General features: G+C 34.9%; 3 protein-coding genes across 7 annotated transcripts; all 3 read left to right on the top strand.

Moving 5' to 3' along the window:
* The first annotated feature begins 13,370 nt into the window (after positions 1 to 13,370).
* Positions 13,371 to 32,456, top strand: LOC127845338 (trans-1,2-dihydrobenzene-1,2-diol dehydrogenase-like). 4 transcript variants are annotated; one of them, XM_052376196.1, is made up of 9 exons: positions 13,613 to 13,633; positions 18,349 to 18,410; positions 18,936 to 19,035; positions 21,269 to 21,380; positions 23,808 to 23,971; positions 24,919 to 25,165; positions 26,155 to 26,282; positions 27,697 to 27,841; positions 32,024 to 32,456. In XM_052376196.1, exons 1-9 carry the CDS (start codon positions 13,619 to 13,621, stop codon positions 32,128 to 32,130), a joined length of 1,080 nt encoding a protein of 359 aa, XP_052232156.1. In that variant the 5' UTR covers positions 13,613 to 13,618; the 3' UTR covers positions 32,131 to 32,456. The 4 variants fall into 4 exon arrangements, with proteins under 4 accessions (XP_052232158.1, XP_052232159.1, XP_052232157.1 ...); XM_052376198.1 differs by lacking the exons at positions 13,613 to 13,633; positions 18,349 to 18,410 and adding an exon at positions 13,371 to 13,461; XM_052376199.1 differs by lacking the exons at positions 13,613 to 13,633; positions 18,349 to 18,410 and adding an exon at positions 13,462 to 13,607.
* A 5,472-nt stretch (positions 32,457 to 37,928) lies between these two features.
* LOC127843877 (uncharacterized) lies at positions 37,929 to 41,713 on the top strand. Its single transcript, XM_052373763.1, has 4 exons — positions 37,929 to 38,094; positions 38,256 to 38,353; positions 40,002 to 40,113; positions 40,933 to 41,713. Exons 1-4 carry the CDS (start codon positions 37,986 to 37,988, stop codon positions 41,061 to 41,063), a joined length of 450 nt encoding a protein of 149 aa, XP_052229723.1. The 5' UTR covers positions 37,929 to 37,985; the 3' UTR covers positions 41,064 to 41,713.
* A 12,921-nt stretch (positions 41,714 to 54,634) lies between these two features.
* LOC127844984 (neuroplastin-like) lies at positions 54,635 to 64,506 on the top strand. Of its 2 annotated transcripts, none has more exons than XM_052375584.1 (6): positions 54,635 to 54,978; positions 59,097 to 59,224; positions 59,706 to 59,919; positions 62,774 to 63,085; positions 63,471 to 63,494; positions 63,784 to 64,506. In XM_052375584.1, exons 1-6 carry the CDS (start codon positions 54,882 to 54,884, stop codon positions 63,918 to 63,920), a joined length of 912 nt encoding a protein of 303 aa, XP_052231544.1. In that variant the 5' UTR covers positions 54,635 to 54,881; the 3' UTR covers positions 63,921 to 64,506. The 2 variants fall into 2 exon arrangements, with proteins under 2 accessions (XP_052231544.1, XP_052231543.1); XM_052375583.1 differs by having other exon boundaries at positions 62,774 to 63,097.
* Positions 64,507 to 72,089: the final 7,583 nt, after the last annotated feature.

Below are 72,089 nucleotides of genomic sequence, written 5' to 3'. Positions count from 1 at the left end.
ATTCTGGACAGATTAAAATTTGAATTGTTTTGAAGCTGTTAATCCCTTGCAAGAAATATACATTTCTAACTATGTTGTATGTGACATGGGATACATGTTCACAATCAGCTATTTAGTGTGTGATATGTAAACAGTCAACACCTAAAACCAATAGTCAGTTAATTATTAAAAAGGAATAATGAAGCTCCACAAACATTATCGTAAAGAAATTATTGTTATCGTCGGCTAGTTTGAAAGGCAAGTGACCAATTCCCTATAAACATTCATTTCATGAAAAGGAACGGTCTACACCAAGCATCGTGGTAATGGCCAGTTTAAAGGGGCCTTTTCACGTTTTGCTAATTTGACAAAATTAAAATAAAGTTGTTTCAGATTCGCAAATTTTCGTTTTAGTTATGATATTTATGAGGTAAGAGTAATACTGAACATTAACCATGCTCTAAAATAGCCATTATATGCATCTTTTGACGATTTAAAAACCTGAAAATTATAAAAACGTTGCAACGCGAAACGATTGAATAATTTGGATAGTTCTGTTGTTGTCGTTATATTTTGTGAAACTACGTGGATTGCTTTGTTAAGTATAAAATACACCCAACATTGTGTGAGCACGGATGGCCGAGTAGTCTAAGTGGTAGACTCTTACTCCAGGACTCCAGGATTCAGTGGTTCGGGCTTTCAATACATGCAAACATCTGTGAAAAGCAGATTTTAAGGGATGATAGTTCGAAAGGTTATATATTGCTTGTATGTTTGCATTAAAATCTTAATGTACCATTAGCCATCCACGAAATAACATGTTGTATATTCAACATCAAAAACAATCAACTTACGACAAAGTTAATAACCGCGTGCAGTCACCAAAATATATAAGATGAAAACTTGAACTTTATGTCGTCTTTATATCGTTTTGTTTGCAATACTAATTTAATGCTTCGGCGATTTTCTTGATGGAAAAATACATTACTAGACGGTTATCAATTTTTTCCTATTATTCGCTTCGTTTGACGATAAAACAATTTCCAGGACATTTTGCCATAATAAAACACATTTGTATTAAGTATGTGCGCATGCTGTGTAAAATACATGTAGGACGAATCCTTTAACAAACATGTGTTGTTCATCTTTCGCTGGAAGCGGACAGCACGTGCCTTTAAAATGATACCATTTCCCGTGATCATGAATTAAACGGACAAATATGGAGAAGATTGAAATGTTGACAATGATAATTAACCCATTTATGTCTAGCGTCTAAAAAAAAAGGCCATGGCAAACAACGTAGACCCAGATCAGACGCCGCATGATGCGGCGTCTCATCATGGTCTGCGCTGTTTGCTTAAAGGAATTTCTGTAAGAAATATTCTAAATATAGAAATAATTATACTAGACATTCCTAATTTTGGAAATAAATTGATCCAATTTAGAAGGATGGGAGAGTCCACTAGGCATAAATGGCTCGGGTACTACTCACATGTACCCGGGTACTCTTTAGTATACATATACTTACATGTACTCCGGGTACGGTAAATATACTTAAACGTACCCTGTGATATTAGACTGTACCCAAGTTGTATATCTGCCCAAAATCCGATGTCGTAAAACGCGCTACAGATTACCGTAAAACGATATTGTTTACCTTAAACAAACTTCTCTTTTAATAAAATCTGCATTAACATGCTTTTTGAGTATAAGTTTCGATGATATAAAGGCCATTTAACAGAAAATTGACATAAATGTGAACATAATTAAATTTTTTACAAAATAGTCGACAAAAACCGATTTAGCGTTAAAATTCCCGGGTATGTTTTAGTATATTTACCGTACCCAGGGTACATGTAAGTATACTTAAGAGTACCTGGGGTACATGTAAGTAGTAACAGAGCCGACAATGACCGATTGGGCCATAATATTTGAAAATAAAGAAACTTGCTTAGAAGAGACTTCCTGTAAACCAAAATACTATATAAATGGAAAGTGTTGTCTCTGATAAGCCTGTGCAGAATGCACAGGAATATCTGGAATGAAACTTTACTTACATCCATTAAGCCCTGTTTTCCCAGAGCAAGGCTCATACCTATTTATGTATACAGAATGACCTCTGAAATGTCTGCATCCACATCTGCACTGAAGGTCGTAACGCAGGTAACCAGGGCCATAGGTCAAAGTGGCATGTAGTGCTTTACGAGTTTGAAATAGTATACTTAATGTTTATCAATAAACAAAAATACGTGAACAAACACCCTAGTAAGCATGGTCATCAGTCACAGTATCTTTGTTTCATTTACAGAATTGTAAAATGTCTACCATTTAATTTTCAGTATGCTGAAATGTCCCTATTATATCTGTTATGCAATATAAAATTTTAGCATCTATGTTTTTATGAAAGCAAAATAAATAGGAGTCTATCTTTCCTTCAGTTTTTTCTCTTAGGGCTACTAATAGTGATAGGACTGTTCTACCTGTCCAGTTTTGACCGGATTGTCCTACAATGCAAGAGAGAGATGCAGGGAAGCCAAAAACACCCTAGTTGGTTACCTTGTTTTATTATTGTAGAAAAAGAATCTTGTGATAATAAATATAATAACATAAATAAATAATCAAAGATGTTGTGCTTTGCAGTATACATGTACTTTTTTTTTAAATTGCATTGAAACTTAAAGTTGTTATATAATGTTTAATGGGATGGGCCCCTGAGTCTGGATGCACTGACCCCTTCTTTGACCAATTAATAACTTGTCTCTGAAAGCCTCAGTGAGTATTAACATCACAAATTGTCAAAAAAATCTTTCTAAAACGTCTAAAAGTAATTTGGTTAATTATAGCTATATGTGTGTATGCAGTGTTATTTTTAATGTACATTTATATTAGTCAATGTGTCAAGTTAAAGGTGAAAGTGACCATACCATAATACAATTATGTCAGATGATCATAAACCATAATACAATAATGTCAGATAATCATAATGTCAATAAAATATTGTTACAATTTGTGAGTCCTATTTCTTTAAAACGTGATGTGGATTGCATGACTTTCAAGTAGGTTCTTGTTAATGTGGGGGTCTTTGGTTCAGAGGTCAAGCTCAACAAAACTTGTGAGGAAACATCCTGCAATACTTAAAACACCTAACCACGTTCTTGCAAAACTGGGCTGAATATAAGTGTGTAAAGTGTCGTCCCAGATTAGCTAGTTAAGTCTGCATGACTCTTTCTGGTGTAATTGAATTTTTTATTTAAAGGAAGTCTCCTGTATATGTAGTTTAGGTAGAATGGGTCGTCCTTTATTAGCCTGTGCAGGCTGCATATGCTAATCTGGGACAACATTTTACGCACATGAATTAAGCCTAGATTTATAAGGACGATGCTTATACTTATTATAGAAGTATGAAGAGAAGTGGAAGCTTACCGAATTTATGACTCTAGGATCAAAGATCGAGACCAGACATATTTAACCATAAAATAAACACCGGAAGAACTTTTCTGGGGAAAAGATTTACAGCCCACGGACCTTGGTTTTTCAAACTTGGTATTTAAGTCATAGCCACTTGATTGCAGCTAAAAGGAACATGCAAGGTTTATTAAAGTTTTTGTTTGTGGTTAAAGTTTGAAGTTTTGTTATAAAAATTACTGAACTCTCGTTGGATAAAGATTATTTTTGTTTTAGTGAAAAGATTAAGAGATAACAACTGTGATTATTCATGTCCATTCTAAATTAAGTTCTTCAGTAACAAAAATATTTCTGTTGTAAGAATGACCAAAGATTAACATTTTATAATTATTTTAAGCAATGGGTGAGTTTATAGTTCAAACATTCAAATACTTCGTTTGTGTGAATGGATCACTTTCTTTTATTGCAATGTTTTAAATATTTTAACCAACGCATTAACATATAGACATTATCTGAATATGTTTCCATATAATACTGAGTGGAAATTGGAATGCTAGAACATGTTAATGTATTTAAAGTTTTTTTTTAATTTAAAATAACATACGTTAACCAGAGTTTCTTTTCTTAATAAATTAAGTTCATGTCAGGCAAAGAAGAGCAACTCCATGTTGTTTAATCATGGGCCTTACTTGATTGTCTTCCTTCTATGTAATAATGTCTGAACTAAAAACTGCTGTTTTTTAATAGATAATTGTTCGCGTCATCCGCACTCGAGGGATCGATGTATAAAAACGAATAATTGCTTATGTATAATACTTCTGAGTTTATTTGATATACCGCTATACATATTCTAAACTGCCTGTTTATTTACTTAAATATGAAATAACTGGTTTTGTTAAAGTAACACAAATACTCAAAATCAACGAATATTTCCCTAAATGTTTCGTAAAATAAAGATAAGCCATAACACATCATCTTTCCTTATAGCAATAGCCGAAATTTCAACGCTATATTTGGTATACCAGACCACATGTAGCGTTGAAATGTTGGCTATTGCTATAAGAAACATTGATGTTTATGTGTTAACTTTATTTTTCGAAATATTTTACGAAATGTTAGTTCATTTTAAAGGCTTATGGGCTTTTAAAGTTCCCATAAAATTACTCAAAGAGTTCATGTCCTGTGATATTTAGACTAAGATGGTACATTTTGGGCTTAGATGACGTCACGACCCTTTTTCACCAACCCATTCTAAGATCTATTAATGCACTAGATTTAGGCGCATAAAATGCATTTGCCCGTGTTTTTTTTAGGCAATCCAAACACTGTGTCGGGTCCCTATGGCACTGATCCTACCTTTTACTAACCGTTCAAACGCGCAGTTGCACTTTACTGAAAAATACTTATTTGTTTTATAAAATCATGGTACCTATAGAAAACTTTTGTTAATATTTTACTCCCCACACAGATCTTAAAAAGTCACGTGGTATAGGCACCGTGTGTATACATTCACCGTAAAATCGATGTCATGTTTTAAAAGACGCGAAAAGATTTGCCGAAAGTTGCCGATGTAACTAAATGAGTAACGCGGCCCTATTGTCGTTGGTTCAAATGTTTTAAATACACTCGATCCCTTTGATAACTTCGCGTGTGTTTCGACCCATCTTAACCAATGATATGGTCTTGGCGGAAAATGTCGTCTCTTATTAGTCTGTGCGGACGACTGCACAGGCAAAGAATGGACGATACTTGTATACACACCATTGTCTCAGAGCTCAATTTAAATATATTAGTTGAAGCCAAACAGGCGCACTGCGAGGCCCAATTGCACCAGTACTTACATTGGAACTAGAGGTGACAAGGGTTCAGGAAATCTTCGGGCACAGTGTCAGTCTATTGTTGTTTGCTAATGACCTCGGTTTTTTTCACGCTCCTCAGAACTAAAAATAGTCGTTAACTTTTTCGAAAATTATTTATACTATTTTTTTTCTTTGAAAAAAAAACGTCGTGTTTTTGCCGCCATAATTCCACAACCACTTTTTTCTTGTGTCCATTTTAGGAATGGGATGCGGCGCTATATTATAGGCCCGGAAAATGTTCAGAGGGTTGAATAAGGGGGGTGGGGTTTATAAAAAGACCCCCCCCCCGCTAATTTTGCCGGGGCGTTTTATTTTTCTGACAATGAGGGCATTCGATCGGTGCATGGATGGATACAAAATTTGCATTACATTTTTTTTTATAAATAGCAGATGAATGCGTAAGTGAGTTTAAGAACGTTTGTTCGCAAACATGTCTTTGTATCAGAGACTTCAATCTTACGAAAACAGGCCATCAAAACGAAGCATTAATCCGCATATAAGCGGCTATGGTCGACCTGGCTAGCCAAGGGTTCATGTACGACACTTGTGTAATCTCCGAAACTATTGAGTGCGTTCGATGCGTGTTTTGCCATGTGCACATTTCCATTTGGAAGATGGATAAAGAAGATGTGAGACTTAGGCATCGACAGTTGTGCCCCGTTTGCCCTTTTGTGTTCGATTGGGTCATGAACACAGAAGAAGAAGTGAAACTTAGTCAGCGACGGTTTAGCCGTGCTTGTCCTTTTGACAATGAATCATTCGGTCGGTACTTACAAAATGAGTTTGCTAAGCTATATCAAAAAGCGAACAATGGAATTGCAAAAACAGAAAGCAATAACCAATCATGTTCAACAAAATCGGTTGATAGCCTTCAAACCAAAAATAAAAAAAAATGATGACGAATACGATGATTACAGTGACTTCGATGAACTGCTAACGGTGAAAATTGAAAAGAATTGTACTCGTACCCGCCCCAATTCTGATCGAAAACAAACGGAAACGCAGCGTAAAAAGGCTGAACAAAGGCGTTCGAAAAGGCAACTTTCAAAACGAAGAATAAAAATGCGCAATACAAAACGAGACCAAAAACAAACATATTACCAGGACATACACGACGATGATATTTACACAATTCACAAAAGTTCCAATGATCGAGAAGTGAAAATACATGATCGAAAAATGTGTTGGGTTTGCAGAAGCAGAGATATCGATGATAGGATAGAAGATAGATTTTTGGAATCTTACGAACGGTTTTTGGAGGAAAAATATCAAGAAGAAACCGACAATTGTTTTGCGGACGAAATCGGTGGCGTCGATGATGAAGAACAAAATCAAATTAAACGTCTACCCTATGTTCAATCGCCATATGACTATTTGATTGACAAAAAGCTGGATGAAAAGGCCCACCATATTTATTTTACTGATTATGAGGCATTTGATGAGGCATACGATCGATACATAGATGAATATGTTTATCAACACATGCTTATCAACGAACCAAAAGATATATACCATCGGTACGTAGCACAAGGATGGATATGAAAATCAACACATGCCAATCAACGACCCAAATTTATTGCATTTTTGTTTTGTTGTGTTTGATTGTATAATAAAATAAAAAAAATTGCGTGTTGTTTGTTATTTGAGTAGTGTCTGAACAAAACACGAAAATACAAGCTATGATACAGTACATTTTATTGAGCAATCGCGATGTGATACAATATTACTCATGGTAATTTTATTGGTATATCTAGTCATCGCATGTGCGCTAAACATTTCAAAAACGTGCTCTGTTTCAAGAATATCTTTGGCAATATCTTTTGACTTTTCAATACCATGAAAATCAATTGCACCACATATCCAGTTTTCGGCGTGAATGAAACTATACAATAAATCGAATCTACACAGATTTGCTTTCGTAGCAAGAACGTTCAAAGTTTCTTTTGTCACATCTTTGATCAGAAACGACCAAACTGAAAAGATTTTTCTTGAAGTACAAGAGTCCATTAGCGCATGTTGAATCTTGATTTTGCTTATGTTTGTTTTGCTGCAAACAAATTCAACAATTTCATCAAATAGACACATTATCAACTTCGTTGGTTTTAGAGAAGCTTTGAGTCTTGCGTACGTTTCGAATTGATGTGCAAAATGTTCTCTTGTATTTATTTCTACATGCTGGAAATCTGTCCACAGACACATAGGAATGCTATTTGTGGTGTAATCCATGTGAATGACTGGAAGACAAATAACTTCAATTTGTTTGTAGAAAATACTTATATAGGAACTTTCCAAAATGACAATGCATCAAAAACTCGTCATTTATAGGTTTGTGCATATAGTTGCCCTGTTTTTTCCCTTAGTTTTACAAACAAATGCGTTAGGACGTCCCAGACCAAATTTTTATGAACCGTCTTGTTTCAAGCATGTACAGGACACACCGATTGACGTTACGAATGGTTTATTTTATGTGTTGATAAACGTAACCTATGAGTATTTGTCATTATACGACGATGTCAAAGAAAATTTACAATTTTTCAACAAATGGATGAAAAACCCAGAGTTGAGTTTAGAAGGTCATGAGCAACAATGCAAATCCATAGGTCTATCTAGATGTCCGAACAAGAAAAAAACGTTTTCGAAACCGGTAAACAGTGTAGTTGATGGTTTTGTAGCGGGATCAATGTTTATCACTTACGACTTACCCATACCCCTATCGACTCGGACATTACAGCCTCATACCCTCCCTCGACCTTCAAGTTCCTGTGATGATTGGCTTTGACTGAAATAAATTCGGTCGAATGTTTTGGATGCTATGAAAACAAAATTCAATCTTTGAAATACAAATTCCGCGTAGTTATTAATTATATATACAGTGCTAACAATATTTTGAACTTTGGACATAAACTCATGGGGTGGTGGGAGGGTCCGTGGATAAACTTTATGATGTCATTACTATCGACTTCTGAAGTTTGACACATTTCAATCATCCGAATAATAATTAAAGTAAACAAATGAGCACGCCTTTTAGTACCGATTTTACCCAAATGTTTGTTTTTACTACAGAATAGGCGATCGTGTTTAAGAATTTGCGATGCACTGGTTCCCGATTTCTAACTTCTTAATGCTTAGTGCTAATTAACAAATGTTTATTGACAAGATGCAAGTTTAAAATTGCTGTTTAACTCTTACATCCGCCTGGCTCAATAATACATTCGAAATGCAAAAACAAAATTAACTTGTCAATGGAAATATCACAAATATAATTGATATTGCAACGCTACAATTGGGGACTTAGAATGGTCATTTACAGTCATATTTTCAAAATACTAAATAAAATATATTATGATGGATTATACAGTAGTCAAATACATGAAAGGGACTAGTAATTCAGAATACAAAAATATATACGGAATAATAAGGCATTAATAAGCGAGATTCAGGCATTTGCATTAAAGCGATATTATGGGCATTTTCCACTGTCGAATTGAGCTGAAAAGAATTAATAGGTCAAAAGAGTTAGTTAAAATGTTACTGACCAATTATCTGACCAATTATCTGCGATTCATCTTGCTACCAGCTGTTTATAAAAAATATATATTATATTTGATATTTTACATGGATCACTCAGTCTTCTAAGCCGAAATGATCCGTAAAACAAAGTAGTGTCTTTGTGTCGTATGAACGAATCTGCACTAAAACTTAATTAAGATTCACATCGTACATAGAATCATTTCTGTCGTCAGTTGTCAAAACGAAAGTACGGTTGGTATTCAAATGCATTATTTTTCTCTTTCCGGGATATTGTTTTAGTACGTTGCTGCTGCATTAACAAACATACGTGTATATGAAGAAAACAAACCAGAAATAAACAACGACTGCGATAGACACGTATAAACTGTTAGATGTCCATAATATCACTTTAACGTGATATTACCCTTAATTTCTACCCATATATATGTCCACTGCTTGTAGGGTTAAAATACCATTTTCTTATAGTTATACATCATATTGGTTTAAAGGGACCTTTTTACAGATTTTGGCATTTATTGAAATTTGTCATTAAATGCTTTATATTGATAAATGTCAACAGTTGATCTAAAAAGCTCCAGTAAAAAAACAAGAACACAATTTAAAAAAGAAAAAGAAAAAAGTAACCCTCAACTGGGCTCGAACCACTGATCCCTGGAGTACTGGAGTAAAAGACTACCGCTTAGAACACTCGGCCACCCGTGCTCTGACAAAGATGAATGTAATTTATACTTTATATAAGCAATCCTCTAATTTTCACAAAATATAATGACAACAACAGAACTCTCCGAATTATTCATCCTTTCGCGTTGCAACGCCCAATATAACTGACCGTGATTTCTTTCAGAATCTTACTATTATGTCAGACAATATTTTAACTAAATTTGATCACTTTATGATTATAGGCGACCTAAATTATGACCTTCTATGTGACAAAGGTCGGCCACTTTTAGATTTTACAGAAATTTTTGATTTGCACTGTTTGGTAAAAAACCCTACATGTTTTATGAAAAATTGTACTCCATCCTTACTAGATGTTATACTTACCAACTCTAGATCACTATGTATGAAAACCCAAAATTTTGCTACTGGAATTAGCGATTGTCATAACTTTATCTGTACCGTTATAAATAATGCTACTCAAAAAATTGAAAAGGTTAAAATAAGTTATAGAAGCTTCAAAAATCTCGATGTAAATGCCCTAAATGCTGATCTGTCAAATATCAGAATCCCAAATGTTAATGAGATTGACCCTAGATCAGAAAATGTAAATAATTTGTATCAAAATTTTGAATCTGCTGTTTCAGACATCTATGATAAACATGTACCAGTAAAGCAAATGTACAGAAAAGCGAAGCAAGTACCTTATATGAACAAAACATTACGTAAAGCAATTTATCTTAAAAAGATGTACCTGCACAAATTTCAAAAACTTAAATCACATGAAAATTGGGAAATTTATAGGAAACAAAGAAACCTAGTAAATAAATTAAAACACAAATCAGCAAACCAATATTTTCAAGAAAGATGCATTGGTGGGGTAAAAAATTCAGACTTTTGGAAAACTATTAAGCCATTTCTATCAAATAAATCAAGTACAGAACTGCCAAAAATAATTCTACATGAAAACAACAAAATCACAACGAAAGACAACGATAATGCTGAAATTTTTAATTCATACTTTGCTAATGTTGCCCAGTCCATCGGGGAAAACTACACTTTTGATTTAGATAGTCACCCAAGTCTAAAAAAATTCATGAAAATTATCCAGATATTTGTACCTTTAATTTTAAACCAGTAGCCATGCCCGATGTTGCCAAAGTAATTAATATGCTAAATGTAAAGAAAGCCACTGGAGTGGACAAAATATCAGCTAAGCTTTAAAAAATTGGTAAACCGGCTTTAACTGAACCTCTTACTAATCTTGTGAACATTTCTATTGCCACAAGTACTTTTCCAGATAAACTCAAAATAGCACAAGTAACACCCTTATATAAGAAAAATGACCCTTTTTGCAAAGCTAACTATAGATTAGTAAGTGTCCTACCAATGCCCTCTAAAATTTTTGAGAAAGTAATTGCTAATCAACTTAACTCTCATTTTGATAAAATTTTTAATACATTTTTATGTGCATTTAGAAAGGGACATGGCTGTCAAACCACCCTATTAGAACTTCTGGAGGATTGGAGGCAGGCTCTCAATAAAGACCATTACGCCGCAGCAATTATCATGGACCTGTCCAAGGCCTTCAATCGCCTGCCGCACGATATATTACTGTCAAAGCTGTCAGCGTATGGTATGTCAGAGCCTGCGTCCAGACTCCTCCAGTCTTACCTTTTTAACAGAAAGCAGCAAATCAAAATAGGAGATACAGTTAGTTCATGGGCCAGTATAACAAAAGGAGTACCCCAAGGGTCTATCCTGGGGCCCTTACTGTTCAATGTCTTTATTAATGATATTTTCTATTTTATAAACAAATCTACCCTTTACAATTATGCAGATGATAATACTCTTTCATTTTACACAACAAACTTTGATGAACTTATAAGTGTTTTACAACATGAAAGTAACATTCTTATTGATTGGTTTCATTTTAACAAGATGCAAGCTAACCCTGACAAATTTCAATCTTTTGCAATAGGCAAATTAACTTCTTGTAAAAAACCGTCATTTAAGATAGGTGATGCTACTATAACTTGTGAAAAAGTTGTTAAACTACTTGGTATTGACATAGACTATAAACTAAATTTTGATACTCATATACAAGGATTATGTAAGAAGGCAGCCACTCAAATTAACATCTTAAAAAGAGTTGGTAGAAATTTAAGTGTAAAAAGCAAGCTTTTAATTTTCCATACCTTTGTATTATCAAATTTTATTTTTTGCCCAATGACCTGGCATTTCTGATCAGAAACTAATATTAAAAAGATGGAAAAAATTCAAGAAAGGGCAATTCGTTTTATATACAACGACTATAGCACTCAATATATAGATCTTTTACAAAAGGTAGACCTTCCGTCCTTGCAAATAAGACGTATAAGATCAATGGCTATTGAAACATTTAAAATCATAAATGAAATTTCTCCACCTTTGTTAAATGATTTAATTGTTAAGAGACAGTCAACCATAAATTTTAGATATACCAATATTTTACAGATACCACAGGTACGCACAACAACATATGGTAAAAATTCTTTAAGATATGCTGCCCCCTCGCTGTGGAACTCCCTACCAGAAGATTTTAGAAAATGTACAAATTTTTCGCAATTTAAAACTTTAATTGGGACATGGAATGGAAAAATCTGTAGGTGCAAATGCTGTAGACTGAATGGGATTTCCACAGCAAGGGAGCATCACATCGCTTAGTTTTAAGTACATTTTCTGCTATAATGTTATATAGTGTCAGTTTTGCTTAGCTTTGTGTGGTTTGGTTGCTTAGCATGCTCTATATGCTTTATTTTTACTTAAATGTTATATGCTGTTAGTGTTTTTCTTAGCTTTGTATGCTTTGTGTGCTTTGCATGCTATATATGCTTTGTAGGCCCTATATGCTTTATATGCTTTGTGTGATCTGTATGCTTTGTACACTTTGTGTGCTTTGCATGTTTTTGTGTGCTTTATATACTTTATATGCATTGTTTGCATGTATACTTTGTGTGCTTTGCATGTGTTTCTTGCTCTATATACTCTATATGCCTTGTTTGCTAGGTGTATTTTTGTGTGCTGTGTATGCCTAGTATATTTTGTATGCCTGGCATGCTTTATGTGCTTTATTTGCGTTGAATTGCTATGTATGCTATGTATACTTTATGTGCCCTACGCTTTGTATACTCTGGTTGCTTTGTACGCTCCGTACGCTTTGTATGCTCTGCATGCTATGTGTGCTCTTTATGCTTGATATGTTTTTTATGCTCTGCATGCTGTGTCTAGTTGATATTTTATTCTTTCTCTTAAAAAATTATCTGACTTTTAATGTAAACAAATCTAATTTTTTTAGTACCATATCTGATGTTGTAATATCATGCTATATATTTATATGTATATCTGCCTTTTAATTGTAGAACAAATTGTTTCCAGTCTTTCAGCTTTTATACACTTGTTATTTCTTATTCATCATGTTTTATAGTCGGTTGTACAAGCTGTCTGAGCTTATGTTTGTTGTTTAACCCTTGCCGACTCAAAATAAATCTTATCTTATCTTATCTTATCTTAACGCTCTATAATTTTCACGTTTTTAAATCGTCAAAAGATGCATATAATGGCTATTTTAGAGCATGGTAAATGTTCAGTAGTACCGTTTCCTCACAAATATCATAACTAAAACGAAAATTTCCGAATCTGAAACAACTTTTTATAATTTTGTCAATTGACCAAAACGTGAAAAGGTCCCTTTAAGAGTGACAACTTGGTTACAGCGGGTCGTCATTCCTTGTACTTATCTATAACAATAATGATACGATTGTGTTTTAACATGATCAACACAAATGGATTCGATTTGTTGATGCAAATGTTAACAGTAGAAGAAATTACTATTATAAAACTGAGTTATTGATTAGCGAACCTAAACATAATGCAGATAATGTAACATATATTACCTCCCTTAGAAGCTAATATGCCATAGGTTGATGATAACATCGTTATCAGCGAGTGCATGTGTTCCATTGTAAATCGGTTACTGCATACATTGTCGGTTAGTGGAAACAGTTTATGATTTTACATGCAAATACATATTTAGCTGGGACACGAGGATTTAGATAGTTTCGTGATGTAGTCTGTTTTATTATTGTCAACTGGAGTAAAGTTCGCACTACTTGTGATTTGTGTTATAGATCTACGGTACTTGGTGCATGATCGTGATGGAGGTTTATGCTGTTGTAAATTAGTATTACCTGTGTTGCATAATTTATCATGATAGGGGATAGACTAAAAACTATTTAAAAGTAAAAATAACGTACACTGAGCAAAATATACTGGCGGTCTCAGCTGGTACAGTCAAGGTACCATTAGTCATTACCGGATCATTACCCATAGCGGATCACTTCCGATGTTCAAGACTGCGTATCGCGATAAATAGTTGACGTTTTTAGATGATATTTTGCACACAGCATTTTCATTGCCTGTTCTTTAAAACGCATTGATTGAGTCGTAATCGGAGCAACTCTTTGTCAAACATTTCGGTACGTTTTGCTGACATGTATATACGACTTTGTTGACTTCCATCTGGTTTCCAAATCAAGGTTGAACAGCGGCGTAGCCAGACCCAAATTTTTGCCGAGGCAGTATCTTAGGTCAGTCTAGGGGTGTCCGGGGGCATGCCCCTCCTCCCTCCCCCGTAATTTATTCACATCTAGAACGTCTCTGGTGCGTTTTAAACGCCATTTAAACCACATTTTATACCTAAACTATCGGAATCGTGAACGCTACATATGACCGTTTAGTATCAATAAAGTTGACGAAAAAAATCTGCTACAAGTTTATTGTCAATTTGAGATTCTGTTACCATAAACGGTGTTTGAAGTGACAATGATGTAACAACCTTTACTACAGAAAAATAGTCATGTAACTCATTAAAGTCAGATAGAAAAAGAAAAAAAATGAGACGAAGCTCTCTCATACCAGCCATAATATTATATGGATAATAGAATGGGCTTTATATATTTATTATTGAAATACTAAAATAATATAGATCTACCGTATAATATGAAGAAAACAGATATATCAAACATTTTAGCGAATAATGTTTCATATATTTATAATTATGAAAAACTTTTTCACTGTCTTAACATGTTTTATTATTTTTCAACTTTAAAATATGAATCTTATTGAACGCTAATTCAACTCCCCTGTCTCCAGTCGAATCCCTCATTTGAAGAATTTGTTTTCGATCAACTGGAATGTGTTAATGCACAAACATTAAAGCGATGCCATTGGCATGCTACTATATAATGACATTATATTTACTTTAGATATTATTCGTTATGAGTTTTCTTTATACATTTTATTTTTTGAGTTTACATCAAATAAGCTTCAGCAAACTTTCTGTTGTAGTTCAGACAAGTTCGCCGTGAAAAAATTAATGGACGATTTTTTTTTCAAACACCATATGGATCTTAAAAAAATGTTTAAATGGATTAAATCAAAAGCGTTTTCAATCATAAACACATAAAAAGGATCATTGATGGAAAAGTTATTTGGAAAAAAACCCGGACCTACTGGGGTTCGAACCAACGCAGTGACAATATAATAGTGGTCAATGGATCCAGAGTCTGACGCCTTACCGATTGCATCACAGGGACGTATTGAATACCATGAGGAGTACAACTATTTAACTTACATCAGTAAAGTTTCTGGCCATTTCTTAAATTTTTTGTGCTAAATTTTGTTTTAGCACTGCGTCATCATTTTCTGTCAGGTCTATCATCGACTTCATTGACTATTAAAAAGAAAATACTTGAACTTCTTTATTTAAAAAAAAGTTTAATACGCGAGATATCATATTTTGAAAAAAATTCTTATGTAAACAAACATTCTTACGACCTTAAACGGTCCCGGTTTAACTCGACGCCGGCCATAAAGAGGAGAATACCAATAAAGCCGAAAGCGCCAACCCTGCCGAAGTGTGTCTAGGTCCAAAATAGACCCAGACCTGGCCGTAAATCACCCGATTCTAGCTTGGTACGTTCCGATGTCCACCATGATTATACCATCAAAGTGTATAGTGTGACGCTTTGTTTTATAAACGGATTTTCCAAATCATTTTGCTGAGCCGTTTTGGCATCAAATGAAGTTATTAAATTGAAATAATTATCTGCCTCAACATAAACCAATTGTACTCAATGATAAAATTTGTTTGTGAATATCATAGTGCCTAAAATTCATTAAATTGCCTCAATTTCTTATTTAGATTTTATTCTTTGACATAAATTGTTCTTATTTTAGTTGTAATCTCAACATTGCTCTGCAAATTTAAGCCGAGGCAACTGCCTCGGTGGGCATCAGCATGGCTACGACGCTGTTGAACATTTTTGCGGCCACATGCTATAAATCTTTTGGAAAGTAAGAAGTTTACGCATTAATTTAAAGGCCATTTAGTAGTTTTTCTGTCTGCAAAAGTCCATTTCAGTTTTGATTCGTGTTTAAGAATATGCAATACATTAAATGAAATGAAGAAATAGGGCAATAACGGATCAAGCGTGATAATATGCGTATTGATAATATATTATATTAAAATGTACTTGAGCAACATTGAGATAAATAAGTAGATTTTACATACCACACACATGTACATCAAACGTTCAACAACGGGTACAATACATTTACAACACATAAACGCCACTTTACAACACACATACTTCACACGTACACTACACGTAAAACACACGCACAGAATACATAAAGCACACAACAAAATCACACACAACGCACATACAACTCACATATATATCACGCATAAAATACAAATACAACACAAATGGTTATACATATAGCGGTTATTACATATTAACTTAAAACTATTAAATATTATTATGTAAAGCAAACTTAAGTATTCACAGCTGTGGATTAAACTATGGTTTTACATAGCATACGTATATAGCTTTCTTAATATTCATATGCAAGTATACGAAGTCAAGAATGAACAAACACGGGGATAGGTAGTAAATAAACTTAGGACGACATGCACATATACGGGGATAAGCATGTACACATACGTAGCATGTACTTAAACGTAGATAAGCATGGTCATAAACGTAGATAAGCATGTACATATACGTAGATAATTATGTACATATACGTAGATAAGCATGTACATATACGTAGATAAGCATGCACATATACGTAGATAAGATTGTACACATACGTAGATAAGCATGTACACATACGTAGATAAGCATGTACATAAACGTAGATAAGCATGTACATATACAAAGAGGAGCATGTACACATACGTAGATAAATATGTACATATACGTAGATAAGCATGTACATAGACGTAGATAAGCATGTACACATACGTAGATAAGCATGTACATATACGTAGATAAGCATGTACACATACGTAGATAAGCATGTACATATACGTAGATAAGCATGTACATATACGTAGATAAGCATGTACATATACGTAGATAAGCATGTACATAGACGTAGATAAGCATGTACATAGACGTAGATAAGCATGTACACATACGTAGATAAGCATGTACATATACGTAGATAAGCATGTACATATACGTAGATAAGCATGTACATAGACGTAGATAAGCATGCACATATACGTAGATAAGCATGTACACATACGTAGATAAGCATGTACACATACGTAGATAAGCATGTACATATACGTAGATAAGCATGTACATATACGTAGATAAGCATGTACACATACGTAGATAAGCATGTACACATACGTAGATAAGCATGTACACAAACGTAGATAAGCATGCACATATACGTAGATAAGATTGTACACATACGTAGATAAGCATGTACACATACGTAGATAAGCATATACATAAACGTAGATAAGCATGTACATATACGTAGATAAGCATGTACATATACGTAGATAAGCATGTACATATACAAAGAGGAGCATGTACACATACGTAGATAAGCATGTACATATACAAAGAGGAGCATGTACACATACGTAGATAAGCATGTACATAGACGTAGATAAGCATGTACACAGACGTAGATAAGCATGTACACATACGTAGATAAGCATGTACATATACGTAGATAAGCATGTACATATACGTAGATAAGCATGTACATAGACGTAGATAAGCATGTACACATACGTAGATAAGCATGTACATATACGTAGATAAGCATGTACATATACGTAGATAAGCATGTACATAGACGTAGATAAGCATGCACATATACGTAGATAAGCATGTACACATACGTAGATAAGCATGTACACATACGTAGATAAGCATGTACATATACGTAGATAAGCATGTACATATACGTAGATAAGCATGTACACATACGTAGATAAGCATGTACACATACGTAGATAAGCTTGTACACAAACGTAGATAAGCATGTACACATACGTAGATAAGCATGTACACATACGTAGATAAGCATGTACATATACGTCGATATGCATGTACACATACGTAGATAAGCATGTACACATACATAGATAAGCATGTACATATACGTAGGTAAGCATGTACATCAACGTAGATAAGCATGTACATATACGTAGATACGTATGTACATAAATGTAAGTAGGTTTCTGCCTATACATAACACGGCATGTACATATATCTTAGTAGGCATCTTCAAATCCGTCGTTCGGTTTGTATATATATATATATATATATATATATATATATATATATATATATATATATATATATATATATATATATATATATATATATATATATCTATATATATATATATATATATATCTATATATTTGTGTATGTCTTTAAGTTTAACCTTACTTATTTTGGCACGAGCGTATCATACGTAGTTGACTACTAAAGGCATTTTCTAGTCAGTTTTAAGCGAAAAAAAACGTACTATTAGTCTGTGATATTTATATCCCTAGACTTATCCTCGTAAAAAGGTTGACTCCGTATCCATTACATCGATACATCACTACGGGAGAAGGTAGTAATGGGTGCTTGAGCGTAGTTAATGGTGTGTCACATGGGGTATTGGGCATGATCGTAGCTACGTAATTGTGATAAGTTTGGACATATTAATTTGAACCACGCGCACGTATCCAGTCTGCACGTAGTGAAAAGCCCATGTAATTAAATGTTATTGCCCATGAGGTTTTCCAGTCCAATTTTTTACAATTTATTGTTCCCCGGTAAATCTCGTACCATTATTCGCCTCCGTTTAAGTCAGCTGATAAAAAAACAAACTTCTGGGCTCTTTTCTGTCAACTTATTTGCAGAAACTGGTGGAATGCACATTTTCGATTTCGCCAGCGTATTTGCTGTTGATATCAGCGCTGTGATCAAATATAATTTCAGTGCCTTGGAGTACACTACCACAGATTAAAAAGGGGTAGTTGGAGTTGATGTAAATGAACATTAAACACGAATTTTTGAAGATTCTTTTATTTAAAACAACCAAAAACGATTTCGATATTTACTCATTACGTTTCACCGTCTGTGTCTCTCGCAGTGTAATGGCGACCACTCGATGGGGATGCCTGGGTCCGGGGAAGATATCAGAGGATTTCTTCATGGCAATTAAGGAGAATCTGCCCGCTCAAGAACACAAGGTGTGTGTTTATTCCGTCCGGATGAATGACAGACTTTTAGGTTATTTTATGAGCATGTATCGTCTTGCGTGACACTCTCGAATGATTGCATTTCCAGAGCTTACTAGTTTGTTTAAATAGGTTTAGCCTCGTTCTGTTAAAATGGGCTTTATTCATGGGCGTAAAGTGTATTCCCAGATTTGCGCAGACATTTTGTCTTTTTTTAGATAACATAGAATTATTTGAGACAACATTTTCCGTTTAAACTGAAATTTCGTTAAGAAGAGGCTTTCGTAAAAGAAAAAGGCCATACAATCGAAAAGTGTCGTCACTGATAAATGTGTACAGATTGCAAGTGCACATCTGAAATGGCACTTTATACGTGCATTAAGCCCAGTTTTCCCTAAACGAGACTCGAAATATTGAAGTGTTTTTGCCTTATGGGCATTGTTAAAATACAGACACAAGTTTTTATGTTCAATCGAATTTGGAAGCATCAGACAACTTCTCTATTATAAAGCGGATGAATTGGAGAATCCTGTAGAAATAATTTTATGACCAATTCCTTACTAAGATCTGTGTTCGGTTTGGGATTTAATTGTACGATTCCCTAAATTTCAGCCCGGAACTGTATAATAGAACTTAGTTAACCGGGCACGGCAAGGCGCACATAAAGGAACATGCCGGCTTATCTGTGAAACAAAATTCTTAAAATGAAAAACACAAAGTTTATGATTATCATTTTGTTCGCTGCATTTTACCTACAATAATTCGTCATTTTTCATAAGGGAATTTCACGTTAGAAGATGATATTTCGAGCCGTTATCAACATTCAAAAGTATGGTATGATAATGAAGACGCAAATCAGATGCTTGTTTCGATAATGTCGTTCTGAGATAACGAAAAAAATGACTACGTTTCTATAGTGCTTATCTGGCGTTCACTTTGTTAAAGGTACTTGAAGTGAGGATGCTACATAGTTATAGTCATTCATTCTTTGATAACAGTTTAAAGAGTGTTAATCGGAGAATGGTATCAAGCTAGCAAAGGAACACATTTTATTATTTGTTTAGAGGTTAACTTCGCTTGCCAATATATGTTAACTTCCAATAATATAAATTTCGCAATAGTAGTTAACACTTTTACAGACATTTTCAGTCGTACACTGAACAAAATGTGAGCCGCGTTCTGAGAAAACTGGGCTTATTGCATGTGCGTAAAGTGTCGTCCCAGATTAGCCTGTGCAGGCCGCACAGGCTAATCGAGGACGACATTTTCCGCTTTTATGGTATTTTTAGTTTCAAGGAAGTCCCTTCTTACCGAAAATCAAGTTAAGGCAGAAAATGTCGTCCCTGATTAGCCTGTGCGGACATATAATCCATATACACAAAATGTAAATGGATTGGAGGATGATGCACGCCAAATGGCATTGTACACCACCTGTTAATAACGGAGTTATGGCCCTTTGTATCTTGAAAAAATGCTTTTTTGAGTGTCAAATATAACACTTTTGTGTCCAGAAGCATATTGGCGGGGATTTCAATTCAACGAATTTGCTTGTTTCTTATGCTTATAACCATATAATATATAATATACAGCTACACAGAATCAGTTAACAACTGTCACACACTATTTACCGGTAAAGGAACATTATTTTAAACGTGTCTTTTGGATCTGTGTATGTACAACGTCCGATCAAGACTTAAAGGGTGCTAAATTGATGATACTTTTAAGATTAGATAGCGCCATGTGTATTTGTGTTATAATCATTAACATTTTGTTGTTATACTAATCGTTGAATCACACACCGACATCTCACTTAACCCATTTATGCCTAGCGTCTAGAAAAAGGGCATTGGCAAACAGCGTAGACCTAGATCAGACGCCGCATGATCAGGGTCTGCGCGGTTTTCTTAAAGGAATTTCTGTAAGAAATATTCTAAATATAGAAATAAATATACTAGACATCCCTAATTTTGGAAATAAATTGATCCAATTTAGAAGGATGGGAGAGTTCACTAGGCATAAATGGATTAAAATACCCCTTATGCGCACTCTTTCACCCACGTCATATATTATCTCCCTTTTTCGGTTTAATTTTATTATTGCATCGGTATTTGATTTTATTACATAATTTAACATGTATATATCTAATGTTGAGCACAATATTAGAGAAAAAAAATCCTGCCGAACCCTAGCTGTTGCTTTCAAATTTATTCACAGGTTCGAAATATGTCTGTTTGACATGTTCCAGTTTGTCGCGGTGGCGTCACGTGATCTTGCCAGGGCCCACACATTCGCGGATAGGTTCGGATTTGAACGTGCATACGGTTCGTACGAGGAAGTTGGCCAGGACAGCGGTGTCGGTTAGTCGAATGTATTTAAAAAAAAACTGCATAAAACCTTTATCAATGATAATCTGCCTGCTAAAGGGTGCATGATCAACGGGGTTCACAGTGGTTTACACACGGGCTGGGCAGACAACACACCGTTAAGAACTTTAATTATGCAAATATCCCAATTTATTGAAATATGTTTGCAAAAATCATTAGCGCATAAAAGTTTGTATTGCATTTGTGCCGATACGTAAAGATTTAAGAATACATTATTGAATACATCTAAAATCAGTGCCAACATTTCACATTGCGTGCAGCAAAACCGTGTATATGAATGTTATACATATCAAATACGTATACTAGTATATGAATGTTATACATATCAAATTGTTGGCCAAGAACACAGGCTTACTAAATAAAGTAATTCTATGGTTCTACAATTTGCCATACGCCGCATGACAAATTGTCTTTTATGCACTAGTTGAAATTTTTAAGAATAATTGGTTAAAGAAAAGAAGCACCACTTACCGGTGCGATTGATCCTGCACCCTGTGTTTGTTTAAACGTATTTATTCATTTCATATTCATACAATTCAATTCATTGTTGCAAAGTATAAATTCATGGATTAGAAAACAAACGTAAAGCTTATATTTATTCTTTTCCATGATGGCGTTGTCTCATATATGTTGTGCATTTATTCGGCCACAAGAACATGGATGCGCTCACGTAATTGTTAGGATTGTGATTGGATCGGGTTCAAAGTTAAAACGGAATCATGGTAGTGTGGATATATGTCATACAAACAAAATGAATAGTTGATTAAGAAGATACTCAGGCGTAGTAACACCCTGTGTTAACTTCGTTGCAAAAGATTCGTCGTAGTGGTTACCTCCATACCTGTCATTCATAACGCCTGCGACCATGTACTTGATTTGAAAGAGTTCTAAAACTAAAAACTAAATCACAATAATTTAAACCGCTTTCTGCGAAAACTAGGCTTATTGCATGTGCGAAATTATGGGAGAAACCAACTTCCAAACAGTGTGACAAAACTAAAAAACAACAACAACAACTATAAATAACGCAAAACATGGAAAAAACCTCATACCAATTAATAAAACTGTTGTCACCGCATTGGAACGGTCGTGAAAAACTAATTTACCATTAGATATGTTTGATCTTTTAAGATATGTTTTAATTATTACAAATACTTGTCCGTCTGTCTGTGTGTCTATCTGTGTGTCTGTTTTGTCTGTCTGTCTGTCTGTCTGTCTGTCTGTCTGTCTGTCTGTCTGTCTGTCTGTCTGTCTGTCTGTCTGTCTGTCTGTCTGTCTGTCTGTCTGTCTGTCTGTCTGTCTGTCTGTCTGTCTGTCTGTCTGTCTGTCTGTCTGTGTCTGTGTGTGTGTCTGTGTGTATGTGTGTATGTGTGACTGTCTGTGTGTTTGTCTGTCTATGTGTCTGTCTGTGTGTCTGTGTGACTGTCTGTGTGTATGTCTGTTTGTGTTTCTGTCTGTCTGTGTGTCTGTCTGTCTGCATGGCTGCCTGTCTGCCCGCCTGCCTACATAGATTGATGGATGGGTGGATAGATAGATTACATCTAAGTTTACTCCTGACCATAAAGCGTACGTGTACAGATGCTAGCTATTTCCATTGATTATTATCTGAAAAGTATTTCCAAAAGTATAGCGAATAGTATTTTCAAGAGATTTGGTTGAGTGAAAGTGCTTTTTGCTCACTGTCCATGACCAATGCTTTCATTGATCGCCACACACAGATTTTAAGAATCGAATCGAACACAATTTCATGTTCTTGTCATCGAGTAAGTTATGTGAAGTACATTACCGACCGAAGCTTCGCAATTTTTCAAGACAAATGTACTTCTTTTGGTTTGGTTCCCATATCCAGTAATTCCAGGTGAACCAATCGGATATTTGCTCGGCGTCCGTCAGCCTTCTTTCGTCATTGACTATCAGCATGTTTCATTTTTGTTCAGAGTGTAATTTTGTCAGTATTATAAATCACATTCGGGTTTACTTTTCGGTTAAAAACTTAATGAGCCTAGCTATGGGAAAACGGGGTTTAATGCATGTGCGTAGGGTTGTAGATTAGCCTGAGCAGAACGCTCACGCTAATTATGGATTTTCGCTAAAAGAATTCATCGAAACCAACAAATTCTTTATAAAAGTGCATGTGCGTAAAGTGTCGTCTAAGAACAGCCCGTGCGGACTGCTGCACATGCTTATCTGAGACGACACTTGACGCACAGGCGTTAAGCCCCGTTTTATCAGAATAAGACTTTACTCCTTCATCACGTTCAAACTCCTGTCTGCTTTGTTGAGAGCGTAGCTAAATCAGATTTGTCATGCACCTAAGGGTTGTTTGATATTTATCTTCTTCAAATTATTATTCGAAAATCCCAATCGATTCTCATCAGTCGGACGATCGCTCTCTTTCAGAGGTGGTGTATATAGGAACGCTGCACGTGACGCACGTGGATCTCGCGCTGAAGATGATGCATGCCGGGAAGCACGTGCTCTGCGAGAAGCCAATGGCGATGAACCTGAAACAGGCGCAGCTTGTTCTTGATGCCGCTAAAACCGAGAATCGCCTCTTTGTTGAGGTAAGCGTATGATTAAGAAAGACGGCCTTTGGCCGTTTCTAAAAACGTTATAGAACCAGTAGAAGGCCGCGTCTTACGTACAATACGACGTTTTATGAAACAATTCGTTACATCCGAGTACATAAATAACGATAATGGAAAAATGGTTGAAATTGATGAAGCGGCTCTTTGGTTTTTCCACAAATGACATTCATATTCCATTTACTATACTGGACAACCTTATTTAGTTTAGTTTAAACCTATTTATTTTAGCTCGATTGCATAGAAAGTAATTCCTACTTATTTGGAATGCTCTCGAGTCCGTTTCCTGGGCCTAGAACCAGTACTTGTGTCTATATGGGAGATCGAAAGAACGCTCCCACAGCGGGGATCGAACCCGTGACCTCCCGGTCGCTAGGCGGACACCATATCCATTACACCACGGCGACCTTATTTGATAGTGTTTTTTGTTAAACATGTTCTTACAATGTAGCCAATCAAAGTGTTCCTGTGTTCGCAAAATATATACCACTCTATCCAGAAGAATCGTCATATTGACTAATATACATTCGCGATGCATTCGGTACAAACCACATTGACTTGATTGGCATATTTGCTATTGCTTCACCTTCCCGTTTGTCATAAACTAAACTAAACGACGGTGCATGTTGCTATTTCGTGAATAGGCGTTTCCTCATCTTTCCCTTATAATGTTTTGATTTGACTGGAGTAGCACTGGGTTGGGGGGAATTTTATTGTAGCAGTAAAGATAGAATTTGCAAAAGACCAAGTCCCAAAAAGACTTGATAAACCAGGTAAATTGATTCAAATCGACGACGCCTTAGATTTGTGTCTTAGGTTTAGGTTTGGAAAGTTCAATCACCTGTTGTTCATATTGCTAAGGCTCTTAAAAAAATATGTATGATATTGTCTCGATGTTTAAACGCACTGTCACATTTTTCGTACAGGCTGTTTGGAGTAGGTGGTTCCCAGCGTACCAAAAGGTGAGAGAAGAACTAGCAGCGGGAGCCATCGGCGATCCCCGCCTGGTGTTGGTCAACTTTTGCGTCCCCATCTCCGAGGTGGAGCGGGTGAAGAACATTGCCATGGGCGGCGGAGGCTGCCTGGACATCGGGATATACGTGGTGCAGCTGGCCTGTATGGTGTTTAATGAGAGGCCGGTGTCCATTTCGGCCGTGGGAAATCTGATGGGAGGTAAAAATGTTGTGTTGTATTTTATTGTATTGTATTGTATTAGATTGTATTGCATTGTATTGTATTGGTTTGGGGTTTTGTTGGTATTGTATTGTATTGTATTGTATTGTATTGTATATCATTGCATTACATGATATTTCACTGTATTGTATTGATTACACTCTTGATAAGATTAATTCACAGATACACGTATTAAAAACTTTATAACATTTATTTTACAAATAACAATATAGTATTTCGATTAATACAAATAATGACATTCTCAAGAGAAATGTTAATGACATTACACAGTTTTTTCTTTGTTCCTTGTCTTTGGTTTGAGAGGCACTGCCACTCGATCATTCGGACTTTAGAACTTAATGATGTTTAAACTATCACAAATGAAGAATTAATGGACGAGTGGTAGCGGGTTAGATTTTTCAAATGGAACCGGGTTTTTATCTAGGTTTTTATCCTGTCCACTGTTATTGTTTGAATTTAGAATGAATTGTTTTCTTGAATTTAGAATAATTATTCTGTATCAAGTAAATCTCCGAAACAAGTTCCTTTCACATTTCAAATTTAATTAACGGTATTTGACTTGACGTCGATCATATACACACAGAAGCGACACCTGTGGATACAATGATCTTTAATAAGGTGTATTGTCAGTGTATGGCCCTGTATCTTAGCAGAGGTTCGTTTATTTATTTTTTAACAAAAGAACGACGTCTGTAAACACAATTCATTCGATCATTATTATGTATTTTCATTATTCTAATGTTTAAAGGTTGGAAAGTCAATATGGTGTCTACATAACGAACGTAATGACCCGGGTTCGCTCTGTGAGTGAGATCATAAGATCTACTGGTTCTTATACTGCTTCAAATACCGATTCTACCTGTGAGAAAGACTTTGGAGCATTCGAAAAGCCTTAGGCTTTCGAAGCAACCGAGCTAAAGAAATCGGTTTAAACTAAATTATTATGATTCTAATATTTGTTTACACAGCGGTGGACGAGAGTGCAGTGATCGTGCTGAAGTACAAAGGTGGAGGGCTGGCCAACTTGACCTACCACACCGCCGCAGGTCGAGGAACAAACAGCGCCACCATCATGGGACCGAAAGGACAGATTCAGGCAAGAGATTAACCCTTTACCATTTAGATACGTATGTCCACTCATTTGTAGTCCCTTAGAAAGTTATATTTAATTAAAGACCTTTCTCACTATATTCAAGTTTTAAAGGCTTCATTTCCAACCCTTAGATACTAATGAGCAGCAAACAGCATACAACCTTAACAGACTGCGAGTTACTCGCAGGCTGTTCTGGTTTTATGCTGTTTGCACATTGCCATTTTCCCTTTGCTTTAAACTGGGAAAGGGTTAAGCTACCATGGTGTCGTAGCGGAAACGGTGTCCGGTAAGGGATCAGTAGGCCCGGGGTTCAATCCCAAGATTTTTGCATGGGTCGTTAAATATTGTTTCTTGTCAGGAAACACCATCGACCGAGTATATAGAATCCGAATGCGGTCAACGCAATCGAGCGAAAATTAATAAATAATTTTACATACGATATATGAGTTGTTTAGCATCGTAAAATTATCTCTTTGCAGGTTAATGTATAAGTTGTACATGTAGTTTTATTCCTATCAATTTGATGTTATATATTTTCGATAAACCAGCTAATATACTAGTATAATCTTTATATTTGGGTCTTGTACAAATCTCTTTGTTATAACGCTGGCGTCATTTTCCGTTGAGATTGTTTCGTCGTTGTTATGCAAGGCTGTAAAAAACTGGAAATAATGCTCGCTGTGCATGGCGTTTTCCCTTTTCTAACATTGGCCATAAATAGGCCCCAACCTCACCCATCAGAATTTCTTTTAAATGCAATACAAAATTGCAATAAAATTATTTGATTATTTAAGTAAATGTATTACATGTTCTGGGTTTTGTAGATAAGACTACTTCATCAAAACTGCAAATCGTTTATTGATGACCCTACTGTATGGGTTATACGTTATTACCGAAATAAGATTTTCTTTTATCATGTATTTATAATATGGCTGCTTAAAACAAAATAAACCCTTAGTAATATATGTTTTGTAATTCCTAGTAAAAGTTGCCCATGGACCATGGGACACTTCGCATGCGTGGAATAATTAATACGTAGTAGTGTACAATGGTTATGAATGAATTGTAGCACCGCCATACGCATGCGCACTGTCGATTACGTTCTGACGCCATCTGGCGCCCAAAAGTTCCCACTGCAAGATACATTGACAGCAATTTGAGTCACAGATGTGCGTTATGTGCAAATCACACTGGCTAATCATGGACGAAAACTTCCGCCTTTGTGATAGTTTTCGTTTAAAGTCTCTTTTGATGGAATATCCGGTTTAGGCGGAAAGTGTAGTTCCTGATTAGCCTGCAAATGCTCATCTGGGACGACACTGTACTCTCATGCATTTAACCCAGTTTTCTGGGACGACACTGTACTCTCATGTATTAAACCCAGTTTTCCGGTACGATTTTCATTTGATCACCACAGATCGAAAGCCCGTTTCACGCCCCAACGCGTGTCATGACGCCGTCCGGTACCAACGAGTTCCCATTAAAAGAGGGGTCCTACCACTTCGGTAACAGCGCCGGCCTGCAGTACGAAGCGGCTGAGATCCGTAGATGCCTATTGGAAGGTAAATTGCTGACGTCTTTTCAGGTGGCCGTGGCGTAGTGGATATTTTTTCCGCCTAGCGACCAGGGGGTCATGGGATCCATCCCCAATGTGGGAGCGTTCTCAATATCTCCCCTAAAGACACCAAGTACTGGTCATACAAAGGAAACGGACTCGATAGCATTTTAATTAACCGAAGTCTTTTTATGCAATCGAGCTAAAATACATATGAATAAACCAACGTAATGTTTCTAACCAGAACCACAGAGGAAAGGGGCATTCAACATGCAACTATTTCAACTGTTGCACCTAGCACATGTAATTACGCTTGTGCCGTGGGTGACGGTTTACAGACTTTTGTAATGGATGTCAGCTGCATAATTCAAACCCAAATTTAATGTTACTATTTTGTTCAATTTTTGGGCAATAGAATAAGCAATATATAGCCTTACTATTCTTTTTTTGAATTTCTATGTCAATTGATTGTCAATAACGAACCAATATTTATATTAAGTGTTTGATGAATGAAGGTTATTTTTAGCGTAATTTATAATTGAATTTGTATTTCCTTTGATGTGTGTGTACACTGGAATCGCCACATACCTCTTTCCATCTGTTTTGATCATTATCTCTGGAATAAATGGTTCACGGGTGTAATATTGTGTGTGGAATTTTGTATCGTACACATCTAGTGTTCGGAAATTTATACCCCAGGGTCAAAACTGGTCACGTCCTGGGGTCACAATGTCAATGTACATTAATTGAGCAAGACAAGTCCTCTTAAACAATAAGTTTCAGATGTTGAAAATCTGGTATGCAGCATCGTGTTGTTGTCGTCGGTCACCTTTGTTTTTTTAAATCATGTTCTGTGGTCAATCTATCCACAACCAAAGAGCTACAGAATTAAAACCACATTGAAATATATAATATATAACATGTTACATATTTCGTCTGCAAGTTGTTTTTTAAACCATGAACTTGCGGTCAAAGCTGGCTATGCCCAAGGGGTCAAAGCTGGCCATTCCCAAAGGGTCAATGCTGGCCATGCCCAAGGGGTCAAAGCTAGCCATGCCCAATGGTTCAAAGCTGGCCATGCCCAAGGGTTTAAAGCTGGCCACGCACAAGCGGTTAAAGCTAGCCATGCCCAAGGGGTCAAAGCTAGCCATGCCCAAGGGGTCAAAGATAGCCATTCCCATGGGATCAAAGCTAGACTTGCCCAAGCGGTCAAAGCGAGCCATGCCCAAGGGGTCAAAGCTAGCTATGCCCAAGGGGTCAAAGCTACCCATGCCCAAGGGGTCAAAGCTAGCCATGCCCAAAGGGTCAGAGCTAGCCATTCCAAGGGGTCAAAGCAAGCCATGCCCAAGGGGTCAAAGCTAGCCATGCCCAAAGGGTCAGAGCTAGCCATTCCAAGGGGTCAAAGATAGCCATTCCCATTGGGATCAAAGCTAGCCATGCCCAAGCGGTCAAAGCGAGCCATGCCCAAGGGGTCAAAGCTAGCCATGCCCAAGGGGTCAATGCTGGCCATGCCCAAGGGTTCAAAGCTAGCCGTGCACAAGGGTCAAAGATAGTCATTCCCGTGGGGTCAAAGCTAGCCATGCCCAAGCGGTCAAAGCGAGCCATGCCCAAGGGGTCAAAGCTAGCCATGCCCAATGGGTCAAAGCTAGCTATGGCCAAGGGGTCAAAGCTAGCCATAACCAAGGGGTCAAAGCTGGCCATTCCCAAGGGGTCAAAGCTAGCCATACCCAAGGGGTCAAAGCTGGCCATGCCCAAAGGGTCAAAGCTAGCCATTCCTAAGGGGTCAAAGCTAGTCATGCCCAAGGGGTCAAAGCTTGCCATACCCTTGTGAGCAAAGCTGGCTATGCCCAAGGGGTCAAGAAAGCCATGCCCAAGTGCTCAAAGCTTGCCATGCCCAAGGGTACAAAGCTGGCAATGCCCTGTGGATCAAGGGGTCAAAGCTGGCCATGCACAAGGGGTCATAGCAAGCCATGCCCAATGGGTAAAAGCTAGCCATGTCATTGATGTTAAAGCTGGCCATGCCCTAATGGTCAACGCATGCTATGCCCAAGGGGTCAAAGCTGACCATGCCCAAGGGGTCAAAGCTAGCCATGTCCAAAGGGTCAAAGCTAGCCATGCCCAAAGGGTCAAAGCTGGCCATGCATAGGGGGTCAAAGCCGGCCATGCCATTGTGGTCAAAGCTGACCATGCCCTTGTGGTCAAAGCTGGCCATATACAAGGGTTCAAAGCTTCCCATTCCCTTGTGGTCAAAGCTGGCCATGCCCAAGGGTTCAAATCTGGCCATGCCCAATGGTTAAAAGCTGGCCATACCCTTGTGGTCAAAGCATGCAATGTCCAATGGGTCAAAGCTGACCATGCCGAACGGGTGAAAGCTTGCTATGCCCAAGGGGTCAAAGCTGGCCATGCCCAAGGAGTCAAAGCTTGCCATGCTATTGTGGCCAAAACTGGCTATGCCTAAGTGGTCAAAGCTGGCTACGCCCAAGGGATCAAAGCAGGCTATGCCAAAGGGGTGAAAGCTAGCCACGCCCAAGGGCTAAAAGCTAGCCATGCCCAAGGGGTCAACGCGTGCCATGCCCAAGGGGTCAACGCGTACCATGCACAAGGGGTTAATCCTGGTCATTCCCTTGTGGTCACAACTGGCTATGCCCAAAGGGGTCAAAGCTGGGTATGCCCAAGGGATCAAAGCTGGTCATTCACAAAGGGTCAAAGCTGGTCATGCCTGTGTGGACAAAGCTGGCTATGCCCAAGAGGTCAAAGCTAGTCATGCCTTAGCGGCCAAAGCTGGCCTTGCCCAAGGGGTAAAACCTGGCCATGCCCTTTTGGTCAAAGCTAGCCATACACAAGGGGTCAAAGCTGGCCATGCCTAACGGGTAAAAGCTGGCCATGCCCAAGGGGTAAAATCCGGCCATGCCTTTGTGGTCAAAACTTGCTATGTCTAAGTGGTCAAAGCTGGCCATGCCAATGAGATCAAAGCTGGCTATGTTCAAGAGGCTAAAGCTGGCCACTCCCTTGTGGTCAAACCTGTCTATGCCGAAGGCGTCAAAGCTGGCTATGCCAAAGGGGTCAAAGCTGCTCATGCCAAACGGGTCAAAGCTGGCCATGCCCAATGGGTCAAAGCTGGCCATGCCATTGAGATCAAAGCTGGCTTTGCCCTTGTGGTCAAAGCTGGCTATGTCCAAAAGGCTAAACCTGGCCACTTCCTTCGTGTCAAACCTGGCTATGCCCAAGGAGTCAAAGTTGGCTATGGCCAAGGGGTCAAAGCTGGTCATGCCCAACGGGTCAAAGCTGGCCATGCCCAACGGGTCAAAGTTGGGATAAAAGCTGACCATGCCCTTGTGGTCAAAGCTGGCTATGCCTAAGTGGTCAAAGCTGGTCATGCCCTTGGGATCAAAGCTGGCCATGCCGAAGGGGTCAAAGCTGGCTATGCCCAAGGGGTCGAAGCTGGCTATGCCGAAGGGGTCAAAGCTGGCTATGCCCAAGGGGTCAAAGCTGGCCATGCCGAAGGGGTCAAAGCTGACCATGTCCAAGCATTGTGTACACAACGGTCTTCCTGACCTGTGTACTAACGCGAAAGGAATTGTGGGTAGCACTTCTTTTACGAATGAAAAGTGAAAGCGAGAGAAGGTCTGGTAATCATGCTTCTGATAATCGCTATCAGGCTTAATAGAGATTCAAAATCACATTTAAACATAATTAAATAACATTTCTTTAAACAACATTCCGTTTTAAACACACAATAAAAACGATTTTTATTTAAATATTAACATTTTCATTCCTACGCAGAACTACTTTGGCGAAAGCATAATTCCCCAAACCAGGGGAATGTGATGCGTCTAAGCATAGAGGTGACAATAACGTAATGACGTCACCATCTATGTATAGAATGAGGTCCAAGGGGTCAAAGCTGGCCATTCCCTTGGGATCAAAGCTGGCTATGCTAAAGGGGTCAAATCTGGTCATGCCCAAGGGGTTAAAGCTGACCATGCCCAAGGGGTCAAAGTTAGCCTTGCCCAAGGGGTAAAAGCTGGAAATAATATGCCCAAGGGGTCGCAGGTTTTGTATGTATCAACCTAATAAATATTACGACAGGATGCGTCGAGGGATACTCTTCTTAACTATTGAGACACGTAATAATTTGTATTACAATGAAATGATAATTTTTAAATTAAAATTGTGTTATTTTGAACAGGTGCAATCGAGAGCCCCGCGTTTGCGCACAAGGATAGCGTCATGGTTCACACAATTATGGACGAGGTCCGTCGACAGATTGGCGTTGTTTACCCGGGTTTCGACTGAAGAGAAGAAACTGCGCTCACTTGGGAAAAAAACAACATGTCACATTAAGCCTTCTATATTACGTTTCGGGTTCGCTCGGGTTTCCTAAGTTTACCTATTGTCTAGTTGATTTTGTGTTTTTAGCTTAGATAGCAAGATTTGTATGTTATTACAATTTTCAAAGAATGTATTATCTAGTTATAGATTTTTAAGATCACATTAATGAAAGTGATTGCACTATGTAATTTGTTATTTTGGCTTAAAGAAAACAAGAATACAGATGCAGAAACCTAGAATAATGCGTGTCTTCGAAATAGTCTCTTTCCTTCAATAAAATAATCCTGTTATTAAGCGTTATTGCTTTTATAATTGTGTATCGTTAATCGGATAAACAACAAAGTTAAAGACTATTCTGTATTCAAATCGACATGTGGTGCTTAGGAAATACTTATAGTTATAAAATTGCCGGTGATCTAAAATTGACATAATGGACTGTACATGTATGCTATCAGTGCCTTTTAGTTTTGTTGCAACGTCTGACACAACCAGTCTCCCATTGAATAACAACAAATACAATTGTATCTTACCTGTGAACCAGGTTAAGTTTCACTTTGTTTACATAATAAGATAAGACATTTTTTTTTAGTTTTTTGTTAAGCAGGAAATATGTAATAGCATGTGATCGAAAGTTGCGTGCATTTGGACTGATTAACAACAACATGAATAATCGTCCCTGATTAGCCACGTCCTTCCAATATCATCACAAATATTACATTGATAGATCCTTTTCCGTTGTGCATGCTTGTTATTTTTTTAAACGTAAATACGTAAATACGTACACCCAAATATATTCAGACCAAACACACGTTTTTATTGTGCCATTTAGTTCATTTGAAGTCGCGTGATCTGATTATTTTCGGATATGGAAGCTCAGGCCAGGTCAGATATGATCATAACGGTCCGCTCGTGACGTCAAGTAGTTACTATTTATAGAATTGATATGTTATATCCTCCTTTTTATAAACGAAAAATCCTAAAACATCAACGACCGGTCACATCTTCTTAGAATCAACTTAATTTTATCCGTGATGGCTACAGGTATAAAACTCCCTTTCCCAGACATCAATCAATAAGAATGTATTCACTATTAATTAATTTTAAAAAAGTTGTTTTACATAATCAATTACAATCGAACAACAACTTACGCCAAAGAGTTCATTTGAACAACGTTTCACGATTAGCTTAAGAAACAGACGTTAAGACGTAAAAAACTGTTCTAAAATTGTTGATAGATCGTATCAAACTCGAACAATTAAAATTCGCTAAGCCTTTATTGGTATTGAGGTTTGGAACGCTATTGAAGTAAGTGAACATTTTATTTTATGCTTTCCGGTGTTTTATAGAGAAATATCAGTGAATTAAAACTGATAATTTCACTGTTGAAACAGTGAAAAATATCAGTGAAAATTATCGATAATTTTCACTGTTTTACCGGCACTACCGGTACTTTTTTTAACACATTGTGACCCCCACGCATTCTTCCACCAAGAGCGAGAACTCTTCGATGAATATTTATATCAACATACGGAGTAACTTCCCTTGAACATACATGTTCACACTGTCGTCTGCTTTTTAAGCCTTTACTCTGAAACTTAACAATGAATGAAATGGAAAACGATGAAATTAATTTAATGTTCTCGGATATTTTTGATTTTGAAGATTATTTTAATGAAAATACAGAAAATCTTAATGAGACATCGAGTTTAGCAGAAGAAACAACAGCAACAGTATCAGCAGCAACATATCTCAAATAAAAAGAAAATGATCACTTACCTTTAAATTAGCAATTATCACCATTTGTTCAAGATTCCTTATTTTCAGCAGGATTCCTTTCTCCGATTTTCCAGATCCATGCACTGTATTCTTTTTTGGATGAAGTTTTTCAAAGGGACACAAAGCAATTACAAAAGCTTTATTTTAATTGTATTATGCAATGTTTCCTTTTTGATTTTTTTCCAAATTTATAGCCAAGACTATCAATAAAATTACTTTTTTTACAGTGCAAGAAAACACTTAATTCAGACATTAAATGATGAGAACAACCCAGCTCACCAGATCGTACAAATTTCAGGCCACAAAAATGTCAATAGTCTAAATAAATATAGTGGGATAAACAAGGATCAATCAAAACAGATTTCAAAGATTCTCTCACATTCAAATCAAACTGCTGTAGCAAAGCAGAATCTGCAACCACGTCAATGATGATTTACCGATCATGGCGATGGGAAGAGGATTCTTTGTAAACTCAAATTTCCACGGCAACGTTACTTTCAATTTTCACAGCTCTGAAATGGGTCTGTCCCAGAAGAATGTGTTTAATCAACAAGTGACATCTCCAACACCAACACCGGATGTTTCGCCTGATTTTCCTGATCAATCACGCTACAAGCGTATTCGCATGATTCCAGACATTAATAGCGATTAACTATTTTGTGATAAAATTGGCACGAACACTTACTGTTGATTTTTTTCCAGTTAATTCCATTTAATTGTTAACACTCATTCATGTGCATTTTGTTAAAAATGGCGAAGACAATGTTCGCGTTATTTACGCTATAAAAAGACTCCGCATATAAATACACCAAAATGACATAAACAAATTGTGTCAGCATATGATTATTTATTTTTTAAATGATTTTATCGGTGTTTTTTTTCTTTTCACTTGATATGTGTTGCATTGTAAATACAAAAAAGTTATTGTTTAACGTTTGTTTTCTTGTGAACTATTTGCAACGCTTATTGTAAAAGCGGTAATGATATTTTGGGGCGCCCAGTGGGAAATTGGTTTGAACGGATTGGCAAACGTATAAAAATATTAATTTGTGAGCATAAAATAAAAAGAAAATTTGTTGGATTGGGTGGAATATCGATTTTAATTCACTCGTGATCATAGAAAAAATATATCCTCTATGATCACTCGTGAATTCAAATCGATATTCCACCCAATCCAACAAATATCCTCTATGTAATACACGTGCATTATAAATTCAAGAGATTAAATGCGTGTATTCGTGTATATGTATATAACATATATATAATTTTCTATGATCACTCGTGAATTCAAATCGATATTCCACCCAATCCAACAAATATCCTCTATGTAACACACGTGCATTATAAATTCAAGAGATTAAATGCGTGTATTCGTGTATATGTATATTACAATTTAATAGCAATGGTTATTTGGAAGAAGCAAGACGTTTTCATAACAATGATGTTGGCTTTCCTTCTAATTGTTGTGAAGTTCGAAACAGTTGGTGAGTTATTTTATATTATTCACTTTCAACGATGCCAAATCGGCTTTCTAAACATGTCGGAAATATTGTTTTGTTTCCACTTAACATTGTTTTTAGTATATATTTGTAATGAATTACTTTAAACTAGAATTATTTTGCATCTGCGCACTGTGGTAGTACATGTGAATTTTATGTTTCCACTGACATAGCCAAGTCGTGATTTATGGTGAATTTATATAATTTATCAGCATATTCTTCAGTAATAAATCATCTAAAGAAACATCATAACATACTGATCATTTATGAAATATGATGGGTTAAAATAGCGCGTCAATATAAACTGAATAATGATGTTAAAACACCTGTTGATGTCTCAGAACCTGTTTCACTGAAACAAACCAATATGACGCCTGGGATTTTGGTCTTTGCATACTAGCAGGAAAATGGAATAATCGAACTAGCTGGCAAAATACCTGGAATTTACGTGGGGTATCGGTCCTGGATTTATTTTCAAAATGAATAAAGAACTCAATAGGCAGGCTATCCCACATCGATACTATTTTTGAAGGACTAGCACGGAATTATTTGCCTTTAAATCACAAGACAGAATCCGCGAACGATCAGCTATTACTCACAAGGTATTGGCCTTCTTACGACCAATTACCTACTTTTAAATCTTTTCCTGACCATGTCATAATAGTTGGATTTATATCAGATGCAAAGGATGCCAACACGTTGAAATAAAGATTGTTATTTTACAAATTAACGTGCACAATATATTACTCAATTACTGTTAGGCGATGTCATAATGCAAATAAAACATCCTTAAAAAAAACCATATGTTTGCAAAAAATATAAATGTTTGTAATAAACTAGACACATATTTCATGCATAGTCTTCAGAAAATCATATTTAAAAGTAACAGAATATCTAGATCACCAAAATTTCTAACGTTTACGGCATTCCGTTGGGGGTACTCGTTTGGCATTGTAAACCTTACGATTACAAGGCTAGATCGTGAAAAAACGAGATCGCGATAGAAATATCGTAATATCGAATGGTCATTTCATCCCTATGCATCGTGGAATAAGGTTCCCATCTATGTTTACTTAATGGTCGAAAATCGAATACACAAACTTATATCTTATTCTTGCAAACACGCATCATGATCTCGCATCGTGTTATCACACCTACGCATCGTCTGATTTGTGATATGTTATATATATATGTAAATTTGAATACCATCCTTCTGTTTGAATAAAAACGTATGTCGAATCATTTGAAAATAAAAAAATGGAATATATAATATCAGCTGAGCGACATCTGTGATCTCTGTTCAAATGATGAAACTTTTGGATGTAAAATGAAGCTGAAGATTTGTTATACAATGTGATACGACCGAATGAAAAGGATGTAAAACAAAGTGTGTTTTTTGCTTAACGATACAAATTGTTATTTAAATGTAAGTTGTTTGTGTGTGCACATTTAACCAGGTCAAGAGAATTTCTTGAAGACAGCAAAAATACGACTGTATATATATAGGCACACCCTGGCTTAACCAAAGAAAAATTGAAAACGAAATATTAAACTCGCAAAAAGTAAAAACTTCGCAAAACATTAGGCAGGTTTTGAGCAATCAAATGAACACGGAACGACATATTAAATACAACGTCAGTGGCTGAATGTGTCTAAATGAGTTACATCAATCTTACTCCTTAACCTTTTGCGCAGCAGACTAATTGTATTAAAACATTAAACAAAATCAATATTCTCATTGGAAAAATATAGTTTATAGTATACAATATTTAATAATAATCTTAAATTTAATCTGTATCATATCACGGCACGCGCAAACATACATGTACAAGGGAAATTAACGATCGATTATTCTTCAATTAATATGGGAACATCGAGCATGATATAGAATAAACAATTGTGTCAATAAATTGTCCCTATGTGTAAAAATCACCAGTTTTATATCTGAACGTCATTAGCCGGAATACTTTGAAAACAAAAGTAGCATAACAGGCCTGATTAATTTCTAGCACAATTAATATAACCATCAAACAATAAATAAATACAAAATATGAACAACCGATTAAAAACACGTGTTGTGTTGTTATTTATGCCACCTTGGTAGATTTACAATAGATCTTGCAGACATGCATTCATACCATGATTACTTATTGTGTGAAAATAATTATTCTCTAGTAATTTCGTGTTCTGTGCAAAACGTTTAAAAGCGAACCTTGAAAACTTTGCGTTTTATAACATAAATTCTAAAATGAAACTCGCACATTTTAACAAATTCCAAATAAATAAATAAAATAGTCGCGATGCTGAGAGCAGTATAATGTGAAAACAATAGATATCATTTTAAATGCAAACATATGTGACATTGATTGTACATCATTATCGATATGCGAACATATGTGTCTTCCTCCAACTGAGGGGATGTCGCTAAACCTGTTAGAACCTGATCTTGACTAGTTTATTGTAAAATTACTCGCTATATTACGCGTTCATTTGCAATCAACACATTGAGAGAAGTCAACGTTGTAATAAAGATATTTCTCGAAAATGAGATCATTAATATTAAGTGTTCTGTGTGTTAGTGTGTTAGGGCTGTGTGAATGCTGTAGTTGCATTGAAAAGACCAAATTGGAATTGGGTTGTGAGTCAGATTTTAGTAAGTATGCTTATTTTCAAAACATTTCGTCACGGTAATATTGTATAGCTAAAAAACATATATTGGTATTATAAATCGTTAAATGCTGTCAACTATTTTGTAAACAATTTCTCACCAATGAAGCTTAAAGTTAAAAATTTAGTTAGTATGATGTATTTCAGTATTCCAGACCGAAGTGAAAAGTACCCATCGAAATATTGCGCATCCTTTCGATTTGTACTATAAGATTGACAGACCATGCTATGAAAATACGTACAAGGTAATTGTCTTTCATATTTAGATATGAATACATATTCAATTAATACTTTATATAGTCATTTGTATTATAAATTTATAACTTTCTGTAATATTCTTATGACTTATATTGAAAATAAACATACCACATCGTAAATTCGGATTAAATAAAACAGTATCAACCATATTTCACGCAAACCAGTATAACTGCCCTGATTTATTTATATGAAAGATGTCTCCCTTATGAAGAATTGACATTATAGCCATATTAAAAGCAATTGTTTTCATATTTCTTAACATAACATAGTTGACAAATAATGGTGAAATATAGTTTATATCTCAACAATTGATTTAATAAAGTTTAATCGTCATTTAATAGTATTCGTTATTCTACTAAACCTTATTTCAAAACACGGGAAGACATAACAAAAATGTCATATTTGTTTAAAATTCTTAAATATCAAAATATCAGATTCCATTAACACGAATTTTGAATTATTCTAATAAGATTATACAAATTGGGTCTCAAATGTCAAGAACATGTTGCGTATTATTGGATTGTGTATGAACGTAAATAGTTATGTTCAAATGTTGGCTTGCTTACCTGTTTGAAGTGGTATGGTAAAATGAATAACAGTTCTGTTTTAGACATGGTTGTAGTTAGAAAAACCTCGTGGATTATAAAGAATAACAGGGATTTCAATAGTTTTTCAAAACGAGAAGTCAAATTACCTTGTGCTTGAAATCGTCAGGGGTCAAAATACTGAAATATAAATAGTTTGTTTATGGATATTTGTTGATTGTTGTACAAGTATTGCTTTGTATAACTTAAATTATATTTTGCTCAACTAAATAACCACATTTTGTGTAATAAAACAATATTTTTTATGTTAGTTTCATGGAAACATTTGTATCAACATGATGCAAAGAAGATAATTTGTAGGAGTCAAAAGCGACAACATTACACAATGCTTGCATCAAAAAGCAGGATTCTGCTTCAATTGAAATCCCTGAATATCTAGACTTGCTTCCTAGACGTCTGCTCGGTTTGTGTCGTAAGAGTAAGAGTCTCTATATCCCAACAGGCAGATATGCTCAGAATAACATTCCACGAAATGAACGTTATTTGTTATGTTGTAATAATGTTGATTTAGAATACGAATTCGATTTTTTTGTGTATATACAGCTGTTACACTGATTGCAGAAAAACATATATTAGTCGTTTATTAACCCATCTGTATATAAATTCTACGAGTTAGTAGTTTCATGCGACAAATGTTATTTCTGATCAATGTAAATATATCAAAGAAGCTTGGTTACAAGAAAACGATCCTAAATGATAGTATATAATAATTTCAGTGCCCCTTCGATAGAACACATACCCATCGATTTTATTTATTGGTGTTTGTATTTTTAATTTTCGTTCACTTATATAATGGTATTTTGTTATTATTATATACGTGAAATTAACGTGTACATAAAAGTATGGAGACCATGCACTGTTGTATAAGTTTAAATAAACTGTCTGTATAATTAAAACATGCATTTTGACTTTGTGTTCTCGCTTTATGTTTCGAAAGCCACATGGACGTTGGTAAACCGCATTTTTAACACTATGAAATATCTTAATTGGTGTTGATATGAAAACTCCAAGTGCTTGTCAATTTTTTCAGTTCAATTTCAAGCAATACGTGTCAGCGGCGAACACAGATAGAGTATACACAAGCGAGAGTAGCTCATTGTGCGGCGTCTATTTAGAAGAGGGGAAAACATACATCCTGTCAGGTACAGCGCTGGCCGATGATTATTGATTACATGCCCTCTTCGTTCAGTTACGTATCAAGATCGAAGACTTTTAAGGATTTAAATGAAAGTTACTTCATGTAGCATCGCCTGTTTTCGTACAATTCCGTCAATCCGAATGGTCCCGAGTGTGCATGTTTCTGACATATATTCATGTGGGTCAAACGGTGTTGCTCTTGCCATTAAACTGGAAGTAAAAGTGTGATCGATTAAACTAAATAAATGTTTTTTGTTTTAAGGATATATCATAGACAAATATCTATGCCTAACAGTTTAAAGTTCGACCGTTTTTTTATTTTGTTTAAGTTACGAGTGGTAATTTTCTGGTTTCCCAGGAAAAATAACAACGGTTGTGTACTTATGTTTTCTATATTCCTCATGTTACACTTAATTTACAAGCACACGTGCATATTTATTGCATATTTAAAAGTATATCTAATAAGTATTGGTTGATAAATATTTATGTTCATAAAATGAGAAATTTGTAAATAATTGGTTAAGGAAAATATGAGGGCAAATATTGAAGGTTGACAACCTGGAATGTATCCATAATTGTTGGGAATTTTTTAAACAAACTTTGTTGTAAGGCAGAATACCAAGACAATAGGATTAATGCGAAGAAATTACGTACAATATAAATATCGTTTAATGAATGTGTATATTAGTGGGGAACGATCGGTAACGCGCTGTTAATTCTTCTTATTATTATTCTTATTATTATATTTATTATTATTATTATTATTATTATTATTATTATTATTATTATTATAATTATTATTATTATTAATAATAATTATTCAGGGCGTGTGAATAAAGAAAAGCAGCGTTTTGAAATCAGCTCTTGTTTATCGTGGGTTGAGTCGCCAATCAGCGCAGAGTCGCAGCAGCTGCTGATGCAGTTCAAACAAGGAACCGTTGTGTGTCCGGAGTGATCTGCAGCGCACACGAAAAAATACATATGGACACGCTTTGCTAACTTAGTTGTACAGTACTGAACCGTGTACAAGTTGCTAACATGTCCTATTAAACGAAAGCAAACAACATAGTGTCTTAATAATTATACTTGCATTGTTTTCGGGGATCATTCATAGTTCGTACATTATTCGGTATTGCACTTGTTTTCAAATAGTACATGCACGAAGGCGACCAAATTGGTAAGAACATCTTTTGAATCGTATTGATTCGTATTGATGTGTGATGTATAACATACATGTTGTTATATCCACGCCAATAAACACTTTTGTTCTGAACTGCGGGAAGAGATATAAATCTGCAAACACCGATGGTCCCAGTAATGCGAATAAAACATTCACATTAAGTTGCCGTTTTTTGTGACATTGTGCATGATGCGTTTTGGAAAAGAATCTTCAGCGTAAAACGAACGACCTATGTACGATTAGTTGCCTAGACACGGTTTCACACCCATGCGATATGATGTATACAGACCTATACGTGAACGGGAGACATAGAAGCAATACACGGTGTTTTAATGATTTTTTTGCTGAATTTAGCTTCTAACATTCAAAAAACTATAGCGACCTTATTCACGATTAAGGCGTATGCAAAGTTAATCGCCTACTGTAGTTGTTTGAAGAGCTGTTTTATTTATTCGAATGCATTATGACGACCCATGTCAAGAAAGATTGGTACTTCCTTTTATCCTGTCTAATTTTTATGTCGTCTTATGTATTCACTTGCATTTTGCAGGGAGTAAGAGCAACGATCAAACGATATTTTAATTAGTATGTGTGCTTAGTTCAATTTAGGGTTATCTGACTTTATTTCCCTTGGTAGGTTTAAAGGGGCCGTCAACCAGATTGCTATATATCACGAAAAAAATAAAAGTTTTAACATACCATATTTTTATGTCCTCAACCACTATAGTGGGGACATATTGTTTTATGTCCCCCACCACTATAGTGGTGGACATATTGTTTTTGCCCTGTCTGTTGGTCTGTCTGTTGGTTTGTTTGCCCAAACTTTAACATTTTGCCATAACTTTTGCAAGATTGAAGATAGCAACTTCATATTTGGCATGCATGTGCATCTCATAAAGCTGCACATTTTAAGTGGTGAACAGTCAAGGTCAAGGTCATCGTTCAAGGTCAAAGGTCAAAACGGCGCAGAAGGGGACATAGCGTTTCTGACAAACACATATCTTGTTTTTACAATTATTAGTTTATATTGATTAAAATATCACGACTTGTATATTACATAACTTGAAAAATGTATTTAAGTTTTCATATTTTCAGTATATTCGGTAATACAATTTTACTGGGTATGTCTACCAGGTAATTTGGAAAGTTATGCTGTTGTGGTTATATTTTGTGAAACAACGAGGATTGCTTATATAAAGTATAAAATACAACGCTAATTGTATGAGCGTGGATGGCCGAGTGGTCTACATTGGAGACCTTTTACTCTTTTTACTCCAGGACTCCAGGGGTCAGTTGTTCGAGCCCTTTTCAGGGTTACTTTGTTTTTCTTTTTTTTTTTAAATAAGTTCTTGATTTTTTACTGGAGATTTTTAGATCCAATGTTTAAATATATCGATATACAGCATTTAAGGACGGTATTTCAGAACCTATTCTTTTTTCGTCAAACTGGTTGACAGCCCCTTTAAAGCCGTGTAATTTATTTGCGTACAAGTGACATGGGCTCTGCGTAGTGATACAACTCTATGGTAATGCTTAATTCTTGCTGCGTGTATGTCTTTTGTCCGTAAAATATAAGTTATTGCGCATAATTAACAGTCATTTTTAAAGGACTCTATACTTGCTACAATATTGGTTTGATGAATTTTTATTCATTCAGATGCACGTGAAATGGATTTAGATAAGCAGTACCGTACTGGTTTAATGCTCTTTTCTGTTTTTAAGGTACGCATTTCAGACCCGTATTTTCTCGTATAAAGACCTATGTCGCATTAAGGGCAAAGCCAATAAGTATCACACTTGCTATGTGAAATGCAGTTTCATGTATTCACTTGACGAGGAGTAAGATTAACAATAACACGATGTTAAATATTCATTTTCGGCGGATTATAGGGTACTTATTTCCGTCAAACTTACGTCAGTGTTTACGTATTACGATCTATGATATATAAGAGGCCTTTAAAGTGAATATTGCCATGGCTAGCTGACAAGTAATTTTACAAATTTCACGTGCCCGTGACCGGGAGTAAAGAAAAAAAGTTCCTTTTTACGGCAAATGTCCATGATCCCACTGTGGCAGATTTATAATATCAAATGACGTTGGAACGCAAAACATCCCGATATTGCTATATATCTTTTAATATACCCGCTTTCGCCTCGGTTGCCAACACCAACATCGGGTTAACAACACATTGCATCTATACATGTACCTCTTGAGATGTGATATTTATATAATAACAACTTTAGAATGATGATGCTGTCTAACAACCTGGATAGGTGTCATTAATACATGTACATTAAATGGTAGTGAGAGAGGCGATAACAATCGGTTCTAATGTTCATTTTCATGTCTATACATGTACCTATGATGTAAAACAAGAGTCTTACCAATAGGGAAGATAAGTCAACAGGGTTTGATATACATCATCTATCTGGTAAAAAATGAGTTATAACTGCTTAATATGCTACATCTTATTTTAATAGTTTCAATGTTTGCTATATATCTTAAGCATTCGCCAAATATATTAACTTTACAGACGTTAACGGTACTAAACCTATTCGTAAGCCCACATTCGTAAAAAAGAACATAAACTATACAATAACGAAAACAATTCAGAATCACGCATACGCTATGGGCAATATACTGGTTCTTTGTTGAGAACCGACGATGTATTGATTTTAATTATATCAATAATACTAAAATGTTGCTTATGTTCTCTTTGCAATTTATGCTACAGCGAAACAATTTAATTAATTAAACACTATATGTTATAGGATGATACCAAACAAAATTAGTGAAAGAGATGCATTCATGTTTCGTGTTTCTTCCAAAATTATTCACATTTTGTTAATAAAGATGTTTCAGTATTGTTAATTCATCGTTTGCTTATGACGAGGCGAATGGTGGCGATTGATTATTTTTAATTGATGTTATATTTCATTCATGGTGAATGCGTGGTTTACAAACCTTTCCGGTTCACAATCTAAATTATGCGAATATAAAGATCTTACATACATAGCCTTGACGTTCAAAGAGATACCAAAATATACCTTAAGTATATTGAAAAGGATATTATCACCCAAAGAAACCATGTGCGTTTATAATTTCTAAGTTCACCTTGTTTTTACCTTTCAAAGTGCTCTTTACTATACTATACAGTAGTAAAGGTCTTGCATCAAACAAATCCAATGTGATAGCGTTTATGTTTCCTTATATGTAGGGCGTTATTACGTCGTTGAATGTATGAATAAAGCTTAACCCTCTGAGTTTGTTGATTCGTTCGTTATAGCTCTGTATTGTTTAGTTTTGTTTTTAATCGCTCACATACCCACGTATATGGTGGCATCGGACGGTCATATTGAACTTTTCACAGTTAGGTAAAAATGATAATTTGCAAAACACTTCTCATAAAACCTATGCATGATTTTTAAAAAAGCGAATCCTGGAGAAGAATGTAAGTGTTAACAGTATGTGTTCGGTTATTGATTAAGTCGAAATCGGACAATTAATTTAAACAATGTTTTTAATTGTGTGATCGATCACTCTTAAATCGTGTTAAACCGAATTATCGTTTAAATGACCATAACGTACAAAAAAGTAAAGTATTAGCGAATCATTTTGTTTAAAAAACAAACGACGCTGGTTCGAAAAAAAAAACGGAACGGGTCCGAACCCTATGACAAGCATGTTTTTTCGCGTTATTATAATAATTCAAAACTATTCAACGTTGTTTTTTCAAAAATACATACAATATATTAATGATTCCATTATATCAACCATATAAGGTTCACGAGAAAAAGGTTGTTGACTACATTAAAATGTGTTATAAGTCTACGCTAGCGCACGAAAAAAATGAAATAGAGGTTTATACTTAAATCTTGCAGTTTATCTAAATTTCGGAATGCTTTCTACAGACATAACTCGAAATATGTTAGTGGAAATAACATAATAATTCATATGTAAATATATGTTATTAAAAGGAGGTGCATATTACAAGAGCCATAACTATTGAGACCATAATTTCATGGTTTGTGCCCTTTATTAATGTTTCAAACTTAAAAACGTGTCTGTGGATTTACTCTATTTGAGACATACACGATATGATTGAAACATGTTCCTTTCAGTTTGAGTACTATATCAGAATTGGCAAAGCCGTTCTTGCAGCATTTTTACGGGGTGGGGGGCTCAGGCTATTTCAGACGGTTTGGAACGTTATTTAATATGATATCACGTCGGTCAGTTTTGACCTACCCAAACCGTTCCAAGTGCGGCAGGTTAAAGAGTTTTTTAAGTGCCCATGACAACTGCAATTTCTGATTTGGAGGGAAAGGATAAATTTCCGTATAAATCATTTGAAGACATGAAAGGTTCTGTGAACGGTTCAGGAACAACAGAACAACAGGATCCTCGAATGTGTCGTCCAAATCTTCAAAAAAGACCTAGCCGACCAATACCGTGGATTTTCTGTTTCAGATGCATCTGCTAAGCGAAACGCTTGATTGAAAGTACCCCAAACTGTCACCAAGATTATAGTTTCAATTACAAATTACAGAGTTACAACGAGTATAAACGCGTAATATTTTGCATCATTAATTAACAATCGAGAAGAATTTCGCATTAGTGAAATACATCGCAAGGACCGACGCTCAAAACGTTACACTAGGCCACGTTCCCACTACGTCCTCAAAAATATGCCAGGACGCAGTGCGAACGTGTACAACGTAACGACGACGCAATAGACAAGGCTTCATGGACGTGAAGGATGTGGGTGAGCTTTGAACATGTTCACAACTTACGTGGCGAGGACGTGGTCAAATCAGGACGTGGTACGAACTTAGTAAGGTCGTATAAATGACGTAGCTAAAACCTAGTAAGAACCTCATTGACGCAATACACGCGTAGTGCAGATGTGGACGAGTGTGTGGCGTTCGCATCACGTTGTCTCTAGATTGTCATTACGTTCTTGCTACATCCATCGGGTTCTCACTACGACCCTTCCACGCTAGTGTTACGACAATGATACGTCCCTACTACGTTTCAAAAGACCGCATTATTTTCTTTGTACGTTCTACCGATGCTTATCACGTCTAAGGTACGTTTGAAGCAAGCTCTAGCCACGACCATGCCACGTTCTGGTGGTCGAGTATAAAAACTGGATTCATTTCCCTTTCACTTTCATTTCAATATAGAATGGACGACCAAGAACTTCTCCAGCATGGTGCTGTATTGGCTGGACAACATGCTCTTCTCGATGGACAGGTCGCACTATTGCTTGTGAGAAGGAGAAGGCGGAGAAGAAATAGAAGACAGCCCAGGTCTTGCTGCGTGCGGCCTTGGCTGTCAGCAGAAAGAAGGCTGCAATTCGGCCATTATGACTGACGTATGGCATAATTAAGAATGGAAGATCAACAATCATTCTTCAATTTTCTTAAAATGCCTCCTGAAATGTTTGTTGAGCTTCTCAACCTAGTTGGTCCAAGATGTCAGAAGCCAGACACCCCCTGCAGGAAAGCGCTGGATCCAGGTCTAAAACTTGCGATTACGTTACGACACTTGGCATCTGGCGACAAGTACCCATCCTTGCAGTACGCCTTTAGAGTTGATAGGAACACAATATCTTTGTTTATTCCTGAAGTTTGCCGGGCAATCGTTGACGAGTAAAAGGACGAAGTAATATCATGCCCAACATCACAAGTCGAATGGCGCACTATTGCGGAAGAGTTTCAGACAAAGTGGAATGTGCCACACGCCTTCGAAATAATTGATGGCAAACATGTGGCTATCAGATGCCCAAATAACACTTGATCATTGTTCCACAATTACAAAGGCTTCTTTTCGGTGGTCTTCTGGCTTTGGTGGACGCCGATTTTAAGTTTTTGTGGACATATATTGGTGGATACGGGTCCATGTCTTACGCTCAGATAAACAACGAGTCCGAATTGAAGGATTGTTTGGAAAATGGAACAATCGGATTCCTTGATCCAGAACCAATACCCAATGATGATCAGGACATGCCATATTTTATCTTGGGTGATGACGCTTTTGGACTACGAACCCACCTGATGAAACCATACTCCCACCGAGGACTTTTGAAACAAGAGTTGATAACCTACTATAGAATTTCAAGAGGGAGACGTGTAGTGGAGAACGCTTTTGGGTATACTGGCACAGGGATGACAGATAGTATTGACCACCATGATGCAAGGACCTGACATAGTGAGATCTGTACTCGAGGCTTGCATATGCCTTCATCATCTAATGAGAAAACGGTATCCCGTTACGCAGAATGCCCAACTTGACGCGGAGGATGATCAACATAATGTAGTACCAGGCCTCTGGAGAGCGAATGCAAACATGCATAAAGTTGAAGCAATCAACGGACCTAACAGGGATAATGTAGCAGGAAAGAGGCAACGGGAGTATCTGAAGTTGTACTTTAACAGTCCAGCAGGATCGGTGCCATGGCAATACCATAATTTGGACATACTAAGACTGATAACTAAATGTGTTCCTGGTTTTACTTATGATTGCATTTGACATTATGTGATGTGTATAATTTACTTTGTATTGGTAATTCATTTATGCTTTGTTAAATTGGTTATGTTATTAAATTTTCATTTTAATATGTACGACTTAATTTATAAAATCCTAACTCTGTGTATTCATAGGTCATACTGCAGTTAATGTAAAACAACATTGGGTCGTTCCATAAGAAAATCTGTTATAGTGATACCTACGTTAAATGCCGTCTCGGATCAGCCTGTGCAATTTGCACAGGCTAATTTTTGCTGAGAAGAAAGTCGCAGATTGAATGATCAGATCGAGCCGAATCGCAGTATTTATATGCAGACATAGAACGCGGTGAGAACGTGATGAGCGCGTGGTAAGAACGCATTGCTATCTTGGCGGTCGTAGTAGCAACCTAGTACGAGCGTAGTTAAAGCATAGCAAGGACGTGTTGGACGTGGTATCCGCCTGAATACACGCGCAATAAGAACATAGTGGGAACGTGTTGGACGCAGTAAGAACTTAGCGCAAACGTGGTATGAGCGTAGCAGGAACTTAAGAAATGCATTTTTACAATTTTTACCCCGTCCTCGCTACGTCCTACGACATTTTCATGACGCAGCGCGGTCTTCATGAACGTGGCCTAGTGTGACGGCGCCTTTAACACAACTCATAATGTATGAAGAATTTAACGATATTCACAAGAACAAAAAAGTATTTTATTCGTAACAAGTAGTAAATCTTGGTCGAAATAAACTTGTCAGAAGTTGGTTATCTTCATGCAGTTCTATGCACTTTATATTTATTTTTGACAGACTTCATAATGTTGTATATATTATAAGCTGCATTTTTATTTAAAATAATCATATATTTAAAACATTTTATTGAAATGCCAAAATAACTGTCGCTTGAGAAAGTAAAATATGTTTTAATTCGTAAACCTTATTGTAACCTGCACATATGCATTCAAAAATAGAGAGGCTGACGCCATTCTAAAATTAGCTGTGCATCCAACATAACGAAATGAATGGGTTTTCATATAACGATATTACGTGACTTTAACATACAACCGCTGTACCCGGGCGTTCTGCATTCTAAACTTGTAGACGATCGGATTAAGATCGCGTTGTGTTATTCATTGAGGATTAGGTGTGCGCAGGTAGGTTTCCTTACTAATTATGCTCTAATGCAAATTATAATGGCTATAATTTAATTCTACACAAATTCTAATAACACAACTTAGTTGGTTTATTTTTATTTATGACCGACACATATACACACTTCATCTCCTTTAACAAAACTGCTACTTTAAGACAAACAATTACAATTCACTAATTATTTTATCAGACATTATTTTGAAAAATACAAAATACGATGGCTTTTGAGCCATCACATTCTTGGATTTAATTATTTAACAAGTGTTTAAATAATTTGTTAAAATCAATAAAGATAAGTCGACTTAAAGACACATTGAACCATCAGGTAAGCAGTACCTGAGCAAACTAATACGGTTCAAACTGGAATGTATTGTTGATATTCTAGATATGTTCAGTAAAATAAAATTAGAAAAAAACTGACATGGTATGTATGTGTTTTTAATTTACGATAGTAGACATTAAATAGCATGACTTAATGTAATATTCATACTGAAATTATAATTATTGTCCGAAAATCTTTTAAAAGGACCTTTTCACGTTTTGGTAAATTGACAAAATTAAAAAAAGTATTTCAGTGTCTCTAAGTGTCGTTGTAGTTATGATATTTGTGAGGAAACAGTAATACTGAACAAGTATCATGCTATAAAATATCCATTGCATACATCTTTTGACGTTTTAAAAACCTGAAAATTATAAAGCGTTGCAACGCGAAACGAATGAATAATTTGGAGAATTCTGTTGTTGCTTATTTAAGTTATAAAATACATCACTTATTGTATGAGCACGAATGACCGAGTGGTATAAGCGTAAGGCTTATGGTTCGAGCGCAGTTGAGAGTTACTTTTTTTATTTCTTTTACTTTATTCTTGTTTTTATCTGGAGCTTTTAGATCTAATGTTTACAATATAAAGCATCTAATGACACACTACAATATATGTCTAAATCTGTGATAGGTCCATTTAAAGAATAACATGGTTATGGTAACAAATACTTAATAGACTCAACGAACTGCATTACGCTAAGATACCCCGAAGTAGACGTTTGATTACAGGTTTTTGTTATCATATAAAAGCCATGAATTCAGTAAAATTATCATGAATTTAAATCCTATAGTTTTAATAGATTGATCGGTTGAGTATGTTTGGATTTATTTTGTTAACGAATGTAGACGTATTTAATATTCGGTGAATTTTAACGAATTTATTGAGTTCTATTATATTCATAAGGAAGCAAAACGAGTTAATAAGGGGAAATGCTGGGAAAATATGTGTGTATTAATGCATTATGCGGTTTAGTCATACGACTGCGTTAGTGCTATATAAAGTATTCAGTAGGAAACCATGAGTGTTTTTCCACGAGATATTTTTTATAACAATGGTATTCTGATAAAAGTAACATGTTGGGACTTCCCGGGTGACACAACGCTCTTGTTTAGCGCGATCACATTTAAATAGCTATATCGATTCATTACGTCAGTAAATATTTGAACGTTTGTATAAGCTATCATTAAAAAAAGCTTTAATTGTTCACAAGCAAGGATAACACGTTCAAGCATTACATAATCAATCGATTGATTGACTGGTGAACGAATAAATGAACGCAGGAACGAAAAACACAAACGAATAAACTCATTAATTCATAAATGCATTTACATGTAAAATGGCAGTTTAATTTTTAATGTCTGTGTGCAAGATTTAAAAAGCGTCAATAATAATCGTATGCATTCGCAAAGAAGGGATTAATTATATTATAACTTACAAAAATATCTTAAATCTGAATCATTTTTCGACAACTGCACAGCTCACTACTGTCAAAGTAAACAGTTTATACGCTTCAATAGTTTAAAACAACACGGCTATGTTGACATAACATTCAGTAGACGTAATGATATACCGTATAAGACGTTTGAAGACAGGTTATTTGTTATCGTAAAACACATTTTATTTTCCACATGAATAGGTGTGTGTGTCGTAGGCATCACATGCCACACCGTAAAGAGTTTACAAATAGTGTTAACATATTACAGCGCAAATTATATATTTTAACAATATATGCTTTCCCATTTCAAAATATAAAGTATTAGTCAATGAAATATTTTACAATAGCATGACTTCTTAAGTCCCTTATCACAACTACTGAAAAAGAGGTAATACTAGTTCCCATTCATTACTTAATTATTATTTTTGTCACAAAATACATTGAAATAAATAACATTATCCGTTAAATAAATTGATATAATGTAACATAGCTAGAGTGTTCGGTTTTACTTAGTTCGGTGATTTTTAAAGAGTGTAGACAATTTAAATGTATTTTTTTTCTGAAAAGTGTCTATACTGCAGTAAATTGTATTGCATATACATATATATTACTATTATTATAATGCCTAGCCATAACTTGTTTATACGGGCCAATGAAGGGCACATCGGTGTGTATTGACAGAGTCTATGATTTTGTTATGAGGAGAGCATTGCGTGAGTGCTATATAAAGGATTTAGCAGGAAACCTTCAACGTTTTCACGCGATGTATATTCATAAATATAGTGCTCTTATCATGGTCACATGCTGAGAATGGAAAATACTTCCTTACAAGTACACCTCAATTGGCTTTGTAATGGTTTTTATGGTCATTAAATTATCATATTAATAATTTAGAAAATGGTTTCTTAAAATACATGTATCGTGTCGAGCCCAATTGAGCACGGAGTGTTCTAGGTGGGCTTTTGTGATAAAGATATGTCCGGCGTCCGTGGTTGTATGTCGTGTTGCATCATTGTTCGTCGTCAAATAATAACTAGTTGTTATACTAGAGGCCTCATTTTTCACCCAATCTAGATGTAATTTCGTCAGGATGTATGACTGGATAATATATTGGCCGAATTTAAATCTGGGTATCTTGCGTTCAAAACATACGTAGTCGGGTCATTATTTTTCCAAAAAAGCAAACAAACAAACTATTAACGACCAAAACATGGCTACATGATCCCGGACGGCTAGAATGTCCTTTATTAAATATAAAAAATGTAACAACAAATCTGAAAATTGTTTTTTGTCAAGATGGCCGCAAAGATGTCCCTCAAAAACATACTAATCATCAAAACGATGTAAATAGTCACTCTTATTTGATGATTTTGTTATCAATAATTAGTGTTGTAAAGCCATAGTTTTAAATCGCCGCGATTTCTGGATTATTATACGAGGGTCGATATGTTTTTAGAGGTTTCAGTTTTAGGTAAGCTACACCGAATATGTCAGCGAAAGATGCATATACTGCACTTAGGAAACCAGAGCCCTGGGCAATTCTCAGTCAAAGTATTGCCCATGTTCAATATGTACTCTGGGGACATATCGTGAATTCTGTCAACATTAGACGTATTAACTTGCTGGCATAGGATCCCATATGGAAGGAATCGGTCTCAAAAACATACTTGAGACTGTCAAGTCTACTACTACTACTACTTATACTACTACTACTACTACTACTACTACTACTACTACTACTTCTACTACTACTACTACTACTACTACTACTACAAACTACTACTACTACTTCTACTACTACTACTACAAACTACTACTACTACTACTACTACTACTACTACTACTACTACTACTACTACTTCTACTACTACTACTACTACTTCTACTACTACTACAACTACTACTTCTACAACTACTACTACCACTACTACTTCTACTACTACTACTACTACTACTACTACTACTACTACTACTACTACTACTACTTATATTACTACTACTACTACTACTACTACTACTACTACTACTACTACTACTACTACTACTACTACTACTACTACTTCTACTACTACTACTACTACTACTACTACTACTACTACTACTACTACTACTACTACTACTACTACTACTATTACTACTACTACTACTACTACTACTACAAACTACTACTACTACTACTACTACTACTACAAACTACTACTACTACTACTACTACTACTACTACTACTACTACTACTACTACTACTACTACTACTACTACTACTACTACTACTACTACTACTACTACTACTACTGCTGCTTCTGCTACTGCTACTACTACTACTACTTCTACTACTACTACTACTACTACTACTACTACTACTACTACTACTACTACTACTACTACTACTACTACTACTACTACTACTACTACTACTACTACTACTACTACTACTACTACTACTACTACTACTTCTACTACTTCTACTACTACTACTAATACTCCTAATTTTTATTCTTCTTCAAAATCATTATCATCAGCATCAGCATAATCACCATTAATATCAACATCATCATCACCATCCTCGTCATCGTCATCGTCATCATCGTATAACTATTTTTTGTTGTTTTCTTGTTCTTCATATTTGATTCTTCCCTTCATCTTGTCATAATCATTCTCAAAATAATCCTCGCCAACATAATCGCCATCATCATATTAATCATATATAGACGGGATAAATTGTTTAATATTTCCTATTTCAACTGAGTGAAAACAATTAATTTCGTTATGTTAATGGTATTTTAATCATGTTCGTGTAAAATCTTACATAATCAAAATATATCTTTGATTCGGGAACAAAAATGCAGAAAAAAACAAAAACATTAAGTGTTAAACGCCTTCCAGGGAATTCCTTTGTGTCAACTCTTAACTGTTGATTTGCTCTGTTCATTATTTTTATCACCGGGCAGTAGATACAAATCGTTGTGGTTGGGACGCTGTGTTACTATGATTACCAATAATCAACAGAGCAGCTAGATCATTAAGAGTGTGCGTCCGCAAACGTCAGTTTGTATTGAAGCGTTCAGTTGTACAATGGAGAGGCGGTTCAACCATCGGCCGAATGGATGAAACTTTGGTTAAGATACCTGTGTGTTATGTCATTGGTTTAAAGCAAACACTAAATGAGTTTTATTGAAAACAAAGTTATACTTATTTCCGTTTGCCTGCAAGTTTGGAATTATTAGTACATTATTGTATGAATAAAATAGGCGCATTATAATAACAAGGGCGGAAATTTGTTTGATTTAAAAATTATGTGAATATTTGATTCTAAAGCTGAGCAGTAAAGCTTTCATACACGATATTATAACTGATTTCTGCGCTACACTTAAAACAGTGTTATTTGCAAACGCTTAGTTTATAGGTAAAATGAAATATCTAAGATGAATTATAATTAATACAAAGAAGATGATTAATAATAATCGTTGCGGATCGGATATCGAAGGGGAAAAATATTGGATTAAGAAGGTGCGAAATATTAACCTCTGCGTTGCTTTTCTTAAGTCAGGCTTTTGCTTAAAAGGACAATCGAACTGGAAACAATGAAATACAAAAGCGTTTATGGAATAATTTGTGGAATATGGACATTTTAAAGTCGTTTCATTTATTAGCCATGTGCTACAACTATGTAAATTATCTCGATCAAAGGGATCGATAATTGTTATATTATTCTGTGGATGGGGTTCTTTGTAAAAGGAGAGCGGGGTCAATGGCTTATTCTTATATTGTTTAATGCTCTGAAATATGACGACATATATCAAACTATTAAATGAATATTATACATGTAGCAATGCCGATGGAAAGATACTTGTTAATTGAATAATATAACGCAGTATAAATGGAGTAGTGTTTTAATTTATAAAAAAGCATTTAAATTTTAGAAATATGTTAGTCAAACGTTGTCAAGATCCTCACTAAAAGAGTATTGTTTTACAAGGTTGCTGTAACTAAAAGACAAAACAAATTAGCTAATCAAAATTATGACTTAAGTAACTCGCGCTTAGCGATTACAAATCAGTGCTCAATAAAAATGTGTTGTCTATAATTGTGTTATTCGTAAATAAATTCACGCGATATATTGATGAGAAAAAAATTGTAGCGGATATTACCAACTGAACAGCTATAATATATACATGACAAGAGCAAAGAACATGGCGTCTAAAGTCAAGTGCTGGCAGATTGAGGCCATCTTGCTTATGAACGCGGCAGTCGTAGTAGCAGAATTTCCTGGTGAGTTAATTTGATAATATAGAACAGATATGACGCATGTGGTTAGTTCCGGCCATATTGTATCAAACTAGCTATGGAATGTTATTATTAAGCGAGCCTTTCGCAAGAAATGATATCCTTGAAGTATCATATCAATGGTATGAAAAGACATCAGTGGTCAGATTGTCTTATATGATGATGTAAAACGACAAAACATGTTTACTGTCGCGAACCATGTTTGTTATAATAGTTAAATATTCAGTTTATAGAAATGCAATGTGTCATTCAACAAAAACGAACTCTAATGATTCCCTCAAAATGTAATATAACTCATCTTACTTAATTGATTCTTACTATTTTGTTCGATCCGATATGTACCGTTCATTCGTTATGTGCACAAAATATTTGTGAATCCATTTAATTACAATTCACAGACCGTTAAATGACTGGCCTTTGTAGTATAGATGTTTATAAATGTTTATAAATGTACATGTAGTTAAACGATATGGCGCTTTTTAAACTGCCACAACGTAAGTGGCGCTCTTCTAAAGTATTTTTTTTTAATTATACAGTTTTATTGTAAAGATCCTACTTAGTAGCTTCCGAATCAGATTTACCGGTAAACAACATAGAACCAGGGCGATAAAGGCGACGGGTTTTATTACCCGCCTTGGACTGAATCTTAGTAAAATGTTCATATCATCCGTTCCCGTTTGCAGTAGGTCGTATCCGTTTGCAGTAGGTATGCCTTTCACGGGAATCTGGTTCAAAGTTTTGTTGTGAAATCACAAGAAATACATAACCTCGAAGTGTCTGACTTATAGTGGTCATTCCTTGGCAGTAAAAACTTCTCTATTGAATTTAAACTGCCTCACTACATCAACTATGTATTGATTTGCATTGCAGTTATATGGCTAAAATATATAATTCGATAGTGAAGATGTTTTATGCATTCGTCCCGATCATTCAAATACAAATATACGTTTCTGTCTGCTAGTTTGCTGATATGCAGAATTTTGTTACGATTTTATCACATTTCGCAGTGCGTAATGTTTGATTTACAGCTTAAATCTTGGTAGCTGTATGTAATCAATGGAATATGACGTACATTTGTCTAAAAAAAAACGTTGAATCACGATAACATGTGAATAAACAAAGAATACCGCAACTGTAAACACACATTTTCAATTTTAATTTCGCTCAAACTCTCAAACACGTCAATAATTCAGAAGCGTTTGTTTGTTGGTAACTATAAGTTACGAAAAGATAACAGAGAACACTTTCAAGATTGTTTTTGCATAAAAACAATTGCAAACAAACAGATAACTATTTAATATGACAATATCGGACCTAACTAGTCTTAAAATTTCAGACGTACTTTAGGTTTTCACTAAAAAAACAAGTATAATGATTACCTTGACATTGAACGTTTACATATTTGTGGGACGAATTAAACCCTTAAGTTCTAAAGAACATTAATACATAGCTTCAATAAATCATGAATTTGTATCTGCATGTAAAAAAGTAAAATAAACACATTTTGTTTGGGTTACGCCTCGAGACGTATCGTGTAATAGTCATACATATGTTGATGCCAAATCAAAACATCGCACCGGATTACAAACACATTCGGTCCATTAATCGCTAGTTAACAGTCGCACACAATGTTTTGCAATACCATGGTATATGTTAAACTTGTTACAGCGAAACTATTCTGTTAGACGAACAATATCGCGTGATTATAATGCACATTATAATCGTTGTGCTGAAACCAAGTATCAGCATAAACAACAAAACCATTTCAAAGATGAATACATGCACCGAATTTTGTTACGGTATACTAAAAAAGCACGAACATAAGTAATAACCTATGTAGTATCTAGCGGTTAATAAAAAAACCCACACACAACCATTTAGAGTTCTGATGCGTCAAAAATAAACCACGAGTATTTTGAGCAATTTTTGTTTAGTCACAATATATCACATATGAAGTTCATCTAATAACAGCAATATATTTGCTTTGATGTGTTAAAAAGTGGATAAATAGCGCATATTTCATTCTTCGAGTTAAGAACGATCGCAGAGCGCTGTGTTAGAATATAAAATTGCATGTGGTATTATATCCCATGCACACGGTAATAAAGTTGATCACGTTTAAAATTTGATCCATCTGATAACCTCTGTCATCATTCAAATAATTTAAAAATAACCTATTACCTAAGAGCGAGCAATTATACGCCTTCTAACGAAATAACTTGTGTCAACATGGATACTATCTGCACACTGACTGTAAGAAAATCTGTGGGAGATAGTAAGCTATCTTTAACACTTGGCCAGGATACAATTTGATTCTTTCAATGATATGGCCTTTACGTGCTGGCAATGTAGTATCAGCCCATGACAGGTGCTATCACGGTTTTAGAGTCAATTAAATCAATACGAATTATTATTCGCGGCATTCAGCAAGCATTCGAGGGTAACGAGGGCCTAAATAACGAACTATCTACATAATTGCACAAAGACAGATAGGGCAAAGCACATGGATAAATGTCTCTAGACAGGATATTTAATTGTGTTGCATAGCCAATATATTTATGTAAAAAATCTTATAATACATTTAAACAACATTGACAATTACCTTTGAGTGATTCAACGAATTTAAAGTAATTTTTTTACAATTTTGTGAAATCACAATTTTGAAAAGAAACTCTTATATTTATTACAAAATGACAGAAGATGTTAAAATACGCAAAATAAATATCTTCACTGAGGCAACATTTCTATTACCTACTTTATAACCATCTAATTAAATATACAAACATTTTAACAGTTCGTAATCTTTCAATATATTATTTTTGCAAAGAGTTTAGACTATAGTTGTTCAGCCATGATGGTAACATAGTTGCGCGTGATATGCTTCTAGTGAACATGTGACTCTCTTCCGTCTTACGCGAAATTTAGTATTTAACGTATTATTATAATAATAATTGATATTAATATTAAGATCACTATGATATTAAAGTTGTATTAATAACTGACGGATAAGAAAATGCTGTTAATGCAGTTTGGGATAAACCTTTTGCATTCTGCTATGATTCCTTTGCGTGAACTCGTTCAATCATTCCGCCATTAAACATTAATTCTTTCTTACCTATCATTTATGTTTGTTCAGTAAACATGAAACAATACTATTTTGTATGGTCTAGATATACGGTTGCTTTTAGCTTGTACAGCACTTTTTATTATGTATGCCATCATTTGGCAATCTAACAAAGTATTACATATAATGGAGATTGTCTAGATGCATGTGTTTTGTTTCCTGGCAAAAACAGAGAAGTTTGTGATAACATCAGGTTTGCTTTGACGGATTTTTATGTTAACGACATTTGATTGTTACACATTACGAACGGTTACATTTCGATGAACGTCCAAAAAAGTGCCGATACATCAGTTCTTAGATTTGTGCGTTTTATCAGTATGCTAAATAATAAGGGTATACTATGCATACATAATTAGAAAAACATTTGTATAATGACCTTATTTTGTGTGTATGCTTGTGATAAACAATCGGAGCAAAATAATCATTTTAAGATGATTGCATTTATCGGATCATGTTTAAAAAAACATATGTACGTTAGGATTATTTTTGTACTATGTCATAGTCGTATTTTGCCTGCACATATTATTTAACAAAACTCGTTTCCATATTGTATCCTACTAATGAATATGATTTCATGCTATCATTTAATCACTCGCATTCAGTTACTTAAACAAAATTGACCTCACATTCAACTCATTTGAACAATAAAAATTTAAATCACAAAAAGAATAATATTGACATTTAACTGATGTTATACATAAATCAAACGATGATTGCAACTTACTTTTTGCATATTACAAAGGATTTGCCTCTCTTGAACGATAAAATAACTATTTAGATGATAATACAGCTGTACCATGATGATTTTATTTGTTATATGTTTGTTGTGATTTTTTTAAACGGGTGAACTGATATGTGCGGTATTGTGCACTAATAAAACAGCGTTTCCTACTAAAACTTTTCCCTTAAATATGTGTTGGCAATAATTGTCTGTGTGTTTTCTCTGGATACGGCCCTTGATCCTCGACGCTCTTTTCAGCTTCCGGTTACAACATCCAACCGGAGACGCCTGCGCCCGACTTCCTGTCGAGTCCATTGAATGTCACTTTCCGGCGCGGGGAGCTAGCCGTTTTGAGATGCAGCGTGTACAACCTCGGAACCAAAACGGTTTAAATTACCACTCTATTTATGAGCTAATGAGACAGATTCAGTAAAACATCGATCTCTATAGGAAAAGCTGGGACTTTATTTCAATACGGTTCTTCATGAACAATGATAAATTGTCTCTAAGCAGTCAAATCGGAAATGACCATACTTGAGCCATATTTTAATTAAGATCAAAGTGGTCTTTGAATGTCGATTTTTGCATTACAAGCAATAACTTGTAAATTGTTGGTCTGATTGTTTTATACATCTCTGAACTCCAAATAAATAAAGTTATGTTTGATAACGTTCAAATGACCATTATTATCAACGTATTGTGATGCATTATAATATATACATTACTTCCGATGATTAATATTATTAAACTATTCAAACCAAATGAATGGGTCAACACTGTGAAGTGTTTATTAAATTTAACTTATTTAAAAGTATGCATACTAACATCTATACAATAAAAATGACACACTTTGTTCTTCTTATCAAGGTCGTTTGGAGGCGACATGAACATTCTTTTCCACTGACATCCGGTACGATGACCGTTGTTGCGGACGACCGTATACAGATTGGTCACGTAGACTTTAAGAACCAATGGGATCTTATGATTAAAAATGTGCAACCGGACGACGAGGGCGTGTATGAGTGCCAGGTGGCATCAACCAATAGGAATATACGGAAACTGGTTTCACTTACTGTAATTGGTAGGTTTCTTTAACATACATATAACGTGATTTCCGCTTTTCTTTGTTTTGGTTTAAGACATTCCGTTTGTCTCTATCTTAATTTAACTATTTAAGATTCCCTTTGTGCATATGTCATATATCATCATCATCATCATCATCATCATCGTCATCATCATCATCATCATCATCATCATCATCATCATCATCATCATCATCATCATCATCATCATCATCATCATCATCATCATCATCATCATCATCATCATACATTACATCTTATACTCCATTACTTATAACAAAATGAGCGAGTTGGTATTTCGTGTATTTTAAATGATCACTCATTAAATATGAATTTACCATACATGAATAATTATTTGTGTTGAATATTCGATTTTTTCATAACTATTACTTCTCCATTTTTTACAAGGTTTGCGACAAAGTTGCCAATAATGTTTTTATACATGGTTCAAAGGGGCGAGTGGGCGGCGTCATACATGTGGTATAAGTTCAATTAATTTGACACCAAACTTAGAAATTTCCAATATAAATATCTCATGCACATTTTACCAAACAACACTTACCTACATAAATGCAATCTTGTTCCGTCAGCCTTATGCGATTTTTGTAATATGTACTCAGAAACGAATATTCATGTATTCTGGTATTGTCATCTTATTCAAAATTTTTGGATGGATATCAAAAACTTTATTGACAACAAATCAAACAGGTTAGAAAACATTGAACTAAATTTTGCAAAAAATATCATTCTGTAATTTCACCATAGCTGACTCCAAAAATGCACACGTTATAAACTCCGTAATATTATTGGCTAAATACTTTATCTTTAAATGCAAACAGGAAAAAGCAACACCGCAAATAGATGCTTTTGTATCTTTTTTAATAATCGAATTAAACTCGAGGAATTAATAGCGACAACACAAAATAAATTACATATATTTTATACTCACTGGACATTTGTAACATAGGTACACCTACTCAAAAGCAACATACACTTTCCTTTTTTTTTTTTTTTTAGTGTGTTTTTTTTTCTATCCATATATTTATGTAACTTTGTGATTCTATTCCATGTTGGTGAAACTTAAAACATATTTATTCACACCAACCATAGTCTTCACTGATGCTTTGTATCATAATTATATCGAGAAAAATGTGAAACAAATATATTAAAAACTATGTATTTCATACATTATATGTTCTGCAATTATGTAATAAAAATATTACGATGGAAATAAAAAATGGAATAACAAAAAGTTCAATTAATTTAGTTTGTATTCCCTTGTTTGTACTGTTTGTAACGTGTCAGATCAAAGTTAAGGTCTTTGTTACTTAAAAGTGGGGGCGGTTTTGGCTGAAAAATATGGGTATAGAAGAAAATATAGCTCTTCAGTGTTTGTGTGGATAGCTTACATTAAGACAGCGTTACATACGCCTCATAAGGTAATTGGGTAGAGTTGTCTGGACATTAAAATGAAATGTGCGCTAGGAAAAAGGGGTTAAATCCATGTCCGTAAAGTGTCGTCCCAAATTATCATGTACAGTCCGCACAGGCTAATCAGGGACGACACTTTCCGCTCTTATGAAATATTTCATTTGCAGAAATTCTCTTCTTAGAAATAATCAGTTTAGGAGGAAAGTAAACTGGGACCAACTTTTACGCACATTCAATCAACCCCTTTTTCACAAAACACGGGTCAAATATACACACCAGCAGCTGGTTTCCGGTCAATAACGCCTATCTTGAAACTTAGGATCAAGCACGCCTGAATGAAGACCTTGCTAGGTTTCTGCTCTAGAAGTATATTTATGCTAAACTGCTGCGTGTAGGTAGATAACATAACGTGTGGTTACATCGGAGACCAGTTGTTTTCACTGTTTAAAAAAACAACCTAGAAATAATTTTAAAGCCCAATAGCTTAAATTATAATGCGGATATTTTTCTTAAATTTTGTATTTTGTACTCACATGCTGCTCAGTTGCTTTTGATCAATTAAATCACGGTACAGATTTTCATAATATATAGCGTTGTAAGCTTAATAACTTTGGAAAGAGCTTTTGTAATAAAGCCTTATGTTCGTATCTTACATGCAGACGAAGCTTTGCATTGACTTATTATTTATGTTAAACTAACAACTCAACGTTGACATTCTTATTTCGAAGCGTTGTCTCGTGGAAAACAATACTTTGAAATGACTTTTAAAAGAGAATTGATGCAATAAGTTGTATTGTATATAGCTTATATGCAGACGACGCTAGAGATTGAATTACTATTAATATAAAAGTAATAATTATCTAACATAGAAATCAGTATTTTGTGGTGTCATCATGTTTCCTGTTTAATCACTGGTCCAATAAAATGACGTTTTGCTTGGACACCCGCTGTTATATGCTAATTGCAGACGTGCAAATACCATATGCGAATGGTACATTGTAAAAGATTACTTTGGTAAAAATATAGTATCAAATTATAAGTGAGATTTATGAAAAAGAATGAATCAAATAGCATTTCGCTTATACGCTATCGGCAAAAAATACTTTGCACAACAACTTGGGGAAGAAGCATAAGAAGGTAATCAACAGATTGCATCCTTTTGTAATTATTCATAAACATGCGCAATATTGTTTGATAATGGCGGCTAGCAAACGTCAATAAGTTTGACAGTCTGAAATACTTGTTTCTGCAATGTAAAACACACCACACAAAGCTAATAAACGGTTCATTTTGACGTCATTTCAAAGAAGCATCATTGTCTCCGATGAGCATTGACACCGTGGATTTTCATGTTTATTCCGTCCCCATTCCTTAATGTATCCGAAAATATGCGTTGCCTATACACACTCTGTATATATTCAGATTCCAAAGCAGAAGCCATGGAAATCACCATAAGCGGAGAACAGTACGTGGAACGCGGGGAACCACTCACGTTACACTGCAACGTGACGGGGCAGCATTATACTCCGGACGAGATAGACTGGTTCCGAAACGGTGAAAAAGTGACGTCGGAAAAACATAGGGGTGTAAAACTGTTCAAACAACTATCAATGGCTTATAAAACGTTTACTAGTATTTTGAGCATAAATGAAGCGACCATGGAAGACAGTGGTGTGTATGTTTGTAGGTCGTCCAATATGCATATTGCTAATACGAAAGTCCACGTACTAAGCGGTAAGGACACAGGTATATATTGTGCTGTTTTAATCATATACATTTTATGCAAATTTTATTATCATTGTATTGTTATTCTACATTAATTCTTAGATATCTTTATAAAATTATTTAAATGTATACAATAAACATATAGTAAATACCTATTACAATATAAACATAGTAACCTTTGTTAAAATTTCATTCGCATGTGCAACCAATAAGCCCCACAAGCCAACAGAGTTGGACGTTTTACCTTTACTTACTTAATACTTTGTATTGTTACAAGTTTGGATTGTAAATCCTATTAATACTTTGTATTGTTACAAGTTTGGATTGTAAATCCTATGTGTTACTAGAGTCAGGATTATAACCGTGAGTAAAATGCTTTACGTTTTAATTGCAGCGGAGACGTCAAATAAAAAGCGAGGTAAATTGAATTAATTCCTTCACTACGATACAATAATAAAATATTAAGAAATTTCGATGATATTTGCAAACTTGATAATAAATAAAGAGTATTATTGATTAGTAGGATAATCACTAGTTAATTGGCGTAGACATGTATTTATAACCTTTTGTTACAAGCGTCTCGGACAAATTCTAAAACAAATACGAACAGCTAGTGTCCTACGGAATTAATCTAACGTTTGTTAATTTAGCGCATTATATTATGTGGATACAGCGCAATTTTATAAAATGTGGTTATGACTTTACAGGAACATATCATGACGGGTATGCTGATGAACATATATCAATTGATCAGATGAAGTCGTCTGCATCAATTATTCGGCAGGCGACATTCGCGATTATTTGCCAATGCACTTTTTTAATGTTCACATATTGCTACAAATAATATGAACACGCTATACTCACAAGAAGATAATTATTTGAACTGCAAACTTGTGGATTACAGCGTAACCATGGTATATTACAAAATTGTCAACTGACGTTTATGCGGCTCCATAATTGACATCGGCAACACAACACATGGATTAACACACTAGCAAAGTGTTGTTTATGTCATATGTTAACGGATGGCATACTACAAAAGGGAATACATCTTAATTCCAACGACATGTTCAAAACTGTGCGACTTTGCCGAAGGTGTTGAAGATATAACAATATCGAAATATAGCCTATAAATCAAATGCGTTCGAAAAACATACTTCAGATATTGATTAGATTCAAAGTGCAGCATGTGTGCTATTCATTGCAATGTGTGTGCACTCCAAAACGTTTTCAATAAATGATGTTCTTTAATTACTCTGCTAGACACATGGCTGTCAATATGCATTGGTGTTAAGAAGCTTTTAAAATAGTATATGTTAAAATATCGTCAGTGAATGCTTTATCTTGTTGATATGCAAGGGGTAAATATATAATCATACAAACAATACTTTAAACCTTGGTACGGATTAATAAAGTGTTTGGGGAATGTTCATTAAATACTTTCTACGGCACCCCACCCCTGCCATACACATAATCATTCATAAAGGACAGTTGTCACTAACGCGCATAAGTATTGTTAAACCGGAAAGCGACAGTTGTGGAATTAACCGGCGTGTTTTTACTAATATACTGTAATAAAATTCGAACATACAACGAAATAAGATAAAACATGTAGTTCGACACGATTTCTTTCAAAATCGTTTACGGGTATTCTGCTATTCCTAAGTACATATCTATATTTAGAATAATTTAGGTTACTTTGTATTTTTGAATAACATACACGTTTTTAAATTAAAACTGTATTTATTTAAAAAGATCAATTTATCCTTCATGGGCGCATTAAATCCGTAATACTTGTTTCTTAATTATTCGAAGAAATTTTCCACGAATGTTTATACCATGGTAAACAATTTTTGTAAAATTGAAAGAGATATGTTCGATCCCTTAGGAACTAAAAGACTTTCCAAATTGATGCATTTAAAAAATCTGATTACATCAGTTCGCCATATTTGGCTTGACCAATAATGTAGTGACGGTAAAATAATGTAAAAAGGTGGTTTGCTAATATAATATTAAAACGCATCACGATATTGAAATAATACAAACGACTCAATGGGCAAAATAATAATAATTTATGTTTACAATTATTACACGATCAGACCAAGTACAATTACTCTCTCAGTCGCTAAAAGCAAAATAAGGAAAGGATAAGATTAAGCCAGAACATTGTATATCAGAGGCACAACGCGTTCGTAAAAAAATGTTCTAGTGAAAAACTATTAAATAAAGCGTATGTAAAGTGAATCCATATTAATATACTGCATAAGTCATGATTACTAATTGTTGTGAAATGCCATTAACTGTGTTGTTTTATGTAATCATACAGTGCAACGTAATATCTAAATGTTTCAAGTGTGAACACACACAATTCTTTTTTATAGTATGTAGACAATAAATCAGGGACCTATACACTTTTTTTGTATAGGCCACTGAATCACGTATTTGAAGAGTTTAAAGCAACGTGATTGATTATTTACTCAATAGTATATTGTGCTATTGAGGTATATCTAATTCCAGAAACGGTGTTTATATGTTATATGGCACATACACTGCTATCTTATGTTTTTTGTCTAATTATTAAATACGTTATGGTGCCTTTCACATTTCATATTTAAATTACTGTTCTAGTATTTATCCGTTTTGTTCTTTTTCAGTTAGTATTAATAAGTATTTTCATATATTATGTATGTGTTTCGTCTACATTTAATTAGATTTATATGACTAAAATTAGTACACACATCATGTACTTACGAATATGAAATTAAGAATAGATTATTTTAATAGTGACATACACAATTACATTTATAATAAAAGCGGATAATACTATTCACATTACACCTTACTTCTAAAAACATTAAACCTTCTGAAAAGAGTAAAGTAGTTGACTTGTCATACCTCTTCTCAGAAGCAGTAAGTATTTTAAGATAGAAACGTAGCTACAAAAAACAACAAAGAGCCCGGTGACCAACACACTTTACTAATATTTTATAATATCACGTTAATTAAACTTGCATACATTCCTGCGATCTGATATCAAAAATCGAAAAACGTACTTTTCTTCAATGTGTTAATACTGATAAATAACTGCTTAATCGCCATGTATAAGGTAAACCCACTTTTTATATAACAATAAATTGCAATACGAGTGTAAATAATAATTCACTTGTTAAACATCTATTTATTTGAATACTTTACACGTTTTAACTATAATTTTCACTGTTTACTGTGAAATAACGTCATTATTTTGACGAAATGAAATCATTATCGCAGCAAAATTCTTAAGTTTAACTCTTTTATAATGTATATAAACGGTTAAAAAGGCATAAAATAAAAAGAACATTTGTTGGATTCGGTGGAATATCGATTTTAATCCATTCGTGATCATAGAAAAAGATTATTTTTTTCACTCGTGAAAATATTTTTTTCTATGTTCACTCGTGAATTAAAATCGATAATCCACCGAATCCAACAAATTTCCATTATTTATTATAAATTATTTGCTCATTATTTGCGTGTACCAAAATTTTTAATTATTAACCAAGATATCCAATAAAGAGGGAGATCTAAAAATCGAAGTGATTTCTATGTGATCAAACCATAGGTGACTATATTGGTTTTCCTTGATAAAACACCGTATACAAATGCAACTTATGATTGATATTTCAAAGGAAAGTTTACTTTTAAAGAAATCAGTGCTATCATTCTTACATAACACTAAGTTGTGCTTAAATTGTTTTCTAACTGTTTAGAACAATATATGCGATTTAGTATCAAGTAGGATCGTATAAGTGTAAAATCCATCTTATTCGACCAGAGCATTCGCTTCAATTATCGATATCCAGCATGACAGTTATCATAAAAGCCTGCTTGGCAAATGAAAGCCAAGCATATACTTGACACGTCAATCATTTTTAAGCTAACAGATGGTAGTATTTTCGGCTTGGTTTTTTAGTATCAGACATTTCTTTATATTTGAATGTAGCAGGTAATAAATCATATATGAACTACTACAGCTACAATAAATATTCTTAATTGAAATCCATGATTTTTAGAATACGATGCAAACAAGCTTATTTTAAAGTCAAATAGCACGAATCGTTTACTTAATTTATCGAAAACAAAACAACTTAATTACTTTGCCGAATGTATGATTTGTAAATAGCAAAGTAAGCTTAACAAAATGGAATATAAGTAGAGGAAAAGACAACATGCTATCATATTTACTTGGGGAAAAACGTATATTAACTTTATCTGAAACAGATCATTGGTATTAATGTTATTGGCAAGAACTTTAAAATGTTTAAAAGGTTTGGAACCGTACGAATACTTATCATGTACATAAAAGGTTTGAATTTTGCGGACTATCGGATAAGAATAGACGTAATTCGTGTTTTTTTTCTTCTTTATTATGTGTTGGATGAATGGCATGTTTTGTTTTCGTGTCTGATGTAAGACAATATTAAACATCAATATAAATCAGCAAAGCGAGATTTAATTATAAATATATTAAAAACCTGTAAACTATGTTAAACAAAACATTCTTACTGAATGAATATGCAGTTAAAAAATGCAGAAAACACAATTTATATAAAAGTTAGTCAACAACAATATTGCAAATGGGTCATGTAGGTCCATTTGTTATGCATGTATTCAATCTTTATCAGAAACAAATTCATTCTCAAATATCACGCATTGAAATCTACTAAATAATGTGCATATAACTAGAACAGCTAATCCAATAATGTACTAGAGGTTTCGATTGAGAGTTTCAAACTTAAATTGGTGCAATTTGGTATAACGTTCTGCATAAAATATTCTAAGCTAAAATTTACGTACTCGCGGTGACATAACTCAACATTGACATACAAACCAATCCGCCAAACCGCGCAACATTTACATCGTTCAGTGAAAGGAGAAGTATAAATGACATAATGAGTTTCCAATTATGTTCGTGGTCAATCAATTGGCCTTTGACTGTGGAACCAGCTGGTGCCTACCGCAACAAAGAAGATAAATCCTCGAAGATTGTCCAGAAGCATGCTGTTTTATAAGACGCAAGATTATTGTTGCCCTTTTTGTTTTAGATAACAATAATTGGCGCATGGCCTAACGCATCTGAATTACTTTAAGAGCAATGTAGCGTCTTTTAATAGCAATGTCTTGATGTGTGCATGTGCTCACATACAAATTGATTGCTCATTATAGAGTATTATAACTACGTCTTTTATAATATCTTTGGAAATATATCAGTCCATTGATCAGTTGCTTGTATGCGAAATACGAGCGTCGTTACGTTACGTTTTGGATTATTGTTTGGGATTTAAAATTGATAATATAAGGTTTCGTATTTCATATTTCATAATCCTATATACATGTAATTATAGGTACACTTTATACACCCCAGGAGTATTTATTTTACATCGAATAAACTGGACTTCATCGATACTTCCCTATTGTTTCGTCCAATATCATAATTTCTAAAACCTCAAACTTGTATTGACCGTAATATTGTCAAGCTATGCTCTGGAGGATACATAAGGTGTTTGTTTTTCCTTCGACATATTTTCCCAATTTTGCGACATTGAAAGCAGTTCGGCGTTTAATGTTTTAGTGGTGCATATTATACGTTCAATTAGCTTGAAATTATAGACTATATTATTAATATAAGCCTGACATGTGTGATTTAAGTAATCATATTTTAGTTATTATTCACGTTAAGTGGCAAACTTATTGTGTTTATTGATTACAATGTTTTTTTTCGAATCATGTACTGGTATATGAACTAGAATATAAAAAAAATTAAGAATATGTACAAAGCTTGACAAACGAGTATTAATTAATTTATATATTTTGCCAATGTATCATATTTCAAGCTTATCACAAGTTTTCAAGTATTATGGGTTGGAATTATTGTTACTAAATGACTGTCTTTAAAGAGTGTGCCCTGTGTATAATATTGTCTACTGTTATTGAATTTAAAGGACTATGCATTGATCTAAGTTTACGCTTAACATGACATAAATAGGTCAATAAACTGTGCGTGCTTCCTATGTTATTTTATGCGTATGCCTTTATTGGTCTCAACTTGCGCATTACTTTTCGACCGTTTTGTATTATTAATATACATGGGATATATTGTTAAAAGCAGTTGGCCTTTTTATTTTTATGAAGGATTGACAATCGACTCCTAGTGTGCAGAAGGGTCGTATTTGTATTATATACGCACAGTTTACATTGTAGCTGTTTAGTATAGTTACTGTCTTAAAGTTCGTATATTGATGACCAATTAACAGTTAAATAACGAAAAATAAATAATTTGGCATTCGAAACTTACTGTTCTATTTTACTCTTGTCTACCACAATTTACAATTTGTCAAAATTTTGAAAACGCCAATATATTCTTTACTGTGCAAGCTTTTTAAACGTTTATCTTAAACTGACATTAATAAACAAAACTTTGTTATTATCAATTACCTTTTAATAAACGTTTGCATGCGTGTAGCTACTCGACCTATAGAGCTTAAATTGTGTGCACGTTATGTCAGTGATGTAATTAAGTAGTTGCATTTCATATATTAAACTGATTTTGAAACTTGGAGCATATATCATATACGTTATTGGCGCATACGTAACTGGTCCACGTTTGTTTGTCAACATTTAAGACCAACATTACGAATGTGTGTCATCTCTAATGCTATATAATTTTGTAACATTCTCTGAAGGTAAAATGTAAGAACACAATGATTTAATCAACTTCGAGGTTTTTTAACACGTTTATATTGCCTGATGTAATGCTGACACGATTAGAAACACAAAATCATTTAAAACTGGGATGTGCACAATTGAAAATGTGATCGGCTTAGTATGGTGCTTTGCTCGAGCAAGCCCGTATTGCCGTCATGGATATAGCACAGCTTTGATCGGAATAAATATATGCCTGCGTGGAATCGACAGCATATCATGTACCAAACAGATGACGCGGATTTCAGAGCATAAAAGGTCCATCAGCTTTGAAGTAACCTACGATGCCGTGAAATGCAGTGAATTATCGGATATAAAACAAACACCAGATATGGCAAGCGGTTCGACGCATAATCCCAAGAAACTAGGTTTCTCATGAGAACCTAGGTTTTCAAATGAGAACCTAGGTTCTTGTGAAAGCCTAGGATACCAAACGAGACCTTAAGTTCTCAGAGTGAGAACCTAGGTTCTCATGAGAACTTATGTTATCATGAGAACCTAAGTTCTAGGTGTCTATGAGAACCTAGGTTCTCACAAAAAAACCTAGTTTTTCATGAGAACCTAGGTTCTCAAGCGTAAACTAAGGTTTTCAAATAAGAACCTAGGTTCTTATTAGAACCTAGGTTCTCATGAGAACCATGAGAACCTAGGTTCTCATGAGACACCTGGTTTCTTGTGATTTTATAAACCTAGTTTCAAATTTAAGACAAAGGTTCTCATGAGAAACCTGGTTTGTTGGGATTTAATAAACCTAGTCTCTCATGAGAATCTATGTTCTCATGAGAAACCTTAATTCTTGGGATTATGCGTCGAACCGCTTGCCATAATTAACCTCCAGTTGTCTCCCATTGCTTGGTACACGCTGGCAGCATATCTGTAAAATGATAAGAAATAGGCGTGAAACCGTGAATGTTTCTCCCCAAGAACAGTTTTTGAAAATTGTTCAGACTATGCTCAGTAATATTCTACGAAACTTGTAGGAAACTTTTTTAGGAATGAAATTAGTAAAGTAATCGGTCGACATTGGTCTAAACACATTAATAAAAAAATAAACTGTTTATGAAATACATCTTTAACTGTAAATATTATTTTGAGACTTAAAATTTAAACAAATTCAGATCAATCGTTATATAATACATTGTTACAGCATTAAATGAGTTTCAGATATTCAGTTCCCTTGTTCGGGCCTCAAACGACTGTACGGTACAGTTTTCTATTTAAAGTATGTCTGTGATACACATGCAGTAAGCAATCATTATGGTATAAAAACAAGTTTTATCTCTATTAATGTGTAATAATGTTTTATTCAATCGTAAGATATCGGCAACACTGCAAAAAAAACTTATGCACTAAAGACTTTGCAAACATATTTCAATAACTTGAGATATCTGCAAAAATAAAGTTCCTCAATGCGTGTTTTCATTCTGTCCATACATTGTGTAATCATATGTGAACCCAATCGATCATGCGCCCTGAATAATATGTGTCATACATTTTCAGAGAACCTAGGTTCTCAGAGAACCTAGGTTTTTAGAGAACCTAGGTTCTCATGAGAACCTAGAATCCATGAGAACCTTGGTTCTCATAATGAGAACCTAGATTCTCATGAGAACCTAGGTTCTCTGAAAACCTAGGTTCTCAGAGAACCTAGGTTCTCAGAGTACCTATGGTTCCCAAATGAAAACCACGGATTTGGCAAGCAGTTCGACGCATAATCCCAAGAAACTAGGTTTTTTATGAGAACCTAGGCTCTCATGAGAACCTAGGTTTTCAAATGAGAACCTAGGTTCTCATGAGAACCTAGATTTTCAAATGAGAAACTAGGTTCTCATGAAAACCTAGGTTCTCATTTGAAAACTTGGGTTCTTGAAGCCATGTGCAATCTTCAAGCGAGGACCTAGGTTCTCATTTTGAGAACCTAGGTTCTCATGAGAAACCTAGTTTCTTGGGATTTTGCGTCGAACCGCTTGCCATAACCAGACATACAGGAATCTTCACTCCTTTAAATTCTTTTCCAACATGCAACCTCTAACGAACCAACGTACAATAAGGTGGTTATGCAGTTAATTTCGCCCCGATTTCAGGAACGCTTCGCTAATTACAGATCTCAGTGAAAGTGGATATTTTCGAATTATGTTTAACGGTAGTATGCTCATGCTCACAAAAATGCCTTTAAACTGAATAAAACTAAGATAAAACTATTAAAAAATGTTTTAATATATATTTTATACCGGAAAAAATGCCCAGAGTGTCATATTCACACGCATTAAAT

This window comes from Dreissena polymorpha, chromosome 9 (genome assembly GCF_020536995.1).
Source record: "Dreissena polymorpha isolate Duluth1 chromosome 9, UMN_Dpol_1.0, whole genome shotgun sequence".
Taxonomy (NCBI): domain Eukaryota; kingdom Metazoa; phylum Mollusca; class Bivalvia; order Myida; family Dreissenidae; genus Dreissena; species Dreissena polymorpha.
This window is presented reverse-complemented; position numbering and strand designations above follow the sequence as displayed.

Bases quoted from the DNA above. Each gene is read 5' to 3' on its own strand.
- LOC127845338 (XM_052376196.1), top strand. The intron at 21,381-23,807 runs GTTAGTCGAATG...GCTCTCTTTCAG, and splicing joins TGGCCAGGACAGCGGTGTCG to AGGTGGTGTATATAGGAACG. The intron at 26,283-27,696 runs GCAAGAGATTAA...TGATCACCACAG, and splicing joins GACCGAAAGGACAGATTCAG to ATCGAAAGCCCGTTTCACGC.
- LOC127843877 (XM_052373763.1), top strand. From the start codon at position 37,986: ATGAGATCATTAATATTAAGTGTTCTGTGTGTTAGTGTGTTAGGGCTG. The intron at 38,095-38,255 runs GTAAGTATGCTT...GATGTATTTCAG, and splicing joins GGGTTGTGAGTCAGATTTTA to TATTCCAGACCGAAGTGAAA. The intron at 38,354-40,001 runs GTAATTGTCTTT...CAATTTTTTCAG, and splicing joins GCTATGAAAATACGTACAAG to TTCAATTTCAAGCAATACGT.
- LOC127844984 (XM_052375583.1), top strand. From the start codon at position 54,882: ATGACAAGAGCAAAGAACATGGCGTCTAAAGTCAAGTGCTGGCAGATT. The intron at 54,979-59,096 runs GTGAGTTAATTT...CGCTCTTTTCAG, and splicing joins CGTAGTAGCAGAATTTCCTG to CTTCCGGTTACAACATCCAA. The intron at 59,920-62,773 runs GTAGGTTTCTTT...GTATATATTCAG, and splicing joins GGTTTCACTTACTGTAATTG to ATTCCAAAGCAGAAGCCATG.